The following is a 72089-nucleotide window of genomic DNA, read 5'->3' on the forward strand; positions in this document are numbered from 1 at the left end:
CCCTCAGTTCACCAAACAGCGATGTCCTCATCTTCTACGGAACCTACACGAGCTTCCAGCGACTCTATCTGACGGCGATGGATCTGTGGTCGGCGGTGAGCAGAGGGGAGAGTGAGCTATGTCGGCGCATGTCTTCCGAGATACTTACAGGTACTCCCTCCGTTTCTTTTTAGTCTGCATATAAGGTTTGGTCAAAGTCAAGCTTTGCATAGTTTGACTAACTTTATATTAAAAAATATCAACATTCGCAATATGAAATCAACATTTTCAGATGCACCATGAAATGTATTTTCATATTATATAGTTTAAGTATTGTAGATGCTCATATTTTTTAATATAAATTTGGTCAAACTTTGTGTAGTTTAACTTTGACCAAAACTTATACGCGGAGTAAAAAGGAACGGAGGGAGTACTCTCTACTTATGGGCTCAGTCCACGGCCTGGCCCATCTACGGGACCAACTCATTGCCCCTTCTCCTGATCCCTAAATTCCTAGCCGGAATCCTTCTCCGCCATTCTCGAAGGGTGGTCGGCCATCAATGCCTTCAACTTCCACTTCCAGAGACAGGAGAAACGAAGACGTATGGATTGAAAAAAAAAATGAAACTCCATGGGCACTAGCACCCACGGTTTTATTGATATAGAAGAAGCATCCCTCATGAGAATTCCAGAAATTCGTCCCCGACGTGGATCGAACTCTGGTCGTTAGGTTTACAATCATGCGCCCCCAACCACTGGGCTATGCCCACGTCCTCGAAGACGTATGGATTGGTGGATGGGCGGTCGGCGGTGTCGCAGTTGGCATGCCGGAGTACCCCTCCCCTCCCGCTCTCGGGATTCAGGGGCGGGGGGATAAATAGTATTCCTCGGTCTAGAATTACTTGTCTCCAAAATGAATAAAACTGGATGTATTTAGACTAAAAAATGTCTAGATACATCCATTTCCGTGACAAGTAATTCTGGACGGAGGGAGTACATACGACTTACAAGCACTGTATATTACTTGAGACTTCCGCTTACAGAGATGGAGAATCGATGTAGGTTTTGTCCGAGAAAATGTTCCCCCCATATTCAGATTGCGAAGGGAAAGAGTTCAACTACTTGAGACTGTTCCTCCCCTGAAATCACCTCTACTTATTTAGTTTTTGCTGCAGAAACGGAACTTTCTTTTCAGTGTCAGAAGGAACCTGAAGGTACTCCATTTTTTTTTTGCATGTGATGAACTGAGCTGTGGTCGACACTATCCTGGGTTTTCATTCCAAGCAGTTCTAGATTATATTTGCAAGTGTCGATTTCTTTCTGGATGCCTGCAAATACCAATGAAATCGTCGATTTCTTCGGTCGGATTGAGCGCAAGTTGTGTTACTGCACACACACAAACTGACGATCCATAGGTGTCCACATTTAGTATGCATACATATGAGATAGTGTGAGCATGCATATTCAATCTAGAACCCAGTTCAAATATCTGTTTCAAGCCGAAGGCATGGTCACCCTCAGTTGCGTGCAGTGCACTTCCATATGAAAGGCGATGCTGGCTGGTGCTTTCAGTTCACCAAAGTACCTTCACTTATGAGTGATTCACAAGATCAAAAGACATTGCCATGATAACAAACTTGTTCCGTCTTTCAAGCTTGCCGTGCCCTTTTTCTTTTGCTTTTGCTTTTGCTTTTCTTTGTCTGATGTGCAATGCATCTGTAAAAGATGGAGGATAGAATCAACAGACAGATCACAGATTTAAGACTTTATTTCATCACCTCCTGGATTCCTCTCCCCCCCCCCCCCCCCCACCCCCTCCCGTTTTTACTTAAAACTTGCCAGTAAAGCAGAAACAACTCGAATTTTGTTATTATCGCCTCATGTATATGTTCTGGAACACCCCTAGCCACCCACCCAAATAACTAAGGCCTATCTGTTGGACGTACGAAATAAAAGTAAGATCATCCATCTTGAATAACTAGTGCAGGACCGTGGGGATCTACAACCATGAATCGCAGAGCTACACCTTAAACATTATGCAACTTGGACTTTACATAATGCCCCTTTCGCCTTGGTGCACATGGCAGGTTATCCCCTTTATTCCTTGCTCATTCATGATTTGTTTCCTTCTTTAACACTTTATCCGTGAGAGAACTGTATTCTTTGTTTGCTACTTCACCAAGCATCGCATCCTTCCTCCGGTTGATGTTTAAGTTTTTTGTATATATAAGTTATGAGTTCAGGCGTCACACGCCTTGCCCTCTCCTGTCCTAGCCATTTGTTTCTCCTGCCACCAAAACGTTCGACTCTGTTCTAATTCATTTGTCTTCTAATAGCCAGAAGTGGCATTTCAGTTTCAACTCTTGTTGGTGCTTTCACTCGCTTTTGTGGTTTCACATCCAGTCTAGGATTAATCTTTTTTCTTGTCATCAACACAAAAACAAAGAGCCAAAAATTGGTTGGTGTTTCCCCCTTTTGGTTCTTGTTTTCTTGTCTATAAATAAGAGTCTTTCTTTCTAGTGGTAAATACAAAAAACCAAAGAAATATGATCCACTTTTAATCCCCTTTGCTAGTCATCATTAAAAAACAAAACTAAAAATCTATTCGTATTTTCTCCGTCCATTGTTGCTGTTTCACATATACAAAATATTCTTTGTTTCTAGTGGTCTGTACAAAATAAATTGATTGCATGCTCCACTGCGCCATTGCTTTTCCACAACTACATTGCAATCCCCTTTCCTACTAATGGACATTGAAAAAAAAATATCATTTGAGTTTCCCTTTACCGTTGAGTTTTCAGACCTGTAACAACTCAATTTATCTAGCTCTAAATTTCAATTAAGAAACAAAGACAAAAAAAGTCATTTGCTTTCCATTATTGCTATTTTTTGTTCTCTTATCCTGACTTCGTTCTCTTTTCTATGGATAAATACAGGAAAAACACAAAAAATTCATTGATTTCACCCCTTTGTTGTTTGTTATCATTTATCATTGCTTGCTTTTCTAGTTACCAGCTCCGCCAGAAACACCAAAAGATTGTTGGCTTGTCCCACTACTGAGTTTTTCAAGTAAATCTGGTTCATCAGACCATTTCTTCACATCCATATTACGGGCCTAATTCAACGACCAGGTACTTTATATATTCTCCTTTGTGATTTTTACTCACTTCTGGGCTATATAATAAGCAGTGTCAAGTTGCTTGTATTTTCTAAGGACCGTACGTGCAGCTTTCAAGCAGAACATGGACAATTAATATTATTTGGCAGCCTTCAGTTCAAGTTTTGCTGTATATATGTTTCTCGGTGATCTAAGAACCTACGTGACTTAATATTATACAATGTTATCCCGAGTTCAGGTTTCTTAGCCGCTGAGAGGTAAAACATACATTGATGGTCGATGAATCAATATTATTTCTACAAAGATCACCCAGTAAAGTTTCCTCTATTAAAATTTCGGACATGGTTATATATGCTTACAATGTTTATGTATATATTCCATTCATTCTTGAGATAAGAGTTGTGAATGCCAAGTTGATGCTTCCAATATTCATGATTCTGTTGCTTTAACAATTTATCTTCTTAGCAAAATGTATTTGTTGCTTGTTGCTGTAACCAAGCATCCCAATGTTGGTCCATTTTATGATTCAGTTCCTTGGTTTGTGTATATGTATGTCATAAGAGTGCATTCATTGAAACCCCCCGTCCTCTCCTTCCTGGACATTTGTCCTGCAACTAAAATTTTCGCTATTGTTCATGAAAATTCTTTCATTTCTGTTAGTTAGAAGTATTGGTTTAGTTTCAAATCTCACTGGTGTTTATGATTAATACTATCTCTAGCCAATCAACAAGAAGAACTGGTCATTTTCGTTGGTGATTCTGGTTCTTTCACATATACAAAAACAGTGTTTGTTTGTAGTGATAAATAACAATTAAGAAAAATATATCCACGTTTTGTATTCATCTTTGCAAAAAGAATACACAAAATCCATTGGTGTTTCCCTGTTGATCGTTGTTCTTTCACACATCCCAAATAGTGCTTGTTTCTAGTAATCAATACAGAAAAAACAAAACATTTTATTGCATGTTGCATTCACCACAGCTATTGCACATGTAGAGTACAATCCTGTTTTTAGCAAGTAATCAATATTATAAGAAATCAACTTTGTTTCCTTTTACAGCTGTTATTTTAGATACGCAACAATAATTTTTATATCTAGCTTCCTGTTTTGAAATGTATAAAAAAATCACTGCCTTTTTGTTTTTGCTATTGTGTTCTTGTCCTATCTAGACATAATGTCCTTTTTCCACTTATCAATACAAAAAATCATTGGTTTCCCCTTTTGTTGTTTCTTCACGTTTAATTTGCGTGCTTTTCTAGGTCCCAGTTCCAAGAAAAACAGCAAAAAGGTCATTGACTTTTTCCCAATATTGAGATTTTTCAAGTAAATCTAGTTGATCAGATCAATCATCTCTTGACATTCGTATTGCAGACATAAAGTGCCCCATTTTACCATCAGGTAATTTCTTTATCTCTTTCTTACTTATTTCTTGGCGGTATAACACCTAACAATGTCAACTCCTTCTGTTATCTCAGGATTGTACAAGGAAATTTGTGTGCGGCTGTCAAGCCAAATCATAGAGAATTAATATTATTTTGCACCCTTCTAAGTGTTGCTGAATATTGTTACTTGTTGATCGAGAAGGGAAGATCTGAGAGGTAAATATATGGATAATTTTAATTTGTACTGAAGTCAACCGCCTAACAATCTCAATGTCTTCAGTGTTGCTTGAAATAAATTTAGGTGTCTGTTTTTCTATTAAAAATTGCTATACTAGGAAATTTACACGTGTTTTCAGAGAATAATTTGAAACATAATAATATGTATATATTTTGTGTAATTTGCGCCAGAGCAAAGAGTTTGTACCCGCTCTGATGTCAAACTATTTGTGTCTGATCTATATGTTCTGTAGACAAAACCGAAGAGGCTCTCACATGCTGACTTGTCATGTAGGTCGAAGATATCTGAAGAAATCACCTAAAAGTGATATTAATAAATTTAGATGACATGCAAGAGTTATGAACATGTAAAAATGTATTTAACAGAAAAATCAACATCGGCGATGAACATCCATGCTCCTAATGGAATTGTTTCCCCATCCTCCTCTGCTCCAAGTAAAGGACTCCTCACCCAGAAAAACCAGAGGCTACTCCACTTGTATCTTCCCTTACCCATCTTACCACCACAGATAGGGAATCTTCCCTCCTTGAACCACTGCTCGAGAAACAGCCATGGAGGGTATCCATCTTCTCCTTCCTTCCACCTCTTAAATGGCAGCCACCATTGTCCAAGTACAACGTAATACTCAATGTTCATTGCTCAAGAACTATGGCTACAATTACTCTCTGTTTCAGTCCTTACTTTAATTAGTATGTCTTAGACCAAACTGTACTTTCTTATCTTGCCAAGGTTCTTTGTTTAGTAAGTGTCGGATTTCAACTAGTAGGAGAATTATCGACTTTATGCACATTATATACTATTTTTTGTTTTGCTACATATGCTAGTGATAATGTGATTCCTTATGACTAAATGATTCAAGTCATCTTTTTCTTGCAGGTCAACTTGTGCAGACTAGCAAGTTTGGCACACTACTGAACATAAGTCATGGCATCATCTTCTTGGAAAAAATGGCCCGATCATGAGCGGGATAAATGGCGTGATGATCTGAGAGATATAGATTTTTGGTACGAATTATAAGTTCTTAATTTACATTCATTACTTTTACAAAGTGAATTTTTATTGGTTATCCGTGTCTTTTTTTGATTACAACAACCTTAAATTGTTTATTTTACTTAAAAATGATAACACATTCATTTAGTCCTCTACCAAACACATATATGACATGATACCCTATCCCCAAAGACATATGTTGCTTGCCCCTTCCATCAATAGACTTAATTAGATGTTACAAGAAGTATCAATCCTGGATTGGTCATTACGAGAAAGCCGAGCATGAAAATTCTAAATAATAATTTCTCTTGAGAGCTCATGATTGGGGCATGAATATAACATTGAGTTAAGCCTCCCCAAAGATAGAGGGATACTTTCTCCTTCAAGAGGCCAAAAATTATATATATAATTCCGATCATGATAAACGAGATGCATAGGATAAATTTTTTGGTGAAATTCCAATTTCAATTGATTCCAGCTCCAAGATATAATATTATCGCATAGCCTATACCATGCCAATGCTCCCCCTCCCCAAAGATAAAGGGAAAAACTTCTTTTTAACTTCATCTTCGGGTAAACCTGCAAGCTTAATAATCCACAAATTTCGTCAGCATATATCAAGTGCATATCAGGATATTCAGTTCCATCTCGTGCATAAGGATTAGCTAGCAGTTGCTCTATCATACCCGAAGGAATTTTGTAACCAATATTTTCAGTAGGTGAAGTAGGTTGAAGGGAAATTAATTTTGGTTCCGGTCGAGGTGAATATACCCCGAACAAACCCCTCAATGGATTGTTTTCCATAGTAGCAAGTGACAATAAATTTCAGCACGTAGTAATAATTTTTCCTTACCAATTCCCACTTTCCAAGAGCACTTCACTCCCCGGCAACGGCGCCATAAAAGAGCCTTGATGACCCACAAGTATAGGGGGTCAATCATAGTCCTTTCGATAAGTAAGAGTGTCGAACCCAACGAGGAGCAGAAGGAAATGACAAGTGGTTTTCAGCAAGGTAATTTTTGCAAGAACTGAAATAACGGTAACAAGTTGTTTGATAGCAATATAATTGTAACAAGTAGCAAGTAGCAATAGTAACAATAAGTGCAGCAAGGTAGCCTAATCCTTGTGTGGCAAAGGACAAGCCAAAACGGTTTCTTATAATAGGCAAAGCGTTCTTGAGGGCACATGGGAATTTCATCCAATCACTTTGGTTTGATTCGTGTTCCCTACTTTGATAATTTGATATGTGGGTGGACCGCTGCTTAGGTGTTGTTCTTACTTGAACAAACCTCCTAATTATGATTAACCCCCTCGCAAGCATCCGAAACTACGAGAAAAGTATTAAGATAAAATCTAACCATAGCATTTAACATTTGGGTCCAAATTGGTCCCTTACGAAGTAGCACATAAACTAGGGTTTCAGCTTCTGTCACTCTTGCAAACGATCATCTAATAAATACTCCACAATGCATTCCCTTAGGCCCAAATATGGTGAAGTGTCATATAGTCGACGTTCACATGACACCACTAAGGGAATCACAACATTCATATCATCAAAATATCAAACACATATCAAGTTCACATGATTACTCGCAGCAAGATTTCTCCCATGGCCTCAAGAACAAAAGTTACTACTCACAAGTGATAAACATGCTCAAGATCAGAGGGGTATTAAATAGCATAATGGATCTGAACATATAATCTTTCACCAAATAAACCATATAGTAATCAACTACAACATGTAATCAACACTACTAGTCACCCAGAAGCACCAATCTAAGGTTCCGGTACAAAGATTGAACACAAGAGATGAACTAGGGTTTGAGAGGAGATGTTGTTGTTGAATATGTTGATGAATATTGGCCTCCCCAAGATAAGAGGGTTGTTGGTGATGACGATGGCTTCGATTTCCCCCTCTGGGAGGGAAGTTCCCCCGCCAGAATCGCTTCGCTGGAGGGCAAAAGTGCTCCTGCCCAAGTTCCACGTCGAGACGACGGCGCTTCGTCCCGAAAGACCTCTCTTTATTTTTTAGGTCAAAATGACTTATATGCAAGAAGAGGGGCACAAAAGGTGGGCCGAGGAGGGCACAACCCACCAGGGCGCGCTTGGGGGCCCTGGCGCACCCAGGTGGGTTGTGCCCACCTGGTGGGCCCCTCTGGTACTTATTTGATCCAATATTTCTTATATATTCCATAAAAAATCTCTGTGAAGTTTTAACTTATTTGGAGATGTGCAGAATAGGTCGCTTGACGTAGCTTTTCCAGGTCTAGAATTCCAGCTGCCAGTATTCTCCCTTTTTGTGTAAACCTTGCATAATATGAGAGAAAAGGCATTAAAATTACTCCATAAAGCACTATTATGCATAAAAATATTAGACATAACAGTAAGAAAACATGATGCAAAATGGACGTATCATTGACACACAAACTATTCTCTTTTGTGTCCATTGGAGGGACATGCAGATGAGAGTCTTGAGAGGGTTGACCCATATCAACGTTAAGACCGGTAGTTTGAGTGGACATATCTTCGAAACGAACACCACTATGAGCCACCTTATTTTTCTTATCAATTACAAGAGGCTTCCAAAATTCATGGTTGGTCAAGCGATACTTAGTGAAGAGTGGGAGAAGTCCGCCCTTCTCAAATAAAGCTGGAACATGGCCCAAAGACACGTTAATTCCTCTTGAATACATAAGTGTGAAGCTCCTCAAACATGAAGTCCAGACCATCAATCTTCTTATCATGATCATAGACCATAAAGTCAATCATAGTGCCACGAAGCTCATTGGAATCCATAACCTTGGGAGTAATGCAAACCTTGAAGATACAATGAAGCCAATCAAAATTTGGGGACAAATTATCGATGTGTCTCACCACCAAGCTAGATCCCTCCGAATAGCAGACACCAAGACTATCATTGTTGCGATGAGTGTAATTTTTCACACAAGCATACACTGGCAAATGGATAACCAATGATCTTTAGAAAAATATCGCGCGTTACCAGCACGATACATCTAGACATCCAATGGAGCATATTTTGTACCTGTTTTATGTAGGATTTTTCACGAGTCCAATGGGGAGCAAATAGAGAATATGATATCAGTAGGTTCTCTATTCAAAACAACTTGTAAACATGACTTGTTCCTTGTTTTCCATATTGACGACAAGAGAGCAGCAACACCAAGTGTAACAACAACTCTATCTTTGCTAGTCTAGCATAGATCAAGGAAGGACATGATACCTACTACACAACTTATTCTTGTAGACTCGTGTTGGGCCTCCAAGCACAGAGTTTTGTAGACAGTAGCAAATTTCCCTCAAGTGGATAACCTACGGTTTAATAATCCTTGGGAGGTGTAGGATGAAGATGGTCTCTCTCAAGCAACCTTGCAATAAAATACAAGAAATCTCTTGTGTCCCAAACACACCCAATATAATGGAAAATTGTATAGGTACATTAGTTCAGCGAAGAGATGGTGATAAAAATGTAATATGGATGGTAGAAATATATTTTTATAATCTGAATAAATAAAACAACAAGGTAGGAAGTGATAAAACAAAGCACAAACGATATTGCAATGCTTGAAAATGAGGCATAGGTCCGTACTTTCGCTAGTGCAATTTCTCAACAATGCTAATATAATTGGACCATAACTATCCCCCAACATGCAATGAAGAATCACTCCAAAGTTCCTATATAGCGGAGAACATAAGAAGGAATTATTTGTAGGGTACGAAACCACCTCAAAGTTATTCTTTCCCATCGATCCATTGAGCTATCCCTATAAGTCTCACGAACAGCTCTAGAGTTTGTAGTAAAATAACACCAAATAATTTCAGATTAATAATACTCAATACATCACAAAGAACCTCAAAGAGTGCCCCAAGATTTCTACTGAGAAAGAAAGACAAGAACGTGCATCAATCACTATGCATAGATTACCCCAATGTCACCGCGGGAATCCGCGAGTTGAGTGCCAAAACACATATCAAGTGGATAAATATAATACCCCATTGTCACCACGGGTATTCATATGCAAGCCATGCATCCATTGTTCTCAAATCCATAAAAGTATTCAATCCTATAATAACAAAATCTCAAAGGGAAAAATCAATTTATCACAACAAGATAGAGAGGGGAGAACGCCTTATGATCCGACTATATTAACAAAGCCCGCGATACGTCAAGATCGTGACATCTCAAGAACACAGGAGAGAGAGAGAGAGAGAGAGAGAGAGAGAGAGAGCGAGATTAAACACATAGCTACTGGTACAAATCCTCAGCCCCAAGGGTGGACTATTTCCTCCTCATCGGGGTGGCCGCTGGGATGATGAAGATGGCCACCGGAGATGATTCCCCCCCCCCCTCCAGCAGGGTGCTGAAATGGGATCTAGATTGGTTTCTCGTGGTTCTGGAACTTGCGGAGGCGGAATTTCCGATCTAGGGTGACATACGGTTTTTTTGGAATATTTGATGATTTATAGGGCGAAGAAGGGATGCGGGAGGCCATCGAGGGGGGCACCAGCTACCTGGGCGCGCCTGGCCCCCATGGCGCACCCTGGTGGCTGGTGCCTACATCAGGCTGCCTCTCCATTACTTCTTCAGCCCATCCAGGCCCTTTTGGTCTATGAAAAATCTCCAAAAAGTTCCGCTGCAATTGGACTCCGTTTGGTATTGATTTTCTGCGATGTAAAAAACAAGCAAAAAACTGTAACTGGCACTGGGCACTATGTCAATAGGTTAGTCCCAAAAAATGCTCCAAAGTTGCTATAAAATGATTGTAAAACATCCAAGAACGATAATATAACATCATGGATACTTCATATATTATTGATACGTTGGAGATGTATCAGCATATCCCCAAGCTTAATTCCTACTTGTCCTCAAGTAGGTAACTGATAAAAAGAAATAATTTATGAAGTGTGAATGTTAGCAAAGTGCATAAGTTTGATCAATGATAATTTCAATCACTTTTCCTAGCATCATAACAACAATTCTTTCTCATAAAAACTTTCATGTTAAAGTAGCAACAATTCACATGTTAAGGTCCAAAAATGAATCCCCTTGAAACTCAACAACCTATATCCTTAGTCACCAAACAATTGTAATTCAACTTATTCAACAGAGTCAAAGTAAGAGCTCCACAAACTCAATCATCATATAGTCTTCCATGATTGCTACTACTCAAAACATATTCTCAGAACAAACGGCATCCATCGAACACGGAGAAAGATAGGGGCTTAATATTTCGCCTCCCAACTCATTTATCATAAAGATAATTGCCAACAATAATAAATCATGATCAAATATATTCAATTGGTCATATGTTCCTAGATCTTTCACCAGCACATGATGCTTTCCAACTAAAGAGTAATTGATGTTGAATTGAGAATGCATACTATTGACTCTTGCATAAAAATAAAAGATAGGCCCTTCGTGGAGGGAAGCAGAGGTTGTCATGCACTTTTTATTTGGTTTTCCAAACTCTTAATGCAAAGGAACGTCACATTACATTGCCCCTTATGATAGCAACCTTTATTATGCAGTCTGTCGCTTTTATTACTTTGCCATCACAAGTTTGTACAACGCATATTTTCCTTTAAAATAAAAGATCAAACATATTTAGGAGCAATTTTTATTGATTTATGCACCGATGACTACTTACTTGAAGGACCTTATTCAATCCATAGGTAGGTATGACAGATACTCATGGCAAGAAACTTGGTTTAAGGGTTTTTGGACACAAGTACTATCTCTACTTAGTATGAATTTTCGGCTACCAAAAGATCCTAGGCAAACACCACATGTTGGAGGATCAATGACAACATAACTTCTATGCAAATATACACAACCATAACTCATTAGGTTGTCCTCCTTGTCCAACTTCAACCAATTTTCTCAAGTTTGAAAGTAAATAATGGGTATTCACAACCCAATGTAAAGCCACTACTAGGCATGATATGAACTCGTGAGATAAGTGAAGCACAAGAGTAAATGACTTACTCATAGGATATAAGTGAAGCACAAGAGTAAATGACAAACTACTCCAAAAAGATATAAGAAGATCAAGCGAGTAGTTAAGTAAATGGGTAGCTATGTGAGGACTCTCTCTTATTTAAAAACTTTTAGATCTAATGTTTTATTAAAACAGCAAGCAAAACAAAATAAAATTTCATTTCAAGAATAACACACATCATGTGAAGAAGCAAAGACTTAGATTCAACCGATACTAACCGATAATTTGTTCATGAAGAAAGGTGGGATGCCTACCGGGGCATCCCCAAGGTTAGATGCTTGAGACTTATTAATATATTATCTCGGGATGCCTTGAGCATCCCCAAGCTTGAGCTTTTGTGTCTCCTTAATTCCTTTTATATCATGGTTTTCCTAAATCTTCAAAACTTCATTCACACAAAACTCAACAAGAACTCGTGAGATAAGTTTGTATAAATCAATGCATAACCTTATCATTTTCTACTATAGTAAATCACTAAAATTATTATTTAACATTGCATACTAATTGCGTCTGCATATTTAATAATCATATCCTTAATTAGAATCACTAAACAAGCAAACATACGGAAACAATGCAATCATAATAGCAATCTGCCAAAATTGGACAGTGTGTAAAGGATGAAGCAAGATCCATAGTTTTATAACTGCAAAAATTCTGAAAATTTACCACACTGTAGAGAATTTATCATAGCTTATTCTGAAAAAGGTTTCAACCTTTTATCACATTCTGACTTTTCTGAGCAATTTTTGCAACAACAATAAGCTTTCTGTTTTGAAACAGCAACTCATATACTTGCAAAATAAGCATGGTGAAGGACATCCTTGCCACTTTTATTGAAATAAAAGATGCACAACATTATTCTAAATAACAGCAAGCAAATCCTAACAAAATAAAATGACGCTCCAAGCAAAACACCTATTATGTGACGAATAAAAATATAGCTCCAAGTTAGGTTACCGATAATGTTGGAGACGAAAGCATCCCCAAGCTTAGTTTCTTGGATCTTCCTGGAATATTACCTTGGGGTGCCTTGGCCATCCCCAAGATTAGGTTCTTGTCACTCCTTATTTTCCTCATATTGATATCTCACCCGAAACTTGAAAACTTCAATCACACAAAACTTAACGGAACTTCGTGAGATAGGTTAGTATGATAAAGACAAATCATTCACTTTGGTACTGTCAAAGACCAGATTCATAATTGTTCTCACACAATGCATACTGTATCTTATCATTTCCACAATTTATATTGAGCAACATAAGCCATAGAAACTAGGAAATAAGCAAACTATGCATTGAAAACAGAATCTGTCAAAAACATAACAGTCTGTAGTAATCTGTACTTTACCCATACTTCTGCTACTCCAAAAATTCTGAAAAATTAGGGGCACGTCGAAAATTCTAACACCAACCAGCAGAGAAAAATTTGAACTTAAAATGTCTTTCCTGCTATTCTTTACATTTAAATTACAGAGTGCAAAGTTTCTGTTTTCTGCGCAAGATTGATAACACTACCATCCCAATCACTCCTAAAGGTCTTACTTGGCACTTTATTGAAACAAAAGCTATAAATCATGATCACTATAGTAGCTTAATCATGTGAACACGCAAAAACAGTAGGTAAAAGTTTTGGGTTATCTCCCACCAAGCGCTTTTCTTTAATGCCTTTTAGCCAGGCATGATGATTCCAATGATGCTCGCATAGAAGTAAAGAATGGAAACATGAAAAAGAGCATCATGAAGAATAAGTTCCCATCTAATAATAATTTTCAGTGTCATCATGAATGGATACATCAATATAACTATCACACAAAGCATTCCCTTCATGAACCACAAGCATAGCATTTTTATTAGTCTCCACATAAGCAATTCTATTCTTATTCATCATAGTGGGAGTATCACAGGAAGCTCGAATACTATAAATTGTTTCCACACTAAAAGATTAATGTTCAGTAGAAGGAATAATCAAAATTATGACAATAATTGTCACTAGTTTTTACAACATAAGTCATCACAATAATCATCATAAGTAGCAACTTTGTTCTCATCATAGTCAATTGGAACCTCTTCCGGAATACTAGAATCATTACTAAATAAAGTCATGACATCTCCAAATACACTTTTGCCAATATAATAAGGTTCAACACCCTCCAAAATAGTGGGATAAATATTATCTAAAGTTCACACTCTTCCAAACCCACTTTCATACATTTTGCAATCATCATAAATAGGAGGAATGCAATCATCATAACAAATTTGATCGTTCAAAGTATGGGACCTAAAAGGATCATCTTCATTAGGCATAACATCCCCAAGCTTGGGACAAACATTAATTGCAGCAAATAAATTCTCAAACATGTCATTCTCATCAAACATAGCACCCCCAAGCATGTGGCTTGGCATATCATAAGCATAATCACCCTCATCATTAATAGCATGAATAGCACCAATAGTGTAACAACTGTTATCATCATGATTTCCCAAGTTGGTGCCAAAAAGATTTTCAAGATTATAAGAAGTATCATTATTTTCCCAATCATAGTCATCAGAACAAGCAATAGGCTTAACAAAATCATCATCAAGTTTATCATCTTCCACAATTATTTTTGATTCATTCTCATGAGGCACAACTATAATAGGAGCAACATCATTTGGGAAGGATACCTTTCTACCTTCATTCTTTCTTCTTTTCTTCTTCTTCACCACATCTTGCGTGGGTTTAGTTAATTTTTTTGAGCTTCAGACTAATGAGATTGATTGAATACGGAGCTCCTCCTCGTCACCTATTACATCATGAGAGACAATCGGGGGAAAACTTAGAAATCTTTACCCTTTCATTAGTATTTTTTATATTCCATTGGTTTTCCCGTCTTTTTATAGTTGGAAATATAAGCATTTTCATTGCAATTTACCATGCAAACCATATGGATTTCTTTCAAATTAGTTTCAGCATGGTCCCTGAATATGAATGATTCAAACCAACCATTTTTATGTTACAATTCTTCACACCCCAAAAATAAACAAAGTTCATTATAAAGTTCAAGGGTGATCAAATTATTGCAATATTTGGACACGATTCGGTCATGAAAAAGCATGCATTGGAAATTAAGGTGACCAACTTTATTGAAAAGTTCACAAGTAATAGGATAAAGAGAGCATAGGTTTGTAGAAAAATAATCTACCACCTTGAGCAAAAAATTAGTTCTATCATGTTTATATGCTTCTTACAAAATCTATCATCCCTATATGGCATGTCTTCACAAAGTCTTTCCACTCCACAAAAATTGGCATGCTTATAGGAAACATTTTTTTCATGACTAGTGCAATCATCATTAGCATTTTGGATATTTATAGAATTCATGATAACAACATTGCAATCATGCTCATCACTCATGCCAAACATTTTATTGCATTCATGTAAGAACTGAGCACAATTTTCTTTTCCATCATTTTCAAGAATGACATTATAAAGATGAACACCATGAGACCACCTCAAATCCATTTTTTTGTACTATTCTTTTTATAAACCAAAATAGTGATAAAACAAGAAACTAAAAGCTTCAATTGCAAGATCTAAAGATATACCTTCAAGCACTCACCTCACCGGCAACGGCGCCAAAAAAGAGCATGATGTGTACTACACAACTTGTTCTTGTAGACTCGTGTTGGGCCTCCAAGCGCAGAGTTTTGTAGGACAATAGCAAATTTCCCTCAAGTGGATGACCTAAGGTTTGTCAAAACAGTGGAGGCGTAGGATGAAGATGGTCTCTCTCAAGCAACCCTGCAATCAAATACAAGAAATATCTTGTGTCCCCAACACATCCAATACAATGGCAAATTGTATAGGTGCACTAGTTCGGCGAAGAAATGGTGATAAAAGTGTAATATGGATGGTAGAAATATATTCTTATAATACGAAGAAATAAAAACAGCAAGGTAGCAAGTGATAAAAGGGAGCACAAACGATATTGCAATGCTTGAAAATGAGGCCTAGGGTCCGTACTTTCGCTAGTGCAATCTCTCACCAATGCTAACATAATTGGATCATATAACTATGCCTCAATGTGCGATGAAGAATCATTCCAAAGTTCCTATCAGTGGAGAACATAAGAAGAAATTATTTGTAGGGTACAAAACCACCTCAAAGCTATTCTTTCTGGTCGATCTATTGACTATCCCTATAAGTGTCACGAACAACCCTAGAGTTCGTAGTAAAATAACACCAAATAATTTAAGATTCATAATGCTCAATCCATCACAAAGAACCTCAAAGAGTGCCCCAAGATTTCTACCGGAGAAACAAAGACAAGAACTGTTTGGGAACATAGCATGCAATTTCAAAAAAATTCTTACAATCACGCAATATCTATCTAGGAGATGCATAGCAACGAAAGGGGGAGAGTGTGTCCACATACCCTCGTATACCGAAAGCGAAAGCGTTAGTTAACTCGGTTGATGTAGTCGAACGTCTTCACGATACAACCGATCCAAGTACCGAACGTACGACACCTCCGAGTTCAGCACACGTTCAACTCGATGACGTCCCTCGAACTCTTGATCCAGAAGGGTCGAGGGAGAGTTCCGTCAGCACGACGGTGTGGCGATGGTGTTGATGATGTGATCCGCGCAGGGCTTCGCCTAAGCACTATGACGCTATGACCGTAGGAGTAAACTGTGGACGGGGGCACCGCACACGGCTAAGAGAAATCTTTGTGTGTCTTTGGGGTGCCCCTGACCACGTATATAAAGGAGGGGGAGGAGGGGGGCGGCGGCCAAGGAGGGTGCACCAAAAGGGGGAGTCCTACTTGGACTCGTAGTCCAAGTAGGATTCGGCCCCCCTCCTTCCAATCAATGGAGAGGGGAAAGGGGAAGGGACAGAGGGAGAAGGAAAGGGGGGGCCCTCCCCTTGTCCAATTCGTATTGGGGCAAGGGGGGCGCGCACCACCTCCCATGGCCTGCCTCCTCTCCTCCACTATGGCCCAATAGGCCCAACAACTTTCCCGGGGGGTTCCGGTAACCTCCCGGTACTCCGAAAAATCCCCGATCTTCTTCGAAACCATTCCGGTGTACGTATATAACCTTCCAATATATCAATCTTACCTCTCGAACATTTCGAGACTCCTCGTCATGTCTGTGGTCTCATCGGGGACTCAGAACAAACTTCGGTCATCAAAAACACATAACTCATAATACAAATCGTCATCGAACTTTCAGCGTGCGGACCCTATGGGTTCGAGAACTATGTAGACATGATCGAGACACATCTCCAATCAATAACCAATAGCGGAACTTGAATGCTCATATTGGCTCCTACATATTCTATGAAGATCTTTATCGGTCAAACCGCACAACAGCAAACGTTGTTCCCTTTATCATCGGTATGTTACTTGCCCGAGATTTGATTGTTGATATCATCATACCTAGTTCAATCTCGTTACTCGTAAGTCTCTTTACTCGTTCCGTAATGCTTCATACCATAACTAACTCATTAGTCACATTGCTTGCAAGGCTTATAGTGATGAGCATTACCGAGAGGGCCCAGAGATACCTCCCCGATACACGGAGTGACAAATCCTAATCTCGATCTATGCCAACCCAACAAACACCTTCGGAGACACCTGTAGAGCATCTTTATAATCACCCAGTTACGTTGTGACGTTTGATAGCACACAAGGTGTTCCTCCGGTATTCGGGAGTTGCATAATCTCATAGTCAGAGAACATGTATAAGTCATGAAGCAAGCAATAGCAATAAAACTTATCGATCATTATGCTAAGCTAACGGATGGGTCTTTTCCATCACATCATTCTCTAATGATGTGATCCCGTTCATCAAATGACAACACATGTCTATGGTCAGGAAACATAACCATCTTTGATTAACGAGCTAGTCAAGTAGAGGCATACTAGGGACACTTTGTTTTGTCTATGTATTCACACATGTACTAAGTTTCCGGTTAATACAATTCTAGCATGAATAATAAACAGTTATCATGATATAAGGAAATATAAATAACAAATTTATTATTGCCTCTAGGGCATATCTCCTTCAAGAACGTGCATCAAACCCTATGCATAGATTACCCAAATGTCACCGCGGGAATCCGCGAGTTGAGTGCCAAAACACATATCAAGTGGATCAATATAATACCCCATTGTCACCACGGGTATTCATATGCAAGATAGAGAGAGGAAGACACCATATGATCCGACTATATTAACAAAGCCAGTGATACATCAAGATCGTGACATCTCAAGAACACGAGAGAGATTAAACACATAGATACTGGTACAAACCCTCAACCTCGAGGGTGGACTACTCCCTCCTCATCGGGGTGGCCGCCAGGAGGATGAAGATGGCCATTGGAGATGATTCCCCCCTCCGGCAGGGTGCCGGAACGGGTCTAGATTGGTCTCGCGTGGTTCTGGAACTTGCAGCGGCGAAACTTCCAATATAGGGTTACATACCGGTTTTGGGAATATTTGACGATTTATAGGGCGAAGATGGGTGCTGGAGGCCACCGAGTGGGGCACCAGCCAACTGGGCGCACTTGGCCCCCTGGCACGCCCTGGTGGCTGGTGCCCACCTCGGGCTGCCTCTCCGGTACTTCTTCAGCCCATCTTGGTCCTACTGGTCCATAAAAAATCTCCAAAAAGTTTCGCTACGTTTGGACTCCGTTTGGTATTGTTTTTTTGCGATGTAAAAATCAAGCAAAAAACAGCAACTGGCACTGGGCACTATGTCAATAGGTTAGTCTCAGAAAATGTTATGAAGTTTCCATCAATGATTGTAAAACATCCAAGAATGATAATATAACGACATGAATACTTCATAAATTATAGATACGTTGGAGACGTATCAGGACACAAGTGATCTCTTATTACCCAAAGTACCCCAAAGTATTTCATAAAAATCTAGCTCGGGAGCAAGACAAAAACAAGTAGTGAACCACACTCTCCGTATTTTCACATAATCCACAATATTTAGAACCTTTGCAACCTGCTTTAATCAAAACAAAGGGAAAAATACTTGCCCAGCAATAAGATAACCAACCTTAATCGCCCCCTCACGATGCCGCGAAGCGCCCCGCGCACGTTTCACGGGGTTTCCAGATCCGCCGCCGGCGAGTAGCTCTCTCTCCCCCTTCCCATCCTCCTCGCCGCTGCCAGAGTGCGCCGACCGGGCAAAGCCCATGCAGCGCTTGCGATGGCAGGGCTTCTCACCTCCCTCCACTGGTCGGTATCTCGGCGTCGCGGGTTAGCTGTTCGTGGGGGAGCTGGATCCGGCAGGTTCTCCGGGAGCGGGGACGTGCGGATCTTATAGAGGTTGTGCTACGAGGCGGTGGTACGGCTGCGCAGCGGTAGGGGCTAGGTTTGGCGAGGCCGATTTGGTCCCCTTGGGGCTGTGGGTGTCGCTCGTGGTGGCTGCCACGGTTGGAGAGGGCGCTACTCCGACATCGGCTGGGGGTGGCGCTGACGCTATGGTGCGCTGTTCTTGGTCGTGCCTAGCAGCGAGACAGTGTCGGCCTTGGATCTTGATCTGAAGTTGGAGGGTTCAACGACGGCTTGTCCTCCTCGACCGGTTGGGATGTGGGCATCCTTCTGGTGTCATGTTCATTGGTGGGGTGCCGGGTGTGGGCACTGGGTCGGGGGAATCCCTTGGCCAACGATGCCAGGCATGATGTTGGCGACGCTCGTGGCGCCGTTTTCCCTCTGGTCGGCGACATCGAGACTTACTCCCTGCCCTCCACCTCCTGGTCCTGGGCGAAAGCATACAATCTCTGGATTGGGGCAGCGATGGCGCGTCGGCGTCATGTACTTCTTGAAGGCGCCATCTTGGGTGATCAACGGTCTGGGATTTGGCGCGGTGTTGGTTTGCTTCTTCAGTAGGGTTTCTGCTCGACAGCTGCGATGGGTCTCCGGATCATGGCCGCAAGACAGTGGTGGTGTATGGGTTTCTTTCAAAGGTGAGGTCACCAGGGTGGTCGTCCTCTCCCAGGGAACTGGTTTGCCTTTCTAAGCGTGATAAGGGGTGAGCTGCTTTGCCTGCCGATGGGTCAATGTCCTTCAATTCACGACGAGAGGGCAGGGGTGCCCTCTTTGCGGCAGATTCAGATGGTCAACCGGATTGGCCCTGGGAGGCAGCGAAAAGCTCCCTTGTCGCGGGTGTGTCCATGTGATGATCTATGACCGTCGTGGGCTCCGATTTCCTTGTTGGTCCTTTGAAACTCGTTAGCTGTTCCGTAGTGCTATGTATCCATGTGGATTTTATTTTCCTTTTCTTGTTGTCCTGTTGGTTGTAAGGTGTGGTTGCTGCTTTATATATGAAGCGGGACGAATGCCTTTTTCAGTATAAGGTAAGCTACCAAAGCCTGTAAGCAACCGTTTAACTTTGTCAGGTTCATCCGAGAAAATCGCCTGACTACACATATCAAGTAGTCTGCTCCACGTATCAAGTGTCTCCCGATGCAAACATTTTCTAAATCTTATGCAATCAAAGTCATGACTGAAAACCTTCGCAACAGTAACATGCATGCTAACAAAATGTCAAGTTGTAGAGACGATGAAAATCGAACACAGGTGTTTATCCTTTGACCAGGCATGTTTGCAGAATCTAGTTTTACGGCCATCACCCACAGTTCTATGACAAAAGCAATGAAAAATATCTTTAACTTCCATCAAGCAAGTCCAGAAGGGGAGTTTCCAGGAGATGGTTCACATTGACTAAAAGTTTTCTTCTTCAAATACTTCGCTCAAATCAACCCCTGCCAGTTGATGCAGTGAAGGAGCTCGGGCCCTTGAGTATTTTGCTGGATATTCAGCGTTGAAAATTGCCCACCTTTCCCAAACTATGCTTGTCCCGGACCGAAGAAATTCATGGGCTGCATTGGCAGGAGTCCTGACTGCCTAGCAGCAAAGGAGCCATATCTGGATCCAAAAGCAGCGCCGAAGTAGGGTCGCGGCGGTGATCCGTGCCATTCCATCCAGCTGCCGTCGACATGCCTAGATGGGTAGTTATCGCGCCCACGGTTCGAATCTTTCCGGAGCTTTTCGGTAATAAAATGGTCTATCCCTAGCTATTTTCCTCAAACAATAAATGCTAGGGAGCCTTTTTGCTCTAAGTGAAAGCTAATTCTAGAAATGGTGATGCTAATAATGAGGTGAACGGTTTCCAATTTGCATCTAAAAGTTTCGAGTTTGGCTAGGGAGCTGGCGATGAATGCTAGGGAGTTGGCGATGATGAATCAAATAAAGCTGGCATGATAATCCTGAGATCCAAAAATTACGCTCTGCCCTAGCGCCGCTCTTCCTGGGCAACACGGGCAGTGGCGCCTGGTCCAATCTTCTCTCTCCTCCCGTCTTTCCCTCTCGCTGTCATTGGAGAACGCTGCCGGCGAAGCTGGTACTGTTGGCGGCGGCAGCGGGGTCCCTACTTGTGTTTTTTCTTCCCAAGGTCACGAACCCATACAGATCAAATCGATATCGATCCTATCGTTACTAGCAATTTCGCTCGTACGTAGGTGAATGTGGTCGGCCAAACGTGCATGTTGCTGGCCTACAAATCAATCAAGCTGCATGTATGTTTGGTTGAGGATAACTTTGCACATGCATGTCTGGGTCTCATCGATGACAGCGGCTTATGAGCGGAGTTCCATGGTCTTTGGTGGCTGCAAGGCTGGCTAGTGGTCTGCCAGGAGCTCATCGGAAGAGGACAGGCGGCCCTCCATGCACTGCTCGTGTCCATAGCTGGCGTGGCTAAGGATGCGCGATGACGGCCGCGGTTGCTTTTGGTGGCGCCTATGCTCCGATTTCAGGGGATTTGACTAGATCTGGATGCACAACCATGGATCCAGTGCATGGAGGGTCAGATTCCGTTGTGTGCTGCCGGCCAGCCTCTCCCAGTCATGGAGGTGGTCGCCCTGGACCGTCTTTCATGGCCAGGCGGGCTGTGTCCACCACCCGTGCGTTCTAGTGCCGGTGGCCTGCTGCGCTGGGGTCGTCCCCGGCCAGATCAATAGCAGCCGTCCATGGCCTTCATCCTTTGCTGGGTTCGTCGACGGCCGGTCATCTTGTCCTGAAGGCGGCCTTGTCGTCGATTGTGATGGCCATCGAAAGGTCTTTGTGAGGGTTTCCCCTTCTAGATTCGGTGGTTCACTTCGCGGTGAGATGCAAACTATGGACAACGGTTTGATGAAGAGGGATGGCGGTGCAGTGTCGGCGGTCACCAAGTTTTTTTTTCGATCCTGTTTTTTTTTCCGGTAGTGGCCAGAATATCTGGTTTCCTGAAAATACCAGAAACTTCGGCTTTATTTCGCCCAATTTTTTCAACTAAATTTTGAATTCAATTTTTTCCTGCATAATATATCAGGTTTAACAACATTCATACACAATGCTCTTGCTATTCGAGTGGTCAGCCCTCCCTTCTTTCTTCAGAAGCGCTTGCGTGCTAGTACCCGGCCCACGAGAAGTGGCGCTTCGTATAATCGTTGACTCACGGCGGATGCCCTCTGGGTGTGTCGTTGCGGCCGAATAACTCGCGTCACGTGTCTGACCCACCCTTCCCGCACCTCATCCGGTTTTTTTTAAGAAATCATAAATAACACATAAAAGAATGGAAAACTTGCAGAAGTGGGGTTCGATCCTACGCCGCAGCTAGGACGCAACAAGCCCTACCACCAGGCCAAGTCATTAGTGCTATTCATACAAGCACACAAGCTTTATTTGACATTGGCTTGGCGTTTAAATACAAAAAAGTTGAAATTTTAGGGCGGTATGAAGCTTTCTTGGTAGGTAATGGGAAAACTGGCTTCCGGCCGGTTTCCGAAAATCTCGCTCGAGAAAAAAAAAACTGGCGGTCACACACCGCATGTAGTTGGGATCGTGGAAAAGTGGTGGCGACAACACATGAGTGACTTGATGGTGGTGCTACTCGAGCACCGGGTCTCGAGCATCCGGGTGAAAGCCTAGGTGACCTGAGTTGGTTATGCCTAGCAATGGCGACGCTTTTACATCGTTACCTTGTTGAAGGCATTGCTCGGACTTGTTCTTCAGGGTCAAAACCTAGATTCTGACCTTCAGTGGTTGGATCCAATGACGGCGGTGATTGAGCATCACTCCCTTTCTGAAGGCGTTGCTGTGGAAGAATCTCGGTGTTTATTTGGTGTCACGAGAGGGTTGGTGCGGATATGGTCGTTGATGTAGTTCGCCGATTGTGCATTTGATCGTTTTGTTTTTTTTTTCTCGTCTACATATAGCTTTGGTCTTATATATGATTTTGCTATTTGTTGGGGCGTTTTTGTGTGCGTGCGTTGGTGTGGGCAGTGTGCATCCTAACTATATAGAGACCGGATGTGCTCATTGTGTTTTGGCTTATGAATCAAATATGGTGGAGATTGACTGAACTCTAGTAATTGTCCTCTTCGTGATGTCTGTTGTAGTTTGACAACCGTAGATTTGTTGTGGAACTTCTGGCCAGCCATGTTTTTGTCACTTTAGTTATTTCCTAATTAAATAGTAGTACGTGCGTAATTAATTTTCCTTTTATGTCCAGGCTGAAGGGATACAGTCACACGCCAGAGTATGCTGACTTCATGTTTCTAATGCTTCTACCTTTTTCTCATGGGTCCGTACATTGGAATGTTGGGGTAGGACCCATGGCTTCATTCAGACGTGCCATTACAGCCATGGCTTTGGATATAGTGTGTAAGCACTCTGCTCCCTTTGATCACTTGGTAAAGGTGGATCTGAGGCCCACGCCAACGGAAGACCAAGCCCAAGGAACAGGCTTGATGAGCATCAAGTACCAGTTGGCCGTAGCTGCGGCAAAGGAGCTGGACCTGCTTGTCCCAGAATACAACCGGCTCAAAGAACAACATGAAGAGGTACAGTACTACACCTATGGGTCGCGGTATGATGGTGGTGCGTCTGAACGATTGGAGCTATACGTGCGGCAAGCAATTGTTCCTCAGATCATCAAACAGTTGTTAACCAAGAGGTACTTGCTAGTGGTCGAGAACCTCCAGTGGCCAATTGAGCCAGGCAATTTAACAGCAGATGTTGGGCTTCCTCCACCCTCGTGGGAAGCGTCTGCATGGATCTTCGATGCCACTTCTCGTGATGCCTATTACAAGAGCAAGTCAGTGGGTGATAGATTAATACCTTCATATGAAACACATGGAGTGGTTGTGTTTCTCACTGCCTTTGCACTGCATCAGTCGGCCGAGTACATACTCAACATGATCTCTCAAGAAAGCAAGGAGTATTGGCATCGCATAGCCCTCCATTGCTTCCACTATGCCATGGTGATGTTTGCTGGACATTCACAAGTTGTGGCTGTTACCTCGGACGAGCTCATCCACCAGTGGGCTGTCCAAGGCATCTTGCCACATATGGCCCTCGAAAAAGAAGAAACCAGCACCAAGTGTTCCCATATGCATCAAGTTGGAAATCTCATAATTGAAGCATTTCAGAAATACTCTTTGTTGCAGCTACCTTTTTCTCCTGCTGATGGAGCTTATGACGCCACCAATACCGGCGCACAATTCTTAGCGTACCACGGCATAGTTGCAGAAGGAATCACAATTGAAGAACTCTTTGATAACAAGAAAAAATGGATTTCCTTCGTCGGAGACGACGGATTGCATGTAAGCCGAGAATGGTTGAGCCTAGAGGAAACCAGGGGGCCGACTGCACTAATTCTGAGAGGCTGCTCACAACAATCGCTCGTACTTTCCAAGCTGGACTATTTCTTGCCCAAAATTTGTTTCCTCCGTGCTCTTGATCTCTCCTACACTCCTATAAAATCTCTTCCTTCTTCCATGTCTTGCTTACTAAGCCTTCGCCTGCTTTCCCTTAGAGGCTGTCATGATCTTAAAACTCTTTCCAGTTCATCTACAGTAACCGTCACCAACTCATCAACAAATATTAGTCCATATTCACCATTGTCCACTCTATACCAACTTCAAATTCTTGACATGAATGGAGTTCCTTGTTCTCAGCTAACACAAGATGTGGCCAAGCAAAAGAGCAATTTGATTCACCTCGACATGTCCTATTCAGAAATAACTACTTTTCCTCCTACTTTTTTTGAGAACATGTCAAATCTTGAAGAACTTATCATGACCAGCTGTTCAAACCTTGTGGAGCTTCCTCCTTCCATGGCTTCTCTATCCAACCTAACGACCCTTGAGTTCACAGCGACTCGGATAAAATACTTTCCACACAAGATATTTGAAGAAATGCAGAAGCTACAGTCGTTGAAGCTAATCGAGAACAAGGAATTGATTTCACTTACAGGGCCAATCTCTGGTGACCACAGAACCAAATTGGAAGGCCATCCAAACATTGTATCCTTCATGCTGATCGGCACACCTCATATGAGGGGTTTGTCTTTGCGTGGATGTAGAAAACTTGAGTCTGTCGAGATCAAGGATCTTGGTGATTTGGAGGAGCTTGATTTGTCTGGTACAAGTATCAAGGAGCTCGGTGATGAAATCCCTAATCTTCCCCAGCTTAGGAGATTGCTCCTTGGGGGTGTTCCTTTTCTGAGGCGATTTCCTTGGCATAAGTTGGAGCGACTCCCTGATGTGTTTTACATGGATCACTGTTCAGAAGGAAATGTTAATCACTCTAGTCAAGTTTCCAAAGTGTGTGTTACTGACCCAAGGTTCTTCCATAGCTTTAATGACACAGTTGTGGATTTAATAACAGATGGACAGTTTTTCCAATCATTCTATGTTCGAGTTGCACCATGCACTACAAATAGCATGCAACTGCAAGATGAAGAAGTCATGCTACATAACAAGTTGCAGCAGTTTGTTCAGAAGCAAGCAACATATCCTGATGTATATGACAATTGTTATGTAGAGAAAATTGCAGTTCCGTCACCAAAAACAATTCCCCTTCATCGTACTGAGCGCCATGTGGAGATCACAGGGACGCAATTGGGAATTGATGGTTTAAGCTATCTTCTAAGAGTCACCAAATCAATTTCGGTGGCATGTGATACTTCTATCAATTATTTTGATGACTCGGCCCATTTTTACGAGCTAGAAGAATGTGGGATACGTTGGTGCCATAAAATGGAAAGTGTTTTCAATGGAAGCACAGGCTTGGAAAAACTACGCAATATGCATGTGTGTGATCTCAAAAGTCTTGTTTGGCTCTGTTCACAGTATAGTTCTTTTGCCTTCAGTTCACTAGAGCACCTGCACCTGGAGAACTGCCCTAGATTGGAGCACGTGCTGCCACAAACAACAACACTGCCATGCCTCAAGACACTTAACATCCTGTTCTGCTACAAACTCAAGACAATTATCATCAGCAATTATATACAAGAGAATACTTATCAGCTCCCAAGCCTCCAAAGGATACGTCTCCAGGAGTTGCCACAGCTCCAGCACTTCCATGACAAGGACGCCACCATCACATCACCTGTGTGGAAGGAGCTCCACATCCGAGGGTGCTGGAGCCTCCGACGCCTCCCACTCCTAGAAGGATGCCAGCCGGAGACAGTGAAGGTGAACGGCGAGAGGAGCTGGTGGAGCAAGCTCCAGTGGGGCTCACCCCTGCACCACGACAGTTACAACCCCAAGCTGCCCCCGGAGTTCGCCTCATTCGATGAGTGCGCCGAGATGAGCAGCTACCTCAGATGAATCAACCCAGTCTCCATCAACACATCCATCCATCCATCAGTTGGTATGTGATTTCACTCTATATATTTATCCTCTGTTCATCAACCATACATTCACCACAGAATAACTTCCTAAACACTACCTTGTTAATTAACAGTGTTCTGCCATATGTCCATGTTGTATATATGTGAACCATCCTGGTCTGCAAGATGATACTTATCACCTCCAAAAGATACGTCTCCAGGAGTTGCCATTGCTGCAGCACTTCCACGACAACGAAATCACCATCATAGCGCCCATGTTGAAGGAGCTCCACATCGGGTGTTGGAGCCTTCGATTCCCGCCACGCCTACCTTAAGTGTTCCACCATACACCACAGAGAACCTTCCTCAACACTACCTTATTAACAGTTTTCCACCATACTCTGCATCCACACTGTATATGTCAACTATCCTTGTGTCATTCGACCCCCTTGTCTCTATATATAGTATGCATCCATAACATACATGTCACCTATCTACATGCCCCTGCCTCCGTATACACCCGCATGTCATCCATTTGATTTTAGAGTTTTTTGCAAATAAAAGTCCATTTTCCTTGGTTATTGTTGACCAACCACTTTGTCCCCCATGGAATCGTGTTTACTTTTTACTGTTCCAACGCATTTTATTGGAGTATCAACTACTTTATATTTGGTGATGTACGGGCATCATTTGGGTTGTAAAATATGTTAAATTATCAAGTGTGGTTTGTACTGCCAGGAGCCTGTGTATTTTACTCGATTCAGATAATGGTTTGGCTATAAATGTTATACCAACATTGCTAGCTAGTTTTATTTGTGAAAATCGATTTCACTAGATGATGCAAGTTTGGCGGGTGTTACGCTCTGCCTTTGTACTCTCTTTATAAAGAACAGGACGGTCAGAAGGAAATCATTGGACAGGTCTGAGATTTGTAAAGAACAACAATATTTACCTCAGGTTAAGGTTACAAAGCAGCTTGCAAAAGGGGTTCCAGATTTCTATTGTAAATTACACCCTGCTTATGAGCCTAAAAATAAGTAAAAGAGGGATTGGAATCATTGGTGTAAAAGTATTGGTTAAATCCTCTGATATTAATTGTCTAAATATGACAGCCCAGCATAATCAATTTGTACCTTTGCAATTGTTGTCACTTCTTTTATAGCAGTGTCGACAGCCTTAGTGAGAAAATTGGATGGCTGCATCAATTCAGACTGAGAACGTGCCGTTATCAACAGCCGTACCATTTGATGCCATGATAAACAAAAAATATGTTGCTGCATGCACACATTTCTTTATCCATACATTTCAAATCAAATCTGGGCAAATGGCACTCTCTGTACGACAATTGATACGAAAGCAGCATGAACTTCTGGCGGATCAAATATGATGAGCTCAGAAAGGTAAAGAAAAAGATTCATCTTACCATCGCCAAATCTATATCTATATCTACACCCCTACTAATAAAGCAATGTGCGTTTCCCCAATTTTTTCATCCGCTCATCATAAAAAAAAATCTATCCGAGGTGGTACTCAATTCTTATGCGTTTGTCTGGTAGAAAAAGAATTTCCTTATGTTGGCAGCGCGTTGTGGCCCAGCGAAGCAAGTCCCCTTATTTTGCTCATGCAGCTGGAAAAATTCTATTCTCCACACCAGGCGAAGACGGAGTTTCGCACAGGACACCCTATAATGGGCTGGCTCATTTTTCTTTATTTCTGTGTTTTACTTCTATTTTTATTTCCCTTTTACTATATCTTTTTCCCTTCTAATTTTATTTTTCCTTTATAATTTATCTTGTAAATTAAAAATTCTTAATAAATGTTCAGAATTCCAAATTTTATTGCTATTTTGAATAAATATTCGAAACTTGCGAAAATTTCCCTTTTTTGAATTTTTTTTGTTTTTTAAAAATTGTTCAAGATTTCTAAAAAGAAAATGGCATTTCAGAAAATGCTCTAGATTCGAAAAATATTTATTTTTAGAGAAATTTCTACAATTAAAAAAATATTCTTTTATAAAAGATACACATTTTCTAAAAATCTTATGTATTTTTAAAAAATGTTCACAAATTCAAAGAATGTCAATGTTTTTTATAAAAAAGTTGGTGTTTTCAGAAAAGATTTGGGAATTTTATAAGATGTTCCCTTTCATATTTTGCTCGCGTTTTTCAAAAAATATACATAATTTTAAAAAAACTGTTCAGGATTTAAAAATTGTTCATGTTTACTAGAATGTTCAGAAACTTCATACCTTAAAATCCCCTCGATTGAAAGGATTGAATGGAAAACTAGATAAAATAACTCATGGGTCTTCTCTGCCGTATGATGAAGTAACAGAACTCTTAAATGCCCTCGATGAATGAATAGAAAAATAACGGATTGATCCCTTCACACGCGGCGAAACTGAGAAGCTAAATGTTCATTTTTCGTGTGCACACAGGGTTTTGCCTGCGCATATAATTTTCACAGACTTTAAATGCATACTATTTTAACTTCCGTTGCAACACACGGGCATATGTGCGAGTAGATATATACCAAACGGACTAGTGTCATCATATGTACAGTACTAAATGTTGAAACTGATTGGACGGATTCATACTCCATCATAACCTGGAGATCTGGAAAGAACAATGATTCCTCTCGGCCTTTGTCAAAGGAGCTAATCCATTTTCCTTCATGAATGCAAATTAACAACAATGCACTTATGAGCATGTCTGATGTCATGACTTTCATGATTGCAGCTACTTTCTCTTGACGCCAGCCTCCAGGAACTTCGAAAGCCAGAGCTATATGTGTCACCTGCACAAAAGCAACATGGTCCTAGTATAAAGCAGAAGAAGCAAGGAAAGAAGCTAAGGACTATGATATGAGAGGATGGAAAGAAGCTAAAGATAAGGACACAGAGGGTGGAAGAATAAAAAACGGAGAGTGTTCATCACCTCAGAGTCAGTTTTTTGCATAAAAACCTCCACCAGTATATCAAAATCTCGACCAGTATATGCAGACTTTGGTCCGTGAGTTTCATTTCGGTGTCCGAAAACTTTGAAAAAGAACACTATTCCGAGTCGATTTGTTTTTTTTTTCTGGCATGCGTAAATGAGCATCTTGGATGCCTAAAAAATTCAGGTTTTTTACTTTTTCTTAGAATTTATTGTTCACGCCCGAGTGTAGATCAGCCTTGGTGTAGAATCGCCGCACCCAAGTAACTTGCAATTCTTCAAGGTGGTTTACCAGCCCATGAAAATCAAACCCCACATTTTACCAGTCCTCGAAGATCTAAAAAAACACAGCCCTTGAGGTGGAGTGATTGAGGATTGCAGCCAAGGCAGAGATGGTGAGTCGCGCACCCTGTAAGATCATTTTGGCCTGTATATATAATTCGTTTCGAGGTCTACAAAGGGCAAGTTCGTACTACATGAATATGAGCGGTGTGCGAATGAGTTGCCCGGAACTTCCTTGACACTTCCTTCGATTCGCAATTATAGACAGACATTAAGCAAGTAATGACTTTGTATTGAGCAAGGAAACAGGAAGACTGCTAAGTATTGGCCATTGGGAACGGCAACAACCGGCTGACAGTAGCTGCTGTACTTGCTGTAACTTGTTAGGCAAGATGTATTGCCACTTGCTGTAAAAAGCATATCTAATAGCCAAGTAGTGTTATACAAAGCAATAGACAGCATGGTAACCTCCATTACGACCACTTGCATCTCTGGATGTAAGAGTCTCTGCAATACTACTCACAGTTTCATAAGCAAGGAAGCTCCAGGCACAAGAGCACCACTTGGGTCACAAGTCGTTGGTTCCAAGTCTCCGCCGGTGACGAACATTTGACTTTGTCAATAGGTCTACTCCAAAGATGCTACTAGTAGGAAAACCGATTATTTGACTTCCAGTTGCCTTGGGGAAAGTTTACTAAGGCTGGTCATAGTAGGGAGGAGTAACTTATACTAGTGTCATGCATATGACACTAGTCTAAGTTACAACCTTCATAGTACAAAGTAACATAGAAGTAGTGTCATATGTGGCTTCATTTAATAGCTTGTAAACTCGTCTTGTCTTGGAAAGCGCTATGTTACAGTAACATATTATGTTACTACTTCTCATTAACTACGTGCCACGTAAGCAAAAATTTCTCGAAGTGTGCTATGTTACTACTACCTCCGTCCTGGTTTATAGGTCTCCTTTGTAGTTTGTGCCAAATTTTGACTAAAGATTTAACTAATAAAATGTTAATGCATGTCAAGAAAAATTATCTCATTGGATTTGTATTTGAACATAGTTTTCAAAAATATAATGTTTGGTGACATGCGTGAACATTTTGTTAGTTTAATCTATGGTCAAAATTTAACACGAAATACAATGGGGACCAATAAACCCGGACGGAGGTAGTACCTAAGTTACTCCCACTATGACTAGCCTAATTGTATTAGTATGTTATGTAATACTCCCTCCGATCCATAATAAATGTCGCAGATTTAAACTAAAGTTAGTTCAACCTTAGCTCAAAACCGTGACACTTATTGTTAAACGAAGGGAGTAAGGGTATGTATAACCATTTTGCATCTCTGTTGTCTTGATTACCGAAAAAGGCTCTCGCGCCGCTTTATATATAAAGCACGATCACAACAATCCAGTACACACACATGCCACCACAACACACGCACACACCCAAGGCAAGATATATAGGCGATGAGCACGGCAACACCACCCCTAGCACTACCACCGCGGAGAGATGAAGCCGCATATGACGAACCGTGGGCTCTAAGGCGGCGTCTTCAGGAAGGATACGACACCGGAGCGCCGCCACCGCCCAATTCGAGGATCAGAGTTTCCCCCGGAGCCGCACGACGGGCAATGAGAGCCGCGACGACGCCTTCAATAAGGGAACGAGCTTCGCCGCCGCCGGCCCGTCCGAAGATAGAACAGGTTTTCACCCCGGACAAAACTCACCGCCGTCGAACGCCACACCCCGGCAACCATGCCGCCCACACGGCCATGGCCACCAGGCAGCACCAAGCCACGGCCTCCACCCGAGAGACCGCGCAACCACCACCAAGGCCGCCGTCCCGGCATCCAAGACCTTGACACCACCTCACCCGAGACCTGCCGCTATCCCAACCAAAGAGACGAGCGGAAAGATCCACCTTTCGCACCACCAGCCGACCCCAGCGCCGAGACCCCATAGGCCGGCCACCTGACCTCCATCGACCCGTCCTGCAGCACCGGGCGCGAGGCGAGCTCGATCCCACACCACCGTGCGCGAGACGAGGTCAGTCCTGCTGCATCGTGCGCGAGACGAGCTTAGTCCTGCGGCACTGTGCACGAGACGAGCTCGAACCTGCGCATCGGGCGTGAGACGAGCGATGGACGCAGCTGGGGGACGGTCAATCCTTCGACGAAGATAGCGGCCGGGAGCCGATGAGATGGATCGAAGGTCGAACCGAGCCGCCTACAAACGAGCCGACGCCAAAAAAACCAGCCGCCGCCGTGGCCGACCCGCCGAGCTGCCGTGATGCCGGCTCGATGAATGGGAGCCGCCACACCATATGGCCTTGCCACCTCGCCGCTGCCGTCCACAGCCGGAGCAACAGCCATGCCGGGCCGATGCGCCAACCCGCGCCGCCCGCCGGAAACCGCCAGATCCAGCCGGCACTCACCACCACCACCGCCACCAAGCCGCCGCTGCGCTGGTCACCACGCCGTAAGCAGCCGCCGCCCGACGCCCAGGAGCGCCCGGCCGCACCGCCCGCAGCCTCGCCGCAGGAGCCCCCACGCACCAGATCCGCGCTGCCACGTCTGGGCCCCGCACGACTCACCATCATCTGCACCGCCCGCCACGCGACCACCACCCGGCGCCGACCAGCGCGCCAGCTCGACGTCGTGCCGCGGCGCCCGGTGCCCGCGCCGCGCCCCAGCCGGAGAGGAAGACCCGCGCCGCTCCTCTGCCAGCGGGGGAACGACAAGGCCCCGCCGCTGCCGGCCCAGGCGAGCTTTGCCCGGCCAGGCCCTCTGGCGGCGGCGGGAGAGGAGGAGGGAGGGGGAGGGTACTTGGGGGCGCCGCGCCGGAAGCCCTCCCCGCCGCCGCGCGGGGGCGGCGCGGGAGGGAGAGGGTGGGTCAGGAGTACCTATCGATTTCACCTGGGTCTGGCTTTCCTATTGTAGTGTTGTCTTGATTAACTTGGTGTCCTAGCTAAGGACGTGCATACTGAAAAAGGAGTACATTTATTTTAAATTCAATAGACTTCCATCCTATATATAGGTGTACCCCGATCAGCATCAGCATCTACACTGATACCAGTACTTTGTTGTTACGTATTGAGACTTGAAATGCTTGTTTGTGTATTGTATGTAAATTTTTGCGGCAGGGATCAAGGGAAAGCAATAAAAAGTTGTTTGGAAACGGATGCCGAGAGCTGCTCACGGCAAAGTGGCACGCTGGCAGTTGGCTGTGGCGGCTTTGCCGAGAGCCACTTTATTTTGGCTCGGCAAACAGTTGACGAAACCAGCCGACATGAAAGTCACTTTATTTTGTCGAGTTGTATTGTTTGGCTCTCGGCAAAGTGGCATGCGTCAGGGCATGCGCCAGCTGTTGGCTGTGGCATCTTTGCCGAGAGCCACTCTCGGCAAACAGCTGACGGAACCAGCCGACGTGAAAGTCACTTTATTTTGCCGAGTTGTATTGTTTGGCTCTCGGCAAAGTCTTTGCTGAGTGCTTGTATCCTGGCTCACGACAAATTCCTGATTGTCGGAGAAGTGTACGCCGTGTGGCTTTTGCCATGTGTAGCACTCGACAAAGACTTTGCTGGCGGTTATAGGCCCTTTGCCGAGTGTTCGTGGCACTCGGCGTATAACTAGATTCCAGTAGCGAAGGAAGCTCTAGGAGCCAGAGCACCGCTTGGGTCACAAAGTCTTCGGTCTCCGTGTCTCTTCCAGTGAAATCAACATTTGACTTTGTCAATAGACTTCCATCCTATAGGTGTACCTCGATCAGGGTCCGATGCAGAGTTGATAAGCTGCAAATAAATGAAGGCAGCCCCTATATAAATAGCGGCCAAGCCAAGAATCGATTCACCCAGCTTCATCCATAGCACGCTAGAGCCTGGTAACTACTTGCATTAGAGATGAAGAAGTCCGCAAGGCTTGACTCTGTTAGAGTTGTGTCGAATATTGTGTACAAGGTAGGTTACAGTTGGACTTGTAGTTGTATTCTGTTTATATAGGATGTGGAGTCGTGTCCTAGTAGGACACTAGTATCCTAGGCCTCTCTTATATAGCGGGGGTGACACACGATGTAACCTATGCCAACATAATAGCACCGAAACGCAGGGGAAGCCGGCGTGTCCAGGGCGACCGGATGCGGTATTGTGACGGTATCATGGGGAGGAGCGCCCATAGTCATGCCCCGGGGATGTAGCCATATCGGTGAACCTCGTTAACAAATCTCGATGTCGTACTCGTGTGATTGCTTGGTCCTCAGATCGGAGTGCCTCGGATTTATTCTAACAAATGGTATCATGAGCAAGGTTACGGGAGGTCGATGTGCGTTTATCTAGAGGATTGGATGACCGAAGAATCGATCAGTCGCCGAGATGAGGTGACAACGTATTGGACAGATCGGTCGGATTGACGGAAGCAACACGCAGTCCACGCGCACATATGGAAGTTCCAGCGAGACGGATTGATCGCTCGATCAGTTCAGGCGACTGGCGGCGTAGTAGCTGGCTCGGGCGACGCGGTGCAGCGGCAGGCTTGGGCGACGCGGAAGCAGTGCAGCGCGTGACGTGGGAAGCCCAAGCAAGGCTCGTGAAACCAGTGCGTGAGCGGTGGGCCATCATGGCCCTGCACGGAGCAGCCCTTGGCATGGGACAATGACGTGCGTGTGGTGCGGCACGTCACAACGCAATCAGGAGTGCTTACGAGATTTGTTTGAGAAAAAAAGGAGGACCGGGTCCTCGTGTACGGCACGGACGGAGGCAACAGATCAAATCAGCAGATGAAATCCATTGGTTGATACGTATACATCGGAAAACACGCACAGGGCAAAGCAATAGCAGCATCGGGAGTTGAGCTAGAGCAACTACACGTGAAGATCAAAGTTTTTGGGTGAATTGCTACTAGTACTGGGGGGTGACCACGTTAGGTTTGCTTATGTACTTTGGCATCGTGGAAAGAAGCTCGGTTATTTTTCACAAGGTCAGCTGTACGAAGAATCATGACGCCATCGGGCATCGGGTTTGAGGTGGAGAAGTTCAATGGAACTGAAAACCTTGGGTTATGGTAGACATAGGTGAAAGATTGTTGGCACAACAAGGATGCTTGAAGGCATTGCGGGAAGTCATGTCAGCTAAGATGAAATTATCATGTAATGAATGGAAATTCACGGAAGATGATTTGGGAGCCTTGAAGCTTGTCGTTGCTGTCGAACAAGTTCGACTGGGTTGGACTGGACAGTCTGACGGATCGACGTTAGTTGGTTGGTACAGAAGACGGTGGTGGGATCGGCGGCGACGACATAGGAGCGTGGTGCTGATGGTGACCGACTTCTAGGCGTGGAAACACGTGGTGCACATGCCCGAGGCTTATGCGGCTTTGACAAGACTATGACGCGTGATTGATTCAAAGTGGTGTATACATGGAGCTTGAAGTCGATGAGGCGCAAGGGTGGACTGATCATCTACCATGGAGTCATGTTGAAGGTGGAGCTGGACTCTGGAGGACTTCACTCGGTGCTGATTGAGGGGCTGCGGCGTAAGTCGACAGAGAGTCGAAGCCTATTCAGCAGGTGAAAAAAGCGAGTGACACGTAGTTTGGACTGGAGCCCGGTGGTCTGATGGAAGCGTGAAACTCATCATCGGTCAGTGATGATCGGTGGTACTCTGCAGTGGGGTTGAGTGGTGTGGTTCGCGACCCTTGAGACTCGACCAGGACAGCGGAGGCTCGACGCAGTAATAGCGACGAGGCATGCAGTATGCACGGGACATGGAGACGGGCCAGGGCTCTGGTGGTCATACATGTGGTGAGACAACTGCGAATTTGACTCGGGATGACTACAACCAATGGTGAAATTCCTTCAAGTTTCAGACAGGCGGTCAAGAAAGGAGCGTGACGTTGAGTTTAGGTAACTCTTATGTGTGACACCCCAATATGTGAGTTGTTCACTTTCACGCCAGTCAGTGATAAGTGTGTGATTGCGTTGGACGGATACTCTGGAAGTTGGGAGCACAAACTAGAGTAACAAGGAACTTAATTTTGCTCGAATATTGACTCTGGTCAAGAAAAGAAGGGACTACAAGTTGCAGGTGGAGTCACATGGAGTCTTTGGAGTAGCAGCGGTTCTCATGGGATAAGCTCAAGTCCAATCTACATGGAAGTTTGACGCATTGACGAATTCAAGGTGGTGGAGAATATTCGCCAAGGTGGAGTTTGTTAGAGTTGTGTCGAATATTGTACACAAGGTAGGTTACAGTTGGACTTGTAGTTGTATTGTGTTTATATAGGATGTGGAGTCGTGTCCTAGTAGGACACTAGTATCCTAGGCCTCTCTTATATAGCGGGGGTAGACACACGATGTAACCTATGCCAACATAATAGCACCGAAACGCAGGGGAAGCCGGCGGCATGTGCCGGTGTCCAGGGCGACCGGGTGCGGTATTGCGACGGTGTCATGGGGAGGAGCGTCCATAGTCAGGCCCCGGGATGTAGCCATATCGGTGAACCTCGTTAACAAATCTCGGTGTCGTACTCGTATGATTGCTTGGTCCTCGGTTGATCGACGGAGTGCCTCGGATTTATTCTAACAGACTCCATCAACATCGTCCGCCTGCTGCTCGTCGTCGCGATCCTCTCCGCCGTGAACATTGAGGTAGTCCAGGGAGGCAGAAGGTTTTGGCGGCGGCCTCCATCTCCACAAGGGCGCCCGGCCGCCCACGGGGTTTGCCCGAGATGCGGTGGATACATGTACACCACCGCCTCCACCGCTGTCGACGAAAGGAAGAACTCTGCCTCCACTACACCATTCTCCGACCTACGCCACTAGCCAGTTAGCTATGCTTGATCACCGGCTATTTTGTTCCATAATGTGCTTCGTCGGCTTTACTCATTATCTTTTACTACGAGTGGTCAACCCATTTAATGATTTTATAATTTCTCTATTGTGCTGGTCCTGTAATATGTAGTGATCTTTCTGAATTTCGTACGGTGTTGACAGGATTTTTCCCGATAGAACATGTGTCGAGTTCCTTGCTTTTGATAATAGAAAGGGGATCTACCTGGGTAGAAAAAATAAAGCTATGTGTATTTTGTATAATAGCAAAAGAACACGTGCATTGCATTGCAAGAAAAAAAAATACCATACTCCCCTAACCCAATAATCATGATTCAACATCCTAATTAAGTATACAGGGTGGACTTGTAACTGAGACAAAAAAATACAGGCCCCTAGTTACATGTCGACGGTACGAAGGAGTTGTAACTTGAGAAAAATGGTCGCTCCCCAATTGTGTGTCGAGGCGGGTGGAGTTGTAACTTGAAAAAAATGGTCATCCCCCAATTGTGTGTCAGAGGGTGGAGTTGAAAATGGAACAGAAATAAGTTGAATCCTAGTTGCATATCTAAGGTGGACTTGCAACTAAAAAAAAGGCAGCCCCATTTGCATGTTAGATGTGAAGTTACAACTGGCCCCCAATTGTCTGTCGAAGGATTGCAAATAAAAAATGGGTCGAGCCCAATTCCATATCGAGGGTGGAATGCAAACGGGAATAGAAAAATGGTGAGCATCTAGTTGCAGGTCAAGGATGAAGTTGCAACTTTGAAAAAAAATGATCGCCTCAATTGCGTGTGGAGGATGGACATGCAAAAGGGACATATCTAGTTGAGTATCCAGGATGGACTTGCAATTGAAAAAAAAGGCAGGCCCCAGTTTCATGTCGGATGTCAAGTTGCAACTGGGGACATAAATGAATCGATCCCCATCTAGTTGCCTGTCAACGGTCTACTTGCAATTCATACGAAAATGAATAAGGCCAATTGCACTTGCAAAAATGGTTGATATACTAGATGTGGGCTCCCGCGACTCTCTAGTAATACTTCCTGTCATTTGGTAGTCTACTTCAAGTCACTCGGTGTGTTGTTGGTGTAGCTCTTTGGCAACTATGGGTGTGTTTGGTAGCATTCCCAACCTAGCATGGTTGTTCTCCTCTCATAAATGCTGAGTGTACACATGCTAAGTACATGCATTCACTAGTGCAGAACCGGGCTATAGCACCGGTTCGTAAGGGCTATTAGTGCCGGTTTTGTAACTGGCACTAAAGGGTGGGGACTAAAGGCCCCCCCCCCTTAGTACCGGTTCGTCACGAACCGCCACTAAAGTGCCACCACGTGTCACGAGGTAGGGCCGGGTGCGGGGAGACCTATAGTACCGGTTGGTAACACCAACCGGTACTAAATGTTCGGGTGGTTTTTTATTTAATTTAGAGATTATTTTTACATTATAATGAGTTGTTAAATCATTAGGTGAAAGTACCCACAAATTAGATTCAACTGGATGCATGCATGGATCCTAGCTAAGTGATCAAAGTATATATGCCATATCCATATATATTACTTGATCACTTATATTAGGTGAGCAAGTAATTAATATGGATATGTCATATATATACTTGGTCACTTAGCTAGCTAGGATCCATACAGTTGAAACTAATCTGCGGTTTCTTTCATAAATGATATAATAACTCATCATCATCTTATTAATATCAAAACCATTACATCATATATATCATCACCAACAAGTTAACGGTATACTAGCTAGCTAAAAATTATTATAGTCGTCATTACCACTATTTAATCATCATAGTCATTACCGCTATCTAATCATCACCAATACCAGCTTAAATAAGAAACATTCACTTTGTACCAGAAGGAAAGATATCATCGAGTTCAACATGATCACTCTTTGAGATTAAGTTCAGGACGAAGAACACAGTCATGAGAAGACAAGTACTAAGAGCATGCTAGTCACTCCTGCTGCTCTCTTTCAGGTAAAATGGCATAGAACATGTGTAGCTGTCCTGATTCATCATATTGGAGCATGCAGATGAACCTGTCTCCTAATCGTAAGTTGCGCTTCTGCTTGTTTACTACTAGTACTTCTCTGCGATCATTCACAATTTTGCTCCAGTCTTTCACTATTAAGCATTCCTCGGTTCTAGAAATCTTGAATGCACTCGTGTGCAATGTAGGATGTCTTGGCCGTAAGCTAACAATTGACATGTGACCGTTAGTCGAGATCCACTGAGGCACAACTATCATCGGGAGTCCCTGTTGAAGAGAACATCGTATAGTCATACTTAGCAACATGAAGTTTAGTTTAAAAAATAATGTATGCAAAAGATGCACTGAGGACAAATAGTAAAAATTTTACCATCTTTTCTAAATACATGTGACCATAGTTCAATACGAACACTATTGGTCTCACGTTTTGAGTACTAAGATTTGCAAGTCTAGAAAAATAATTTCACTTGATAGCATCAAGAGCCTCAAGCCATGAAACATATTGACTTATCTCCTCACAGTTTAGTTCAACCCCGGGACAGTGGACGGTCCTGTCTATCAAGCGCTGGACATGTTTGCATGAATGGAAATAAGCTATCAATTGAAATTAGTTGTCAACTATTTAAAAAAACAATATCTCAACATAAATATGACATGAGAAACTCACATAATGGTAGAACTGGAGGCGTCTGCACATCGACCCAAATGTCTCTATTACCTTCAATATCATCTTCGTGACGAATATCAAAGGTTATAAACATATCAGGCTCAAATCCATAAGCCTTGCATAGTGCTTGCCAAGTTTTCCATTCAAAATGGGTGTAGGTTTCTTGATTGTATAATTCGACGTTGAAGGTATAACCATGCTCGGTCTTCAAGTAAACTCTCTTTACCTCCATAGTTTTGTCACGACTCAAACCTATCTTATCCAAGACAAAAATTCTTGCATGGCAGCAGATACGCTAGTAGAATAGTGAAAATTTAAAATAATAAGTTGAAACAAATGAAGCATATATAAGTCATGCTTAATTACGAAAAAAGATTTATCGTTGTGCCTTACTATATCACTTCAAAGGTCTCATCCAGCTTGATGCTGAAGCGCCTATCATCAACTAGGAAATTTCTGTCGCACAGGCCGCGTTGGTCTTCGCAGTCTTCGCACATAATGAAATTGTTTTCGTCGTCAGACGACATTTCCTATGTTCATAGGTGAAACATTAAACACTTATTAGTTATATATTAATTCAACTAATTAGACTAGTTCTATTAAATCAACTAGCTAGTTCAACTAATTAATTAAGCGCTTACTAAAAATATACCTAAATAAAGTATAGCTCCTAATTCAACTAATTCAACTAATTAACTAGTTCAACTAATTCAACTAATTCAACTAAAATAGTTCTATTAATTTTCTTACTAAAAATAAAGTAGCTAGTTCTATATACTAAAATTTTAATTAGATGATCAAATCTTATATACCTAAATTTAGTATATATTAATTCATCTAACATTAATATAAATTCATCTATAACTAAAAGTATAAAAACTAACTTTCATCTAACATTATCTAATTCTTACATAATCTAGCATTTATATAATCTAACATTTTGACATTAAACATTTGTGTGTGTGTGTGTGTGTGTTTGTGTGTGTGTGTGTGTGTGTGTGCAGGAGGCCCCCAGCGAGTGGCAATCGATCTTAGAGTGGGGGGGGGGAGGGGACAACGACGACGTAAGGCGACGGGGGCGGCGGGCCAGGGGGCGGCGCGACGTACGGGGGCGGGGACGACGTACGTTGACGGGGGCGCGCGGCGACGATGGCGGCGACGACGGCAACAGGGGCGATGAAGGGGGTGGCGACGACGGCGACGGGGGCGGCGCGCGCGGGGACGGAGCGCGACGAAGATGGTAACTGAAATTTTTTGTAAGTGCTGGTTATATAGGGGATCCTTTAGTATCGATTGGAGACAGGAACCGGTACTAAAGGTTAAATTTGGCCAGGCGAAGCGGCGGGAAGCGACCCCCATTAGTACCGGTTCGTGGCTCCACCCGGTACTAAAGACCCACCCTTTAGTACTGGGTTGAGCCACGAACCGGTACTAAAGGGGGTGCCCCCCATTCCGCGCTGCTTGTTGTTTAGTCCCACCTCGCCGAGCGAAGGGCAGTCGCACTGGTTTATAAACCCAGCCGCGGTTGCTCCTTCGAGCTCCTCTATGATGTAGGCCTCTGGGCCTAACTTTGCCGCGCTGCCCTGTGAGCCTGCTGGGCCTTACGGGCCTGCATATGCACGCCCAAGGCCGGGCAGGCCCGCTGGGCAGCGCGGAAATATTTTTTTTCATATAGTTCTTTTTTCTTTTGTGGTTTATACATTTTCTTCTATTTATTTGTGAGTAGTTTTTTGCTGTATTTAGAGTTTCTTATATTTAATATTAGTGTGTTTTATCATTATATTCATATTTGTAGTGATTTTTTAGTTTATTTAGTAGTGCTTTTCACTTCAGGGTCATTTAGCTCTGAAAACAAATCAGTAAATGCATCAAAAATAGCAAGTTATGTCAAAAAGGTTGAAAGTTGATGACGTGGATTTGAATTGTGCATCTGAATGCAAAAAAAGTCCGGAGTTATACTAAGTTATTAAAATATTGAATAGCCGGTGTAACAGATGAGTTTTCGTCCGAAACCTTCATACTTTCTAAGAGATTGTCCAGTTTATACACGAAGTGTATCCAGTATTTGACGTAACCCTCTCTACTTTTTTGCACATGCTATGCGGGTGAAATGATAATACCTTGCAAAGTTTCAACCTTTTTAGAGTTCATTTTATACTGTTTTTCACTTTCACGGTGATTTAGCTCCGAAAACAAATCAGTAAATGCATCGAAAATATCAAATTATGTCAGAAAGGGTTGAAAGTTGATGTCGTGGATTTGAATTGTGCATTTGAACACAAAAAAAGTCCTGGGTTGTACTAAGTTATTAAAATATTGAATAGCCGGTGTAATAGATGAGTTTTCATCTAAAACCCTGGTACTTCCTAAGAGATTGTCCAGTTTGTACAAGAGGTGCATCCAGTTTTTGCCGTAACCCTCTCTACTTTTTTGCACATGCTATGCAGGTGAAATGATGATACCTTGCCAAGTTTCAACCTTTTCAGAGTTCATTTTGTACTGCTTTTCACTTTCACGGTGATTTAGCTCTGAAAACAAATCAGTAAATGCATCAAAAATAGCAAATTATGTCAGAAAGGTTGAAAGTTGATGACGTGGATTTGAATTATACATCTCAACGCAAAAAAAAGTCCAGAGTTGTACTAAGTTATAAAAATATAAAATAGCCAGTGTAACAGATGAGTTTTCGTCCGAAACCCTGATACTTCCTAAGTGATTGTCCAGTTTGTACACGAAGTGCATCCAATTTTTGCTGTAACCCTCTCTACTTTTTTGCACATGCTATGCGGGTGAAATGATGATACCTTGCCAAGTTTCAACCTTTTCAGAGTTCATTTTGTATTGATTTTCACTTTCACGGTGATTTAGCTGTGAAAACAAATCAGTAAATGCATCGAAAATAGCAAATTATGTCAGAAAGGGTTGAAAATTGATGACGTGGATTTGAATTGTGCATCTGAACGCAAAAAAGTCCGGAGTTGTACTAAGTTATTAAAATATTGAATAGCCGGTGTAACAGATGAGTTTTCGTCCGAAACCCTGATACTTCCTAAGAGATTGTCCAGTTTGTACACGAAGTGCATCCAGTTTTTGCCGTAACCCTCTCTACTTTATTGCACATGCTATGCGGGTGAAATGATGATACCTTGCCAAGTTTCAACCTTTTCAGAGTTCATTTTGTACTGCTTTTCACTTTCACAGTGATTTAGCTCTGAAAACAAATCAGTAAATGCATCGAAAATAGCAAATTATGTCAGAAAGGGTTGAAAGTTGATGACGTGGATTTGAATTGTACATCTGAATGCAAAAAAAAGTCTGGAGTTGTACTAAGTTATTAAAATATTGAATAGCCGGTGTAACAGATGAGTTTTCGTCCGAAACCCTGATACTTTCTAAGAGATTGTCCAGTTTGTACACGAAGTGCATCCAGTTTTGGCCGTAACCCTCTCTACTTTTTTGCACATGTTATGCGGGTGAAATGACGATACCTTGACAAGTTTCAACATTTTCAGAGTTCATTTTGTACTGCTTTTCACTTTCACGGTGATTTAGCTCTGAAAAAAACAGTAAATGCATCAAAAATAGCAAATTATGTCAGAAAGGTTGAAAGTTGATGACGTGGATGTGAATTGTACATATCAACGCAAAAAAAGTCCTGAGTTGTACTAATTTATTAAAATATAGAATAGCCGGTGTAACAGATGAGTTTTTGTCAGAAACCCTGATACTTCCTAAGAGATTGTCCAGTTTGTACACGAAGTGCATCCAGTTTTTGCCGTAACCCTCTCTACTTTTTTGCACATACTATGCGGGTGAAATGATGATACCTTGCCTAGTTTCAACCTTTTTGAGTTCATTTTGTACTGCTTTTCACTTTCACGGTGATTTAGTTGTGAAAACAAATCGGTAAAATACATCGAAAATAGCAAATTATGTTAGAAAGGGTTGAAAATTGATGACGTGGATTTGAATTGTGCATTTGAACGCAAAAAAGTCCGGAGTTGTACTAAGTTATTAAAATATTGAATAGCCGGTGTAACAGATGAGTTTTCGTCCGAAACCCTGATACTTCCTAAGAGATTGTCCAGTTTGTACACGAAGTGCATCCAGTTTTTGCCATAACCCTCTCTACTTGTTTGCACATGCTATGCGGGTGAAATGATCATACCTTGCCAAGTTCAACCTTTTTCAGAGTTCATTTTGTACTGCTTTTCACTTTCATGGTGATTTAGCTCTGAAAACAAATCAGTAAATGCATCGAAAATAGCAAATTATATCAGAAAGGGTTGAAAGTTGATGACGTGGATTTGAATTGTACATCTGAACACAAATAAAGTCCGGAGTTGTACTAAGTTATTAAAATATTGAATAGCCAGTGTAACAGATGAGTTTTCGTCCGAAACCCTGATACTTCCTAAGAGATTGTCCAGTTTGTACACGAAGTGCATCCAGTTTTTGCCGTAACCCTCTCTACTATTTTGCACATGCTATGCGAGTGAAATGATGATACCTTGCCAAGTTTCAACCTTTTCAGAGTTCATTTTGTACTGCTTTTCACTTTCACGGTGATTTAGCTCTGAAAACAAATCAGTAAATGCATCGAAAATAGCAAATTATGTCAGAAAGGGTTGAAAATTGATGACATGGATTTGAATTGTGCATCTGAATGCAAAAAAAGTCCGGAGTTGTACTAAGTTATTAACATATTGAATAGCCGGTGTAACAGATGAGTTTTCGCCCGAAACATTGATACTTCCTAAGAGATTGTCCAGTTTGTACACGAAGTGCATCCAGCATTTCCCATAATCCTCTCTACTTTTTTGCACATGCTATGCGGGTGAAATGATGATACCTTGCCAAGTTTCAACCTATTCAGAGTTTATTTTGTACTGCTTTTCACTTTCACGGTGATTTAGCTCTGAAAACAAATCAGTAAATGCATCGAAAATAGCAAATTATGTCAGAAAGTGTTGAAAGTTGATGACGTGGATTTGAATTGTGCATCTGAACGCAAAAAAAAGTGTGGAGTTGTACTAAGTTATTAAAATATTGAATAGCCGGTGTAACAAATGAGTTTTCGTCCGAAAACCTGATAATTCCTAAGAGATTGTCCAGTTTGTACACGAAGTGCATCCAGTTTTTGCCATAACCCTCTCTATTTTTTGCACATGCTATGCGGGTGAAATGATGATACCTTGCCATGTTTGAACCTTTTGAGAGTTCATTTTCATGGTCATTTAGCTCTGAAAACAAATCAGTAAATGCATCGAAAATTATGTCAGAAAGGGTTGAAAATTGATGACGTGGATTTGAATTGTGCATCTGAACGCAAAAAAAGTCCGGAGTTGTACTAAGTTATTAAAATATTGAATAGCCGGTGTAACCGATGAGTTTTCGTCCGAAACCCTGATACTTCCTAAGAGATTGTCCAGTTTGTACACGAAGTGCAACCAGTTTTTGCCGTAACCCTCTCTAATTTTTTGCACATGCTATGCGGGTGAAATGATGATACCTTGCCAAGTTTCAACCTTTGCAGATTTCATTTTGTACTGCTTTTCACTTTCACGGTGATTTAGCTCTGAAAACAAATCAGTAAATGCATCGAAAATAGCAAATTATGTCAGAAAGGGTTGAAAGTTGATGACGTGGATTTGAATTGTACATCTGAATGCAAAAAAAAGTCTGGAGTTGTACTAAGTTATTAAAATATTGAATAGCCGGTGTAACAAATGAGTTTTCGTCCGAAACCCTGATACTTTCTAAGAGAATGTCCAGTTTGTACACGAAGTGCGTCCAGTTTTGGCCGTAACCCTCTCTACTTTTTTGCACATGTTATGCGGGTGAAATGATGATACCTTGACAAGTTTCAACCTTTTCAGAGTTCATTTTGTACTGCTTTTCACTTTCACGATGATTTAGCTCTGAAAAAAACAGTAAATGCATCAAAAATAGCAAATTATGTCAGAAAGGTTGAAAGTTGATGACGTGGATGTGAATTGTACATATCAACGCAAAAAAAGTCCTGATTTGTACTAATTTATTAAAATATAGAATAGCCGGTGTAACAGATGAGTTTTTGTCAGAAACCCTGATACTTCCTAAGAGATTGTCCAGTTTGTACACGAAGTGCATCCAGTTTTTGCCGTAACCCTCTCTACTTTTTTGCACATACTATGCGGGTGAAATGATGATACCTTGCCTAGTTTCAACCTTTTTGAGTTCATTTTGTACTGCTTTTCACTTTCACGGTGATTTAGTTGTGAAAACAAATCGGTAAAATACATCGAAAATAGCAAATTATGTCAGAAAGGGTTGAAAATTGATGACGTGGATTTGAATTGTGCATTTGAACGCAAAAAAGTCCGGAGTTGTACTAAGTTATTAAAATATTGAATAGCCGGTGTAACAGATGAGTTTTCGTCCGAAACCCTGATACTTCCTAAGAGATTGTCCAGTTTGTACACGAAGTGCATCCAGTTTTTGCCATAACCCTCTCTACTTGTTTGCACATGCTATGCGGGTGAAATGATCATACCTTGCCAAGTTCAACCTTTTTCAGAGTTCATTTTGTACTGCTTTTCACTTTCATGGTGATTTAGCTCTGAAAACAAATCAGTAAATGCATCGAAAATAGCAAATTATGTCAGAAAGGGTTGAAAGTTGATGACGTGGATTTGAATTGTACATCTGAACACAAAAAAAAGTCCGGAGTTGTACTAAGTTATTAAAATATTGAATAGCCAGTGTAACAGATGAGTTTTCGTCCGAAACCCTGATACTTCCTAAGAGATTGTCCAGTTTGTACACGAAGTGCATCCAGTTTTTGCCGTAACCCTCTCTACTATTTTGCACGTGCTATGCGAGTGAAATGATGATACCTTGCCAAGTTTCAACCTTTTCAGAGTTCATTTTGTACTGCTTTTCACTTTCACGGTGATTTAGCTCTGAAAACAAATCAGTAAATGCATCGAAAATAGCAAATTATGTCAGAAAGGGTTGAAAATTGATGACATGGATTTGAATTGTGCATCTGAATGTAAAAAAAGTCTGGAGTTGTACTAAGTTATTAACATATTGAATAGCCGGTGTAACAGAAGAGTTTTCGCCCGAAACACTGATACTTCCTAAGAGATTGTCCAGTTTGTACACGAAGTGCATCCAGCTTTTCCCATAATCCTCTCTACTTTTTTGCACATGCTATGCGGGTTAAATGATTGTACCTTGCCAAGTTTCAACCTTTTCAGAGTTTATTTTGTACTGCTTTTCACTTTCACGGTGATTGAGCTCTGAAAACAAATCAGTAAATGCATCGAAAATAGCAAATTATGTCAGAAAGTGTTGAAAGTTGATGACGTGGATTTGAATTGTGCATCTGAACACAAAAAAAAGTGTGGAGTTGTACTAAGTTATTAAAATATTGAATAGCCGGTGTAACAAATGAGTTTTCGTCCGAAAACCTGATAATTCCTAAGAGATTGTCCAGTTTGTACACGAAGTGCATCCAGTTTTTGCCGTAACCCTCTCTATTTTTTGCACATGCTATGCGGGTGAAATGATGATACCTTGCCATGTTTGAACCTTTTGAGAGTTCATTTTCATGGTCATTTAGCTCTGAAAACAAATCAGTAAATGCATCGAAAATTATGTCAGAAAGGGTTGAAAATTGAGGACGTGGATTTGAATTGTGCATCTGCATGCAAAAAAAGTCCGGAGTTGTACTAAGTTATTAAAATATTGAATAGCCGGTGTAACCGATGAGTTTTCGTCCGAAACCCTGATACTTCCTAAGAGATTGTCCAGTTTGTACACGAAGTGCATCCAGTTTTTGCCGTAACCCTCTCTACTTTTTTGCACATGCTATGCGGGTGAAATGATGATACCTTGCCAAGTTTCAACCTTTGCAGATTTCATTTTGTACTGCTTTTCACTTTCACGGTGATTTAGCTCTGAAAACAAATCAGTAAATGCAACGAAAATAGCAAATTATGTCAGAAAGGGTTGAAAGTTGATGTCGTGGATTTGAATTGTGCATTTGAACAGAAAAAAAGTCTGGAGTTGTACTAAGTTATTAAAATATTGAATAGCCGGTGTAACAGATGAGTTTTCGTCCGAAACCTTGATACTTCCTAAGAGATTGTCCAGTTTGTACACGAAGTGCATCCAGTTTTTGCTGTAACCCTCTCTACTTTTTTGCACATGCTATGCGGGTGAAATGATGATACCTTGCCAAGTTTCAACCTTTCCAGAGTTCATTTTGTATTGTTTTTCACTTTCACGGTGATTTAGCTCGGAAAACAAATAAGTAAATGCATCGGAAATAGCAAATTATGTCAGAAAAGGGTTGAAAGTTGATGACGTGGATTTGAATTGTGCATCTGAATGCAGAAAAAGTCCGGAGATGTACTAAGTTATTAAAATATTGAATAGCCGGTGTAACAGATGAGTTTTCGTCTGAAACCCTGATACTTTCTAAGAGATTGTCCAGTTTGTACACGAAGTGCGTCCAGTTTTGCCCGTAACCCTCTCTACATTTTTGCACATGTTATGCGGGTGAAATGATGATACCTTGACAAGTTTCAACCTTTTCAGAGTTCATTTTGTACTGCTTTTCACTTTCACGGTGATTTAGCTCTGAAAAAAACAGTAAATGCATCAAAAATAGCAAATTATGTCAGAAAGGTTGAAAGTTGATGACGTGGATGTGAATTGTACATATCAACGCAAAAAAAGTCCTGAGTTGTACTAATTTATTAAAATATAGAATAGCCGGTGTAACAGATGAGTTTTTGTCAGAAACCCTGATACTTCCTAAGAGATTGTCCAGTTTGTACACGAAGTGCATCCAGTTTTTGCCGTAACCCTCTCTACTTTTTTGCACATACTATGCGGGTGAAATGATGATACCTTGCCTAGTTTCAACCTTTTTGAGTTCATTTTGTACTGCTTTTCACTTTCACGGTGATTTAGTTGTGAAAACAAATCGGTAAAATACATCGAAAATAGCAAATTATGTCAGAAAGGGTTGAAAATTGATGACGTGGATTTGAATTGTGCATTTGAACGCAAAAAAGTCCGGAGTTGTACTAAGTTATTAAAATATTGAATAGCCGGTGTAACAGATGAGTTTTCGTCCGAAACCCTGATACTTCCTAAGAGATTGTCCAGTTTGTACACGAAGTGCATCCAGTTTTTGCCATAACCCTCTCTACTTGTTTGCACATGCTATGCGGGTGAAATGATCATACCTTGCCAAGTTTCAACCTTTTCAGAGTTCATTTTGTACTGCTTTTCACTTTCATGGTGATTTAGCTCTGAAAACAAATCAGTAAATGCATCGAAAATAGCAAATTATGTCAGAAAGGGTTGAAAGTTGATGACGTGGATTTGAATTGTACATCTGAACACAAAAAAAAGTCCGGAGTTGTACTAAGTTATTAAAATATTGAATAGCCAGTGTAACAGATGAGTTTTCGTCCGAAACCCTGATACTTCCTAAGAGATTGTCCAGTTTGTACACGAAGTGCATCCAGTTTTTGCCGTAACCCTCTCTACTATTTTGCACGTGCTATGCGAGTGAAATGATGATACCTTGCCAAGTTTCAACCTTTTCAGAGTTCATTTTGTACTGCTTTTCACTTTCACGGTGATTTAGCTCTGAAAACAAATCAGTAAATGCATCAAAAATAGCAAATTATGTCAGAAAGGGTTGAAAATTGATGACATGGATTTGAATTGTGCATCTGAATGTAAAAAAAGTCCGGAGTTGTACTAAGTTATTAACATATTGAATAGCCGGTGTAACAGATGAGTTTTCGCCCGAAACACTGATACTTCCTAAGAGATTGTCCAGTTTGTACACGAAGTGCATCCAGCTTTTCCCATAATCCTCTCTACTTTTTTGCACATGCTATGCGGGTTAAATGATGATACCTTGCCAAGTTTCAACCTTTTCAGAGTTTATTTTGTACTACTTTTCACTTTCACGGTGATTGAGCTCTGAAAACAAATCAGTAAATGCATCGAAAATAGCAAATTATGTCAGAAAGTGTTGAAAGTTGATGACGTGGATTTGAATTGTGCATCTGAACACAAAAAAAGTGTGGAGTTGTACTAAGTTATTAAAATATTGAATAGCCGGTGTAACAAATGAGTTTTCGTCCGAAAACCTGATAATTCCTAAGAGATTGTCCAGTTTGTACACGAAGTGCATCCAGTTTTTGCCGTAACCCTCTCTATTTTTTGCACATGCTATGCGGGTGAAATGATGATACCTTGCCATGTTTGAACCTTTTGAGAGTTCATTTTCATGGCCATTTAGCTCTGAAAACAAATCAGTAAATGCATCGAAAATTATGTCAGAAAGGGTTGAAAATTGAGGACGTGGATTTGAATTGTGCATCTGCATGCAAAAAAAGTACGGAGTTGTACTAAGTTATTAAAATATTGAATAGCCGGTGTAACCGATGAGTTTTCGTCCGAAACCCTGATACTTCCTAAGAGATTGTCCAGTTTGTACACGAAGTGCATCCAGTTTTTGCCGTAACCCTCTCTACTTTTTTGCACATGCTATGCGGGTGAAATGATGATACCTTGCCAAGTTTCAACCTTTGCAGATTTCATTTTGTACTGCTTTTCACTTTCACGGTGATTTAGCTCTGAAAACAAATCAGTAAATGCAACGAAAATAGCAAATTATGTCAGAAAGGGTTGAAAGTTGATGTCGTGGATTTGAATTGTGCATTTGAACAGAAAAAAAGTCCGGAGTTGTACTAAGTTATTAAAATATTGAATAGCCGGTGTAACAGATGAGTTTTCGTCCGAAACCTTGATACTTCCTAAGAGATTGTCCAGTTTGTACACGAAGTGCATCCAGTTTTTGCTGTAACCCTCTCTACTTTTTTGCACATGCTATGCGGGTGAAATGATGATACCTTGCCAAGTTTCAACCTTTCCAGAGTTCATTTTGTATTGTTTTTCACTTTCACGGTGATTTAGCTCTGAAAACAAATAATTAAATGCATCGGAAATAGCAAATTATGTCAGAAAAGGGTTGAAAGTTGATGACGTGGATTTGAATTGTGCATCTGAATGCAAAAAAAGTCCGGAGATGTACTAAGTTATTAAAATATTGAATAGCCGGTGTAACAGATGAGTTTTCGTCCGAAACCCTGATACTTCCTAAGAGATTGTCTAGTTTGTACACGAAGTCTATCCAGTTTTTGCTGTAACCCTCTCTACTTTTTTGCACATGCTATGCGGGGGAAAATATGATACCTTACCAAGTTTCAACCTTTCCAGAGTTTATTTTGTATTGCTTTTCACTTTCACGGTGATTTAGCTCTGAAAACAAATCAGTAAATGCATCGAAAATAGCAAATTATGTCAGAAAAGGGTTGAAAGTTGATGACGTGGATTTGAATTGTGCATTTGAATGCAAAAAAATGTCCAGAGTTGTATTAAGTTATTAAAATATTGAATAGCCTGTGTAACAGATGAGTTTTCGTCCGAAACCCTGATACTTCCTAAGAGATTGTCCAGTTTGTACACGAAGTGTATCCAGTTTTTCCCATAACCCTCTTTCCTTTTTTGCACATGCTATGCGGGTGAAATGATGATACCTTGCCAAGTTTCAACCTTTTCAGATTTCATTTTGTACTGCTTTTCACTTTCACGGTGATTTAGCTCTGAAAACAAATCAGTAAATGCATCGAAAATAGCAAATTATGTCAGAAAGGGTTGAAAGTTGATGACATGGATTTGAATTGTCTATATGAACGCAAAAAAGTCTGGAGTTGTACTAAATTATTAAAATATTGAATAGCCGGTGTAACAGATGAGTTTTTGTCCGAAACACTCATACTTCCTAAGAGATTGTCCACTTTGTACACGAAGTGCATCCAGTTTTTGCCATAACCCTCTCTACTTTTTTTCACATGCTATGCGGCTGAAATGATGATACCTTGCCAAGTTTCAACCTTTTCAGAGTTCATTTTGTACTGCTTTTCACTTTCACGGTGATCTAGCTCTAAAAAGAAATCAGTAAATGCATCGAAAATAGCAAATTATGTCAGAAAGGGTTGAAAGTTGATGACATGGATTTGAATTGTGCATCTGAATGCAAAAAAGTCCGGAGTTGTATTAAGTTATTAAAATATTGAATAGCCGGTGTAACGGATGAGTTTACCTCCGAAACCCTGATATACTTCCTAAGAGATTGTCCAGTTCGAACCGGCTCTTGTGTAAACATGTAAAAATATACATAAAATACATTGATCAGTACCGTCTTTCAGCCAAAACGCGCTACTGCTACAGAGAAATACATCAAAAATACATTGATTATAAATGGTATTTTTGTGTACAATCTGAATTGTCAATACGAGTCCTCTGCGGTAGGAACCAGAGAAGACTCATATTGCGGCCACAAATTCTACACATAGAGTTCAATGAAGACCAAGTGGTTGCGATAGTTCGAGAAGTAACATATTTAAGGTGGTAAAAACTCTGTTAGCGGAGCGAGGTGAGACTAAAAAACCGTCGTTAACTAGGAACATCTAGTGCCGGTTTGTGGCATGAATTGGTACTAAAGGTGCCGGTGGGCCCCCAGCCTGACCACAGCCTGCAACAGCCACTTTAGTACCGGTTCGTGGCACGAACCGATATTAAAGGGTCGCCACAAACCGGTACTAATGATCTCCGCCCCCTAGCCGTTTGGACCGACACTAATGATTACATTAGTGCCGGTTTTGTTACAAACAGGGACTAATGTGCTTCACATTAGGCCCTTTTTCTACTAGTGATTTGCTGTTGTTTGTAGCGGGGTATGTGCTGAGACATGGTAAGAAGATTCTGTTTAGCAGCTTGCATTTGTTTTGACGTAGGTCGATACTGTAGCAACCGGTGTTTTCAAATAAAGTGAATAAAAATTACAAAAAAGTGAACTTTTTGAAACATGGAAAAAATAACATTCTTCGAACGTCTCATCATTTTTCAAATTTAAACAAAATTTGAAAATCTGAACACTTTTTGAAAAAAACATTTTTTAAATCTGATTTTTTTAAAATGTAAACAAATTTACAAATTTTAACTTTTTAAAAAATTATAAAATTTGAAATTTCTGAACATTTTGAAAATTTTAATAAAATTTTTGAATCTAGGCTTGCTAGGTTATCATTGTGCTCATGTGCCCTTGTGTCGGCGAGCTCGAGCTAGAGGTCCACGGGCACTTGCCACCCAGCGCACCCCTGCTTGAGCATCACCTCAAAGGCAACATTGTAGGTGGCCCCCGTCGTGAGCTGTGACAGCTCCAACTTCCCGTGGACCTCCAGCGACACTAGTAGAAAAGGGGCCAATGGTCCAGGCCGGTCCAGCCCATTAGTCCCGGTTCAATCCAGAACCTGGACCAATGGGGGCATTGGACCCGGTTCCTGAGCCCCAGGGGCCGGCTGGGCCACGTGGGCCATTGGTCCCGGTTCGTCTGGACCTATTGGTCTCAGTTGGTGGGACGAACCGGGACCAATGGGCCTCGCTCCTGGCCCAACACCATTGGTCCCGGTTGGTGGCTTGAACCGGGACCAAAGGCTGCCCATTAGTCCCGGTTGATGCCACCAACCGGGACTAAAGGGTTGCTCCTCGTTGCGGCCAGAGTTTAGTCACACCTCGCCAACCGAAGGGGAATCAGACCGGTTTATAAGCCCCTCCCTCTCTGCCTTATTGAGCTCCTCTGAAAATGAAAATAGATTCCCTTATATAGGGAATTTAGCTTAAATTCATACGGATTTCTCTTGAAATTCGTTATGAATTTAAGTTGAATTTCCTCTATAAGCGCATCTATGCTCATTTCTGAGTAGTTTTTTATATAGTTTTTTTCTTTTTTGCTATATTTATTTTTTTCTTTTTATTTCTGAGTTGTAATAAGCCACTAAAAATAAGCATATATATGCTCCTTTTTTAGTACAGTTAATCACAACTATTTTTTGCTTCTATTCGTTTCTGAGTAGTTTTCTATATAGTTTTTTTTCTTTTCTGTTATATTTATTCTTTTGTTTTTATTTCTGAGTTGTAATAAGTCATTAAAAATAAGCATCTATGCTATTATTTTAGTAAAGTTAATCAAAATTATTTTTTCTTCTATTTATTTCTGAGTGGTTTTTTATATTTTTTTTCTTTTCTGCTATATTTATTTTTTTCTTTTTATTTCTGAGTTGTAATAAGCCATTAAAAATAAGCATATATGCTCCTTTTTTAGTACAGTTAATCACAACTATTTTTTGCTTCTATTCATTTCTGAGTAGTTTTCTATATAGGTTTTTTTTCTTTTCTGTTATATTTATTCTTTTGTTTTTATTTCTGAGTTGTAATAAGTCATTAAAAATAAGCATCTATGCTATTTTTTTTAGTAAAGTTAATCAAAATTATTTTTTCTTCTATTTATTTCTGAGTGGTTTTTTATATAGTTTTTTTTATTTTCTGCTACATTTATTTTTCTCTTTTTATTTCTGAGTTGTAATAAGTCATTAAAAATGGAAAAGAGGCGCAATGCTCGTTAATTTGCTTCAAGCCTTTCGGAATAGTGTCAACTGCATTGCACATAGCTCTGTGCAGTCTACCGTATTCCTCAAGGCCTGAAGCTAACCAACGTGCAGGAGCATTGAGCCTCTTCGTCATCATCTCTACACTCAGGGCTTATAAACAGCTGCGAGTGCCTCTCGCTTGGCGAGGTGGGACTAAAAAAATAGCTGCAGAAAGAATCAACAAAAAATAGCTGCAGAAAATAAAAAAGTAGTTACACGGGTCCATTGGTACCGTTCATGGCGCAAACCGGTACCAATGCCGCTCTTTGGTCCCGGTTGGTTGGGCCAACCGGGACGAATGCTCATCTTTAGTCCCGGTTGGAGCCACCAACCGGGACGAAAGGTCCTCGTTTCCTGCCCTTTGGGCTGCTGAAAAGAGGCCTTTGGTCCCGGTTGGTGGCACCAACCGGGACTAAAGGGGGCATTAGTCCCGGTTGGTGCCACCAACCGGGACCAATGCTCTTGCTATATATAGAGGACTTAGCAGTTTTCGCCAAAACCCATCTCTTTCTCGCCCCGACGCCTCTGCTCCTCGTCGCCGTCGCCGCCGAGCCCTGCCCCGCGCCGCCCCGAGCCCGCCGTCCCCGTCGCCGCCCCGAGCCCGCCGTAGTCGCCCGCGCACGTCATCACCGCACCCATCGCCGCCCGCGTCCCGTGCCGCCCCGACGTGTCGTCGCCACCCCCGCCGTCGCCCCTGCCCCGCGCCGCCCTGAGCCTGTCGTCCCCGTCGCCGCCCCGAGCCCGCCGTCCTCGTCGCCCCTGCCCCGCGCCGCCTCGACGCCGTACGTGAGCATTTTTTTATTTTTGTTAGATTTTTTTAGATTCTTTTTGTAGTTCATGGATTTTTTTGTTAGGTTAGATATGTAGTAATTTGGATATGTAGTTCATAGATTTTTTTGTTAGATTAGATTTTTTTTGTTAGATTACATGTATAGTAATTAATTTGTTCATATTATGTTAGATTTTTTTGTTAGATTAATTAGATTTTTTTTGTTATATTAGATATGTGTAGTAATTAATTTGTTCATATTATGTTAGATTTTTTCTGTTAATAGATTTTTTGGTGATAATATTATTGAATATGCATGTTTGGTGATATTATTGTTAATAGATTTTTTTGGTGATATTTAGATTGTGTAATTAATTTTGTTCATAGAATTTTAATGATTTTTTTGTTCATAGTATTTAGAAAAAGGAAAAAATAAGAAGTAGTTTATATATAGTTGAACTAGCTAGTTGATTTAATAAACTAATTTATTTTACTATATATAGAAGTAGTTTGATTTTAATAAGTACTACTTATTTATTTATAGTAAGTGCTTAGTAGTTGAACTAGATAGTTGATTTAATTAATAAAACTACTTTTATTTAACTATATATAGAAGTAGTTCCCACGTCGACGTCGGCGATGCCTATCCCGCATCCTCGTCGTCGTCGACTCGGCGGTGGAGGCCTGCTTGATCAGGGCCATGTTCGGGACTGGGCTCCGCCGGGCTGGTATTGGGAGGTGCTACCTTCCGGGAGACGTAGGTTGGTGAGGAGGCAGCCCGTTGTTGACCCGATCCTTGTTTGGTGGCGGTCTCGTGGGCCAGTGACGGTGGTGAGGCATCCGGACACCGCGGAGGTGGTACGTCACCGTGTCAGCGAGGAGGACGAGCACGTCCGTCGCTACATGGTTGCATTGGAGGGGAGGTTCGACAATACCTGGCAGGTTCTTCAGGGATCTCACTGGAGCTATGATCCTGTGATGGTTCCTTATCTTTGGGTGTACACCGCCCGCGTCGATACCCGTCGGGCGCTACGGTTCTAGTTGTATTAGTGATAATATTCGATGATGTACGGACACCAAGAGATGATGTACTTTTGCTTATAATTATTGAATGCATGCTAATTTGAATACTATACTTTATTTTATGATTTGGTTTTGCTTATTTTATGATTTGGTTTTGCTTATTGAATGCTCATATTGGATAAGTTCTCCTTCATTCCCGTGTGCTAGACAATTTGGTATAATAATGCATTCGGGAATGAAAGAGGAGCTACATACATCGATCATCGATAGTCAACCCGTGATTAATTATAATGATCTAGTTTAATATTTGAATTATGAACGTAGGCCGGAAATGTCGTACTCATCGGACGACGAAAACCGCCCGGGGTAGTGCGACTGGTGCCACGACGACCGAGGTATATGCGACAGGTTCATTGAGCTAGACGAAGATCGGCGCTTCAGCATTAAGCTCGAGGAGACCTGCGATGTTCATACGGTACGCAACGACGACAATAGTTTTTTTCGTAATTAAGCACGACTTCAGCTATTTTAACGTGTATTTTTCATCTTCTCCAATTCGACTAGCTTATCCCATGCTTTGCAAGACGCTATGTCTTGGAGAGGATGGGTTTTGAAGACCATGAAAGTTTCGAAACCAAAAAAATTATCCTAAGTACCCATCATGGTGTGGATTTTCAAGTAAAGTTGTACAATGCTCAGAGTGTAACCCATTTTGGTTGAAAAAATTGGGATGCATTTTGCAAGATGTATGGTCTTGATGAGGGTATGCTTGTCACCATGGATCTTGGTGATCCTACAATCGAGCAAGAGAGACCTTCGATTTGGGTCCTTGTGGATACACCTCCAATTCTTCCCTCATGTGAGCTAAACATAGTTATTAAGTAATTTATATTGTTTATTTCAAAATATATAGTTGACAACTTATCTCCATTGACAACTTATTTTCATTCTTCAAAGAATGTGCGGAAGATGGTAGACAGAACGTACTACACCGAAGGCTCCGAATTAACTTATCAGGAGAAAAATCATCTGGTCGGATTTTGTAATGATCTTGAGAATTACAATATCTACAATCAAACTCCTCAACATTATGGTCGATACGTGCCACTAGTGCACGTGTTGAACTATGGTAACTACCATGGAGATACCCTGGTAAGATTATTTTTTACTATTACAACATCCGTGCATCTTTTTGCACACTTCTAAAACTAGTACATCATTGCTAACTACGAAGTTATTACTATGTTTTTCAACAGATAATCCCGAATGATTGTGTGCCTCATCTGATGTATACGCATGGTAGCCTTCATGTTTTGAACATACAACCAGGTCGTCCTACGAATCTCAACTGTCCATACCGGGTTTCTAAAAGAAGTGGAGACATAACAATCAAAGAATGGAAAAAATGTATGGACAGTCGTAAGGAGCTTCTTGGAAGCAATAAGCAGCGAAGGGCAAGAATTGGAGACAGGATGACCGCCATTCTTCATAATGGAGAGTCAGGGTCTATATTGTTTTATGCTATTTTACCTTAAGGGTGTTTAGGTCCTACCTGATACTGATGATCGTGTGCTAAGAACAATTATGTAGGGTTGAGTTCAATGACTATGAGGATGATGATCGTATGACTTATTATTAATAACGAGTAGAAGTTGTATGATGATGCATGATTAGTAGGACTTGTTATTATATATATATGATGATGTATGATGCAAGCATGCATGAGCATGTTATATCTGCGGGTGCAATGAACATAGCAGCAGCCTTGATAAACCAAGGACGAAGATATAAGAGAGGACACTTCTCTCTATTAGCTAGCTATAATAACAACCTAAAAATAACCCCCAAAACCCCTAAAGCAGCCACTTTTGTAAAAAAATTGACTTTTGGTCCCGGTTGGAGCCACCAACCGGGACCAAAGGCCGCCGGACTGGGCTCGGCGCACAGGGCCACGTGGAGGCACATTGGTCCCGGTTCGTGTTTGAACCGGGACTAATGGGTGGAGGCATTAGTAACGACCCATTAGTCCCAGTTCATGAACTGGGACTAAAGGCCCTTACGAACCGGGACTAATGGGTGGTTTTCTACTAGTGCGACCATACGATCTTCAGCTCCGCCACCTCCTCTATGTGTGTAGCAGAGTGGACGATCAATCAGCTCAAGGCACAATGCTACGCAAGGGAGAAAGGCGCCTTTTAGGTCATTTCTAACCAGTTGCCTATCCGGTGTTAGAGCAAAAAGTCGGCTTTACTCCTCTAAAACACACCTAACCGATTCCTAATCCGCCGTAAGGGAGTAGAAATTATACTCCGGCCTCAACCTTCTCCCTAAATATAATCGACCGTTGCGGCCTCGAGTAAAAGCCACACCTCTCCCTCGCGTCGTCCCCCGCCCCTGCATCTTTGCTCGTGAGCCTCCCGGCCACCGCCCGCTGGCCCCCCAGTCCTTTTGCCCGACGTAGAGCCTGTTCAGCCCGCATCGCCGTCAGCAGAATGAAGGTGAAATCCCGCTGCCGTCGCCATATCCGATTCGGCGGATTGCTTCGGAACTTCTTCATTTCCTGTCGGTCGCTGCGTCTCACCTTGCTTGCACATCGCTGCAGGTCATTCGCACGTGTCACGGTCTGCTAGTTTGGTCTAAACGACACTGGCCGGCCGGTGCATCACCACGGCATCGCAAGTGTTCGACGAATTGCCTAGGTGAGCTTTTTTGTTTGTTTCTTTTTTAACCGAGATGTTTGGATTGAACCTAGCCATTTGAATTGTAGTCGAAGAGGTTGAGGGAGATAGTCTTGGAGGACTCATCGTCATCCGAAGGGGAAAAAGGCGACCATGACTTTGACACCGTTTTAGGCATGATTTTCAATGATGATGTTTGGCGGTCTAGGGGAGGATCACATTTTGGCTGCATACACATCAACCGTGATAGAGCAGAGGTCCATGCAAAGATCATAAGAGACTATTTTGATCCAATCCAACCTATCCAAAGAAGTATTAAAGTAGTGATCGTTGTATTTGGCCCGGAGTACTTGATGGCACCAACCGAGGAAGACACCCAGAGGCAGATGACTAAGAGTGAAGCAAGAGGATGCCCAGGGACGCTTGGATCACTTTACTGTATACACTGGAATGGGAAGATTTGTCCTGCAGGGCGGAAGGGTCAGTACGAAGGCCACTGCAACGATCCAACGATCATTCTTGAGGCAGTTGCATCGAAGGATCTTTGGATATGTCATTCATTCTTGAGGCAGTTGCTGTCAAGATCAGCACTGTTTTCTAGGATTATTACAAGTGATGCTCCTTCTTGCAACTACTCGGTCAACGGGCACACGTACTCGATGGGTTACTACCTTGTGGATGGCATCACCGGAAGCGCTTTGCAATTGTTCGTGGCCCTGCTGAGTACTGGAGCTCCAAGGTTCTATGGCGAGTCATGACTTGTTGCATCATATTGCACAATATGATCATTGAAGACGACGGGGATATGTCTGGGAACATTCATTACATCACCAATGGGGCTCCAATTTAGCCAGAGTAATGATACGAACATGATCCTGGTATTCCTTGAGGAGCATCGCAAGTTCAAGAACATGATCATGCTCAGCTACAACAAGATCTTGTTGAGCTCGACTGGCAACGTCTTAGCAAGTCCTAGTTGTTCTATCACATGTTATTTGCTACATTTGAACCATCTGGCGTATTTAAATTTGAATAATTCGGTTTGTAAACTTTGAATTCGGTTTATAAACTATATTCATGATTTGCTTGAACATTCAAATTTATGTTTATTTCTATATGTGTGTTAATATGTCGTTGCAATGTATACTAGAATTGCAAAGGTTAGGAAAATCAAAATTTTACTTCGTTATATATAGGGGTCGGCTAGGTCTAGCCAAAACTTAATAGAGTAAATATACTAGGTGTACTCCATAATTTTTAGGGGACCGGTTAAGTCCATCAAAAACTTAATAGAGTAAATATATTCCCCTAAAGTTGTAATTCACTATTTTTAGAGGATCGGTTAGAAATGCCCTTATGTGAAAGTGTTATTCTAATCCTGCCTTTTCTAGGGTTTTGGAGGGAGACAGGGACTTCGCCGGGCCAGGTTTGGTGTTGAATGATTGATTGGCTAGAGCCTAGCTAGAGCTAGATGGCTAGCTAGGGTTTTACAGTACATGTGTAGATGCGCACTCCCTCGCTTGTCATCGCGATTCACATGGTATATGACTGTGAGCTGTGACTCGCCGGGGTGGTTTGCTAACTTTTCGGAGTAATATTTTTTTTAAAGAAAGGAGGATGACCCCTGGCCTCTGCATCTGGTAGATGCATGCAGCCACTTTATTGATTATTCTCGAGGCCCTTACAAAGTATTACAACAATATGCCTGAATCCGCCATCTTGGCATCATATGCCCCTACTCCTATCCATATGATGAAGGGGCGCTAGCTGGGCCAAATACCCAGTCCACTCACCTAAGCCTATCATCAAAAGTCAGAAGCCCCAGCCAAGCCACATACCGGGTCTGGGGCAGAACTAGTCTGACGCATTCACATGTGTCGTCGCCGCCATCTTCCACTGGTCCGTCTTCAGAGCAGATATTGAGGCTTCTACCTTGTCAGGCCACTCTGCCATCGACGCCACCATGACGCCAGCCAGCAACCCCCTCCTGCGCGGGACCAGCACCGCGCATCGGGCGCCGAGTCTCCACTGCACCACGCCGCCGAGATCCGCCGTCATCAATGTGCAGGATGAAGCACCGTTCCACCAAAAAAAGGCCGCTCACTGGTCCCTCGAACCCGTGTACGCCTCCAAGAATGACGCCCCCAAGGAGGAAACGACACCAACGTGCTGCCGTCATCTGATCTACTGATCTAGGGTTTTCCCTGGAGGTAGCGGATATAGGTCTGGAGCTTCTCCACGGCGATACCTTCAAGAAGGTAATGACACAAAAGAGTGCCGCCAACGCCGGTCTTGGCATCAAGCCGAGAACTAGGTTTTCACCCGGATCCGCTGAAGGAACCTCCATCAAGCATCGTGTGCACGGGTCGACGCCGCGTTGCCACCACCACACCGGGGCCCCAACGCAACCGCCAGCATGACCACCGTGCCTAGCAGCCGTGGAGGCCCGGCGTCACCACGCCCGCCGGCAGCCACGCCCGGGTCTCGACCGGCCAGATCCAGATCCGGAGAAGGGGATCAGGATGGAACGGAGACCTCCGGTCGCCGCAGCCGCAGGCAACACCACGGGACGGAGCTCCATCACCCCCGCAGCCACCGCGCCATGCCGCCGCCGCGCCCTCGCAGCACCACGCCGCCAAGCACCGCCGCCGACAGAGCACCGCGCCATGGTCAGAGGGCGGGGAGCCACGCCGAGGAGAGACCCCGCCGCCGCCGGCCGCGCCCAGGCTTTGCCCAGCAGTAGCCCTTGGCGGCGGCGAGGGGGAGGGGAGGAAAGGAGGTCGGCCGATGGCTGGGATCTGGATTCCCCCTCGTGTCGCCTCGAGGAGGGACGCGGGGGTCGGGGGACGACTTGACTTCTCTTGGAATTTAAACTAGCCTACCAAAACGACTTTATTTAGGTACAGAGAAAAGATATTCGGAGTAATTTGTTTAAAGAAGTACAATTGTTGAGAATAAAAAATTGGATACGATCGGTCTTTTTTTTGAGCAACGGATACGAGCAGCCTACAAGACTCAGACGGGCATGCATGCCCACGTCGTCGGGTCAGCTCAGAGCACAAGTGATTAGTCAATCTAGTCAAGGGATAGTAGTACTAGTGGTTGGTAACCAAGCACAACCAAATGAAATGAAATCCATCAATTTTTGGGGGCGATCCTGATGCCCCTGACGACGAGCCCACTCTTCCAGTGCCCACCGTCCTGAGACATGGAGACCACAAGCTCCCCACCCTGCTGCCCCTTCTCCACCTCAACATCCCCTACCTTGAGCGGCAGCCACTGGCCCCTGGCCTTCTTCTCCAGGCTCTCTTTGCGCTCCTGCGCCCTTGCGCCGGGGAGCTCGAGCTGGAGGTCCACGGGCACCTGCCACCCAGCGCACCCCTGCTTGAGCATCACCTCGAGGGCAACCTCGTAAGTGGCCCCCGGTGTGAGCTGCGACAGCTCCAGCTTCCCGTGGACCTCCAGCGACCACACGTTCTTCAGCTCCGCCACCTCCTCTCCGGCAGCATCGCCGGCGCTGCATGTCAGGTTAAGGTCCGCATCGATCGATCAGCGCACGATACTTGAGCATGATTAACTAGTCGTAGATAGCATGTACCTTCCTTCTCATTCCGTAAATTTGGTCCATAGATGTAGCAAAACTCAGATATATAGCACGTACCTTCCTTCTCCCGGGGGCGGGGGCAGCCAGGCCCAGTAACTGGGGTTCTCCGCCCAGGCGATGGACAGACCTCGAGGGAGCAGCATGAAGCAGCTGTTGCCCTTCTCATCCACCCAGTGCCTCTGCGTTTGCATGGATACACAATCATGTTATGTTTGTTCAGAAAGCGGCAAAGCTCATAAGATCCAGTTCATGTGTAATATTCACCTTGGTGGGTCGTTCGGGTTGCGTCTTGTCCGAAGTAGTAGAGGTGCTGCGCTCGGTGGTAGTAACAGCCGGTGTCGCCGGCAAGCTGAAACAGCACGGGAATAGTCGCGACAGTGCCGTACCCATTGGCAGCTTCTCCAGGAGTGCAACTAGAGCTCAGACGTGAGTGAGACAGATTGTGTCTGACATATATATGTACCTAGTTGCGGAAGGTCTAGAAGCCGGAGACCGACCGTGCATTAGGTTAGTGATAGAGAGATCTAATTCCTCTAGCACTGATTAAGCATAGGATCTGGTTCCCACGTGATGAAGTTCAAGAGAATCTACTTTTTTGGCAAATGATAAGTACGCATTATTGTTGCACTGATGCTCTGCTTTTTATTGAAATGTCATGCATGCTTGCATTGATGCTCCTTCAGGCTCTTATTTGGAGTGGGAGACATGCATGCTTGCTTACACCTCCGGCCCAGGTAAATTGGATCCACAGTCGTCATACTTGTCGGCAAGGTCCGCATGGTCCTCGAGCTACTTTGCCTTGCTATGGTCCTCATGCTCGAGGATATGGTCCATCTGCGGTTCCAGGGCGGGTCCCATCTACATACGCGACTACCATCTGTGCCAAGTGTAGAGATAACGTGTGGGTCCCACCTGTCAGCATGTGATGGACAGGCCCTGGGCATGCACTACTACTCCCTCCGTCTAGGTGTGTAAGTCATCTTACAAAAACCAAATAATCCCAAAATACTTAGGCGCGGTGCATTAAATTCTACATCGTTTCTTGTTTCTCGACATATCAACCAATAAGAGATATGGGGTGTGCATCCTTTTAATGACTTGAGACTACCAAACATGACATGCAGTGGTTAGTTCATTGCATGCAATGCTATTAATTAGCAAACGAACATTAAGTTCTCTCGTTTTCCCCTCCTCCTTGGTCACGGTGCACAACCTAAGATGACTTACTCACCTAGACGGAGGGAGTAGAAAAAAAAGCTATAGCTAATATGGACATTAATAACGCACCACGTATGTGGTGCGCCACTGCTATATAGCAGTGGCGCACCATGTATAGATACGCCACTACTAACAATTTTTATTTATTTATTTTTTTCAAAACTAGAAATGGCGCATCAGTGGATAGTGCGCCATTACTAGCTTTAAATAGTAATGACGCACCACACACTCTGTTCGCCACTACTAACATTTTTTTTACTTTTTTTTTCAAAACTAGTAATGGCGCACCTGGGGATAGTGCGCCATTACTAGTTCAAACTAGTAATGGCGCCCACAACCACGGTGCGCCACTACTAACAATTTTTTTTCAAAACTAGTAATGGCGCACCACATACCAGGTGCGCCATTAATAACCAGGGTTACTAATGGCACATTCTTAGGTGGTGCGCCATTGGTAACCTGAGAGCAGTTAGATATTTTGGATAGCCACCTACCACACTCACTTTCCCCACTTCATTCTCTCCACCTCCTCCTCCAAGCTTGTCTCGGCTGCCTCTTCCTCCTCACCTCATTTGCACCATAGATTCACCCAAATTAAGTGGTTAAATTTCCTTTTTTTGATAGGTAAGTAAGGGGAAAGCTTTCTTTATGATGTAGATCTACTTTTTTCTCCCTCCAACAACGTGCACATGCACTTTTTATGGCCTAGATCTACGTATGTTTGTGGTGTTGCATGTGTTTGTGGTGTTGCATATATTTGTGGTGTTGCATATGTTTGTGTTTGCAGGTACCGGTATTTGAAATGCGATAGTTGCCAATATTTTGCCGGAATGTTGATTCATTTCCGTTTCGGCGAGAATTTGGCACTATGCATTCTTTTTGGTCCTATTTTTAGGCAAAGTCACGCCAAAAAAAATTTGGTTCTAAAATATCGTTTTGCTCTACCCCGCAGGAGACCATGGTCCGCACGATGACCGAAGGCATCGTGAATAGGTTTTTGAGCTCCCCGAAGGCCGAGATGCTTCAAAAGAATGAGACAGAGATAAGATGTCCGTGTTGAAGATGCAAGCTGAAGAGCCTTATGGACCCGGATTCCGTACAGGTGTGGGACCACCTGCTCTTGCGTGGTTTCATGGATGTCTATCGGTGGCAAGGTGATGAAGATGATTATGAAGTCGTCCATGGGGACCGGGCAAAAAATGAGGAAGGGTAGCAAGACAACCGCGGCGAGGGCGGGCGAGAAGACGAAGAATCTCCAGGACATGATCACGAAGTAGATGCAGTACACAATCATCATGTAGAAGATGCCAGACATGATGATGAGGAAGATCAGGACGAAGGGCATGATCATGAAGATGAAGATGCCGGAGCAGACAACGATGGACCATCGATGGGCTGGGTGCAGGACCCTCATATTCAAGAGCTGCTTCTCAAGCAGACGGATAATGCAAGAGCTGCCGCCCGAGAGAAAGCCAAGCTGGATCAACTGGAGATAGACGTGGTTACTCCATTGTATGAAGGATGCAGGCCCGAGGATACCCGCCTGAAAGTAACGCTCATGGCTCTGGAGATGAAGGTAAAACACAAAATGACCGACGCATGCTTCATCGAGAACATGTCATTCTGGCACGAACGTATTCCCAAGGGGAACAAGTGCCCGACCAGTTTCGAGGAGGCGTAGAAAATCGTGTGTCCTCTGGATTTACCGCACGTGAAATACCATGTGTGCATGAACAATTGCATCATTTATCGGGACGAGCACGCGGAGTCTACCATATGTCCGATGTGCGGCGTCACTCGATACTAGAAGAGGAAGAAAGCTCCTCGAAAAGTGGTGTGGTACTTTCCGATCAATCCTTGTCTGCAGCGGTATTTCGCGGACCCTAAGGTAGCAAAGCTCCTGCGTTGGCACGCGGATAGGGAGGAGAAGAAGCGAGAAGATGACGGAAATGATCCGAAGATAAATAAAAAAGACAAGATGTTGAGTCACCCTAAGGATGCGAGCCAGTGGCAAGCGTTGAACTTCGAACACCCAAAATTTGGGAATGATCCAAGGAACACCGTGCTGGGCGTGAGCACCGATGGAGTCAATCCATTTGGCAGCCAGAGAAGCACACATAGTACCTGGCCTCTGTTTGTGTGGATGTACAACCTTCCCCCCTGGTTGGCATGAAGAGGAAGTACATTCACATGAGTATGCTAATTGAAGGACCGAAACAACCAGGGAACGGCATCAATCTGTATCTGGGGCTGCTGAAAGAGGAGCTAGACACGCTGTGGAAAATGCCAGCCAATACGTGGGACACCACAGAGAAAGAATATTTCCCTATGAGAGCCGCACCGCTCACGACGGTGCACGACTATCTCGGTTACGGATATGTCGCGGGGCAGGTGGTCCACGGATTTTCTGGATGCATTAGGTGCATGGATGACACAATGTACCGCCAGCTAGATAGAGATCCCGGGTCTTCGAAAACCGTGTTCATGGGAAATTGAAGGTGGCTTCGCGACGATGACTCATGGAGAAAACACAAGGGTATGTTCCATGGTGAAACCGAACGCCGAAGACGCCCGCGTACGAGGAGCGGCGAGGAAATAGACGAGCTATTGAAAAATTGGAAACAGTGCCCACTACCGGGAAAGAAGCGAAACTCGCCAGAGCCGCTGCTGAAGGTATGGAAACGAGGTCTGTTTTCTGGGACATGCCGTACTGGAAGATCCTCCGTGTGCCTCACATCCTTGATGTCATGCATATCACGAAGAACGTGTGCGAGAGTCTGCTTGGTACCCTGCTCAACATGCCAGAGAGGACCAAAGATGGGCCGAAAGCAAGGGCAGACTTGAAATCAGTGGGCATCAAGGAGGAGCTTGACGCTAATGATGATGATGATGATGATGATGAGGCAAAGGACACGGAAAGTCGTCGCAAAGGCAAAAAAGCCAAGAAGATCGGAAATGACTGCCCTCCCGCGTGCTTCACTCTAAGTCAGGAGGAGATCGAGCAGTTTTTCACCTGCCTCATAGGAGTAAAAGTTCCTTACGGTTATGCGGGGAAGATAAGCAGATACCTAGACTCAGCGAAGCAGAAGTTCAGTGGGATGAAGTCTCACGACTGTCACGTGCTGATGACGCAGATACTTCTAGTTGCAATCCATGGGATCATGGATGCGCACATCCGTGAAACGCTATTTGGCCTATGCAACTTTTTTGACGTCATCTCTCGGAAGTCGGTTGGCGTGAGGCAACTCAGAAGGCTACAGGAAGAGATCGTGGTGATACTATGCGAGCTTGAGATGTACTTCCCGCCCGCATTCTTTGACGTTATGGTGCATCTGCTGGTCCATATCATGGAGGATATCATCCAACTCGGGCCGATGTTCCTGCACAGCATGATGCCGTTCGAAAGGATGAATGGTGTCATCAAAGGATACGTTCGCAACATGTCATGTCCAAAGGGAAGCATAGCCAAGGGCTTTCTGACTGAAGAGTGCATCTCCTACTGCATAAATTATCTAGGCATCAAGAATCCTGTTGGTTTGCCCGTCAACATGCACCACGGCAGACTCGCTGGATGGGGTCACCGCGAGGGTCGCCGCGAAATGCATGTCGACTTCAAGGGTCGACTCGCCGACTTTGAAAGAGCAAACCTAGTCGCGCTACAACACATAGACGTGGTTGATCCTTGGGTGGTAGAGCACAAAACCTTTATTGAGAAGATGTACAATGACCGAGGCCAATAGAGGACGGACGGAGATATAATCAAAGAGCACAACTCATGTTTAACGCGTTGGTTCAAGGAGAAGCTTCTGTCGTACCCTTTACACGAGGATTTTTCCGCGGAAGAAAAACTCATATTCGCCTTGTCACAGGGCGCCGAGCACAACCTGATGATCTATGAGCTGTACGATATCAACGGCTACACATTCAACACCAAGGAAAAGGACTTGAAGAGCGATGATTATCAGAACTCCAGGGTAACGATGGTATCCTACACCGGTAACGACAAGGACAAATACTACAAAAGGATCGAGGAGATCTGGGAGCTGAGCTACGCTGGAGAGAAGGTCCCGATGTTCCGTGTCAGATGGGCCAAGAGCGTCCTAAAAGAAGATCAGTATTTCACCACCATGGTTATACCCGAAGCCAAATCCAAGACCGCGGGCGCAAACGTCACCGCAAAAAATGAGCCATGGGTATTGGCTTCCCAAGTGGACCAATGCTTCTTCATTACTGACCCGTCAAAGCTCAGTCGTGTTGTCATGAGGAGAGGCAAAAGGAAGATCATCGGAATGGATGGATTCGCCAATGAGCAAGACTTCGACAAGTACGGCGACCCGAAGATGGAACATGACGACGACGACGAAGTACCATACACCACAAGAAGAAGCAGGACCACCCTACCTAAAGGACGTCCGTTCAAGAGAAGAACTCCATTTGCGAAAAAGAAGGGCAAGAAGATTGTGAAAAGATAGCTAAGATCGAATCACGACGTGTCGGCCGCGTGTGTGTGTCAGTGGCAAGCTCAATTATTAGATGCCACTAAATTATTACATGTATCACTTGATTTCAACCATGTAATCCAATTCCAAATCTTTGCACAATGGTTTAAATTGTAGTCTTCATTTCTCGATTGTATTTCGACATATAGAAATGTCATTTCTTCTCCATCACCAAGTTGAAGTATCAACCACCTTTTTTCTAACCCTCCCCCCACTAACATTTTTCTAACTCACAAAAAGTACTGAATTTGTTAATATTTTTTGAACTCATGAATATTTTTAAATTTCATGGGAACTTTTTGAATTCACGAATATTTTTTCAAATTTGATGATATTTTTTACATGCAACTAAAAATCCAAAAAAAAAGTTAGTAATGGCGCACCAGTAGAAGGTGTGCCATTGCTATCACGGGTTTTATGGCGCACCCCTAGAAGGTGCGCCATTGCTAACCCTCCCCCCGCTAACATTTTTCTAACTCACAAAAAGTATTGAATTTGTTAATATTTTTTGAACTCATGAATATTTTTAAATTTCATGGTCACTTTTTGAATTCATGAATATTTTTTTCAAATTTGATGATATTTTTTACATGCAACTAAAGATCCAAAAAAAATATTACATGCAACTAAAAATCCAAAAAAAAGTTAGTAATGGCGCACCAGTAGAAGGTGCGTCATTGCTATCACGGGGTTTATGGCGCACCCCTAGAAGGTGTGCCATTGCTAGCTCTCACCCACTAACCTTTTTCTAACTCACAAAAAGTATTGAATTTGTTAAAAAAAATTGAACTCATGAATATTTTTAAATTTCATGGGCACTTTTTGAATTCACGAATATTTTTTCAAATCTGATGATATTTTTTACATGCAACTAAAAATCCAAAAAAAAATTACATGCAACTAAAAATCCAAAAAAAAGTTAGTAATGGCGCACCCCTAGAAGGTGCGCCATTGCTAACCCTCCCCCACTAAAATCACCCAGCCGGTCGGTCGTCTCCCCCCTCTCCAACTCCCCTCCACTGGCGACCAGACCAGAGCCACTGCGCCACCGCCCCGACCCACTGCGCCGCCGCCCCGACCCACAGGGCCGCCGCCCCTACCTGCGCCGCCCGTAGCTTCCCTCCACTCCTCAATCGCCCTCTCAGCCTCCCTTCCTCCTCTAGATCCGCCTCCCCGAGCACGGCCACCGCGCGTCACTACGGCCACCAACCGCCCCGTGCTCCCTCGTTGGGCCCCCTTCCCCACTTGCCCCCTCGCGCTTCCCCTCGCCCTCTCCGCCCTCTCCTCTCCCCCAGAGCCCAGAAAGCCTCGCCGCCGCCGCCCGACTCCTCCCCAAGATGCCGCCACCACCTGACGCCTCGACGCCGCCGATCTCCTCCGGCAGACTAGACTTCTCCCAGACAGTAACTCTTCGCCTCGCATCCCCTCCTTTCCCCTCCTCATCTAGGGTTTTCTATCCGCCCGGCCATAGTGTGACGCCCGGGTAATCAAGCTACAGTAACCCTCTGCTAATGATGCCACATCACTTCGATTATTTTCGCTAATCTCGTGTTAGTTCGGAACCGATTTAAATTCATATTCAAAATCAAGCAAACAATAAACGTTTTCAAAAGTCAAAACTAAAATGTTCTAAATGTGACAAATATTTCATAAGTAATGTTGGTGGAGAAACCACATTTTTATAAAAGTTCTAAATGCATTTAATTAATTAAACAGTAGGTAAGACAAATACATAAATGCTTTGGTATTTTATAAAATACTAAACTATATTATTTGGGGGTTAAACCTTTTTGTGGTAGAGGTATAATTAGAGTTACTTTTTAAGGTACAACTTTTATGCTTTATAAAACTAGAATAAAATAAAACAGTAACAGAAAAGAAATAAAATAGAAAAACAAACTAACAAAAAAAAAGGGAAAAAGAAACCCCCCAAACCCCCGGGCCAACCGACCCAGCTAGCCAACCGGCCGGCCCAGTCGGCCAGCCCACCCCGGCCGGCCCACCTCTCCCCACATAACCCCCCACCCCCCAGGCCAACCCTAGCCGCCACCCACCCCCCCCCCTCGTCCCACTCCTCCCTCGTCCTTCCCCGATCTAGATCGGGGCAACCCCCGATCCCATCGGCGCCCCACGCCCCGCCGATCCCCACCTCTCCTCTCGCCCCACTCCCTTCCCCCCCCCCCCCCCGATCCAATCGGGATCGGGCCCGAACCCATCGCCGCCTCCCCGACGCATCACCCGCGCCGGCCCCCGACGTCGCCGCCTCGCCCTCGCCGCACGACGACCTCGTCGGCCCCTCCTCCTCGCCGGGCTGCCCCTCTCCGAGCTACATCGCCGGCCTGCTTCCTCCTCCCCACCGGCCTGCCTCTTCTTCGCCACGTCGTCCCCGACCCCCTCCTCGACCCCCGTTGCCCCGTCCTCTGCAACCCACGGTGAGGCTCTCGGCCTCCTCTTCCCCTCTCCGCCGCTCGTCGTGCTCCTCGCTACGACCCCGCCCCGTGCTGCTCTGCAGCGTGCGCGACGAGCCCACGCGCCCGTCGCCTTGGCCGTGCCCATGTTTCCCCCTCGCTCTGCTCCGCCTCCGGCCGTGACCAAGCTCGCATCCGCTTGGCCCGCCTTCCCTGCTCCCGTGGGCGCCGAGCCTCCCCACCGGCTCCGGCGTGAGCCCCCCCCGCTGTTGCTGAGGCCACTGCAACCGCCGTGCGCACGCGTCGCCGCCCCTGGTGCCACTTCGCCCCTGGTGTTGGCGCCGTCGTCTCGCCCCCCCCGCCTCCGCCTCTGGCCCCGCAGGCCACCGCCACGCCGGCGGCCAGTTCTGCCACCCCGCGGCGTCTCGGGTCTGCCCTGCGGGTGCAAACGCCCGGGCGCCCGCTGCCCGTGACCCCGCTAGCGCCCGATCCACTAGGCCCCCTAGGGTCAATGACAGGAGGGCCCGCGCCCCAGAACGTTTTAGTTAAAAAAAAGAGGGAATTAAAGAATTAAAAGAAAAATATAAAATATAATATGATAATAAGTAATAAAATTAATTAATTAATTAACTTAATTAATTCTGATTAAAATAAACGATTAAGATTAATTAACCTAATGATTTATTAACCTAATTAACTACTGTTAATTATCTAATTAATTAGTATGACAGTGGGGCCCACCCACTAATTAATTTTGATTAATTTAATTAAATTGTTAAATTAAAATTTGTCACTGACCAGTGGGGCCCACTGGTCAGGTTGACCAGTCAACCATGTTGACTGCTGAAGCCAGCATGACATCATGCTGATGTCATAAATCAAATTTCGAATTTATTTAAATAGTTAATTAAATTCCAAAATTATTAAAATCCTTTAAAAATCATATCTTTTAATCCGTAACTCGGATTAAAATATTTTCAACATGAAAGTTGCTCAGAACGACGAGACGAATCCGGATACGCAACCCGTTCGTCCGCCACACACCCCTAACATATCAAACTCGCAACTTTCCCCCTCCGGCTCCTCTGCCCGAAAACACGGAACACCGGGAATACTTTCCCGGATGTTTTCCCCCCTTCACCGGTATCACCTACTACCGCGTTAGGGCACACCGAATACCGCGTATCGCCTTGTTATATTTTGTGATGCTTTGTTTGCTCTGTATTCATTTTTTCTTCCCCCTCTTCTCTCCGGTAGACTACGAGACCGACGCTGCTGCTGACCAGTTCGACTACGGAGTTGACGAGCCCTCTCTCTTGTCAGAGCAACCAGGCAAGCCCCCCCTTTGATCACCAGATATCGCCTATTCTACTCTATACTGCTTGCATTAGAGTAGTGTAGCATGTTACTGCTTTCCGTTAATCCTATTCTGATGCATAGCTTGTCATTGCTGCTACAGTCATTGATACCTTACCCGCAATCCTAAATGCTTAGTATAGGATGCTAGTGTTCCATCAGTGGCCCTACACTCTTGTCCGTCTGCCATGCTATACTACTGGGCTGTGATCACTTCGGGAGGTGATCACGGGCATATACTATATACTTTACACTGTTACATTACCTGTGATACTGTTTGGAGATGGGGGCTGAAGGGGCAGGTGGCTCCATCCAGGTAGTGGTGGGCCTGAGTTCCCGACGGCCCCCGACTGTTACTTTGTGGCGGAGCGACAGGGCAGGTTGAGACCACCTAGGAGACAGGTGGGCCTGGCCCTGTTCGGCGTTCGCGGATACTTAACACGCTTAACGAGATCTTGGTATTTGATCTGAGTCTGGCTACGAGCCTATACGCACTAACCATCTACGTGGGAGTAGTTATGGGTATCCCGACGTCGTGGTATCAGCCGAAGCACTTCAGACGTCAGCGACGGAGCGGCGCGCGCCGAATTGGACTGGAAAGCCACTAGGCTAGGTCTGCTTTCGGCCGCGTACGCAACGTGCAGGTGTGCTATGGGCGATGGGCCCAGACCCCTATGCGCTTAGGTTTAGACCGGCGTGCTGGCCTCTCTGTTGAGCCTAGGTGGGGCTGCGACGTGTTGATCTTCCGAGGCCGGGCATGACCCAGGAAAGTGTGTCCGGCCAAATGGGATCAAGCGTGTTGGGCTATGTGGTGCACCCCTGCAGGGAAGTTTAATCTATTCGAATAGCCGTGATCTTCGGTAACAGGAC

At 43.4% G+C, this 72089-nt stretch overlaps 2 protein-coding genes across 3 annotated transcripts; one reads left to right on the forward strand and one right to left on the reverse strand.

Annotated features, from left to right (window-relative positions):
• The first annotated feature begins 2252 nt into the window (after nucleotides 1-2252).
• On the forward strand, nucleotides 2253-27157 carry LOC123103788 (uncharacterized). 2 transcript variants are annotated; one of them, XM_044525470.1, is made up of 7 exons: nucleotides 2253-3110; nucleotides 3208-3354; nucleotides 4358-4496; nucleotides 4574-4696; nucleotides 5595-5722; nucleotides 23275-26420; nucleotides 26514-27157. In XM_044525470.1, exons 5-6 carry the CDS (start codon nucleotides 5643-5645, stop codon nucleotides 26375-26377), a joined length of 3183 nt encoding a protein of 1060 aa, XP_044381405.1. In that variant the 5' UTR covers nucleotides 2253-3110; nucleotides 3208-3354; nucleotides 4358-4496; nucleotides 4574-4696; nucleotides 5595-5642; the 3' UTR covers nucleotides 26378-26420; nucleotides 26514-27157. The 2 variants fall into 2 exon arrangements, with proteins under 2 accessions (XP_044381405.1, XP_044381412.1); XM_044525477.1 differs by lacking the exon at nucleotides 3208-3354.
• A 33954-nt stretch (nucleotides 27158-61111) lies between these two features.
• LOC123084708 (protein PHLOEM PROTEIN 2-LIKE A1-like) lies at nucleotides 61112-62150 on the reverse strand. Its single transcript, XM_044506202.1, has 3 exons — nucleotides 62003-62150; nucleotides 61796-61917; nucleotides 61112-61651 (listed from the first exon to the last, which is right to left on the reverse strand). The coding sequence occupies exons 1-3, from the start codon at nucleotides 62126-62128 to the stop codon at nucleotides 61273-61275; spliced, it is 627 nt and encodes a 208-aa protein (XP_044362137.1). The 5' UTR covers nucleotides 62129-62150; the 3' UTR covers nucleotides 61112-61272.
• Nucleotides 62151-72089: the final 9939 nt, after the last annotated feature.

Source organism: Triticum aestivum, chromosome 1B (genome assembly GCF_018294505.1).
Source record: "Triticum aestivum cultivar Chinese Spring chromosome 1B, IWGSC CS RefSeq v2.1, whole genome shotgun sequence".
Lineage (NCBI taxonomy): Eukaryota > Viridiplantae > Streptophyta > Magnoliopsida > Poales > Poaceae > Triticum > Triticum aestivum.

Coding starts and splice junctions, on each gene's coding strand:
- LOC123103788 (XM_044525470.1), top strand. CDS start 5,643: ATGGCATCATCTTCTTGGAAAAAATGGCCCGATCATGAGCGGGATAAA. Junction 5,723..23,274: donor CTGAGAGATATAGATTTTTG/GTACGAATTATA, acceptor TTTTATGTCCAG/GCTGAAGGGATACAGTCACA.
- LOC123084708 (XM_044506202.1), bottom strand. CDS start 62,128: ATGGGTACGGCACTGTCGCGACTATTCCCGTGCTGTTTCAGCTTGCCG. Junction 61,918..62,002: donor AACCCGAACGACCCACCAAG/GTGAATATTACA, acceptor ATGCAAACGCAG/AGGCACTGGGTGGATGAGAA. Junction 61,652..61,795: donor CCGCCCCCGGGAGAAGGAAG/GTACGTGCTATA, acceptor CCTGACATGCAG/CGCCGGCGATGCTGCCGGAG.